This window comes from Schistocerca americana, chromosome 11, assembly GCF_021461395.2.
Source record: "Schistocerca americana isolate TAMUIC-IGC-003095 chromosome 11, iqSchAmer2.1, whole genome shotgun sequence".
In the NCBI taxonomy this organism is placed as follows: Eukaryota; Metazoa; Arthropoda; class Insecta; order Orthoptera; family Acrididae; genus Schistocerca; species Schistocerca americana.
This window is the reverse complement of record NC_060129.1, coordinates 137202232-137274320: the sequence shown is the minus strand read 5'-3', so window position 1 is coordinate 137274320 and position 72089 is coordinate 137202232. Positions and strand designations below refer to the sequence as shown.

At 44.1% G+C, this 72089-nt stretch overlaps 1 protein-coding gene across 1 annotated transcript; it reads right to left on the bottom strand.

The window, feature by feature from the left end:
• Positions 1 to 12381: 12381 nt before the first annotated feature.
• LOC124554136 (integumentary mucin C.1-like) lies at positions 12382 to 38555 on the bottom strand. Its single transcript, XM_047128202.1, has 5 exons — positions 38523 to 38555; positions 31811 to 32387; positions 26271 to 26393; positions 22174 to 22389; positions 12382 to 12965 (listed from the first exon to the last, which is right to left on the bottom strand). Exons 2-5 carry the CDS (start codon positions 32374 to 32376, stop codon positions 12479 to 12481), a joined length of 1392 nt encoding a protein of 463 aa, XP_046984158.1. The 5' UTR covers positions 32377 to 32387; positions 38523 to 38555; the 3' UTR covers positions 12382 to 12478.
• Positions 38556 to 72089: the final 33534 nt, after the last annotated feature.

The window sequence follows — 72089 nt, the reverse complement described above, 5'->3', positions numbered from 1 at the left end:
GACTACAACGTTGGGCTCTTTTGTTATCACAATACCAGTATGAGATACTGTATCGCCCTACAGCTCAGCATGCAAACGCTGACGCGCTTTCTAGATTGCCGATTGCTGTGGATGATGTCTTCGATTCCTCTGACGACTCTTGCCATCAGATTGACGCCGATGAGCATCAATCCCTTCGGGATTTTCCGATTGATTATCGTCAGGTGGTACGTGAGACAGCTACGGATCCTCATCTGAGTTTACTATTACGTTTTGTTCAACGTGGTTGGCCGTCCAAGGCAAAGGACATATCGGATCCTGTGGTTCGTCGCTATTATCCGCAACGTCATCTGTTGTCTGTTTCGCACGGAGTTTTGTTGTTACGCACCGAGAATGACCAGCTTCGTGTAGTGGTTCCCCAAGTGCTCCAATCCAAGGTCCTCGACTTGTTGCATCAAGGTCATTGGGGAGTGGTCCGCACCAAGCAGCTTGCCCGCCGTCATTGTACATGGATCGGCATTGATAAGCAGATTACGCAGATGTCTACAGATTGTTCGACGTGTGCCGAACACCAAGCTGCTCCGCCTCAACGCTATTTTGAGTGGGCACGCCCTGCCGGTCCCTGGCAGCGAGTACATATTGATTTCGCTGGTCCATATTGGAATTCTCGTTGGCTCATCGTGATAGATGCATTTAGTAATTTTCCGTTTGTTGTGCCCATGCAGTCTACAACGTCTGCACAAACTATACAGGCGTTGACTTCAATTTTTTGTATTGAGGGTCTTCCAGAAGTTTTAGTGTCTGACAATGGTCCACAATTTACCTCTGCTGAATTTGGAAGTTTTTGTTCTGCCAATGGCATTCGCCATGTTCTTACTCCGCCGTTCCACCCTCAATCGAATGGTGCAGCTGAACGTTTTGTACGCACATTCAAGGATCATATGGACCACCTTCGTGCTACGCACTCTCGTCAGCAGGCCCTCATCACGTTCCTGTCGTCGTACCGGACCACGCCACGCGACGGCCCTTCGCCTGCGGAGCTTCTCCACGGCCGTCGTCATCGCACCCTACTACGGTTGTTGCACCCCCCGGATCGACCCGCCGCTTCTGGGCATCGCACGCGTTTTCAGCGCAACGACGCCGTTTTTTTCAGAGTTTATCACGGTCGCCGTCGTTGGGACCGTGGTACTGTGATAAGTGTCCGGGGTCGCGGTTTTTATACTGTTCAAGGTGCTACTGGGGTGCACAGGAGGCATCAGAACCAGTTGCGCCGCGCTGGCCGCCCGGATTCTGCCGCTCGTTCTTTGTCCACAGATTTGGTCCGCGGCGGGTTCCAGCCGCGCCTTCCGACTTCGCTGCCGCTCCCAGGGCAGCAGCAGCAGCCGTCGCCGCTACCACGCCGACAGCCCGTCCCGTTGATGCCTCCCGCGCAGCTTCCTCCGGGAGCGCCCCAGGTGGTCGCTCTGGCGCCTGCGGTCCCTCTTCAGTCGCCACCGCCTTCGGAGCTGATGGACGTCGACCCCTCAGCCGGGCCGCCTTCCCAAGCGGTGGCTGTGCAGCCTGTCCTGCAGCCGCTTTCCTTGGGCACCCCCAAGGAGTCTGACACCGCAGCGCCTTGTCCGGCGCCCTCTCAGCAGCCGTCGACGCAGCGTCAGGAGACGCTGCCTCTCTTCGTGGGTCCCGACGCCCCGTCGCGTCCAGTACCAGAAGCTGCGCCCGTGGTCACAGACGTGCACCCTGACCTCGGTTTTCAGTCGGTGTTTCCCGCGGCCCCGCGCAGCCAATGCTGGGGTGCGGAACGGGGACTGCCACCGACAACAGTCTCCGCCCCGGTCTCGTCCGCTACGCCTGCGGCCGGACCCCTCCCCCGTCGTCGACGCTCGCCACGTCATTATTTAGCGACGGTGCGGTGATTTGGGGGGGAGGAGTGTTATATCCTAGCCAGTAATGCCACCCGAGCCCGCTGCCAAAAGGTTGGCAGCATCAAAGTCCGGACGCCGTCCGCATAAGCAGCGCCAGCGAGACAGGAAATCGCCGCAAGTCTGCGCGCGCCACCGCTGGCTTCTGGGTTCTTAAGCGCTGGAGTCGCGAGCGCTAGGACAGTTCTGTATTCGCCGCTCAGTTGTATACTCGCCACCGAACTGTGTACTTGCTAGTCAGTTGTGTGTTCATCGCAGCAGAGTTGTTGTTTGTCGTCAGCCGACGCTGACCTAGCCGCTCCGACTCGAACTAGACAGATTTCTGTAGACACGGAGTTCGCTACTGTCTTTCTGTATCTTCGTTAATAAAGATAAGTACCGACTTTTATTTAATCAGAGTGTTTGGGTTTTCATCTTTCTGTTCACTGTTCCAGCGGACCGATCGGCCCGCTATTAAAAGTGTGGCGGTGACTTCGTAAGCTGTTTCTACAGCGAATTGTTTGTCGCTACGAACGCCGCCACAAAAGTGATGATCACAACGAGATTGGTGTTGGAGTCGGGTCAGCTGTGCTGGGAGAGCGGAACCAGGTCTGGCTGGAGGGTGGTGATGAACTGATGCCACCGTTGGAGGTTGGCATGAGCATGGCTGTGGATATTGAGGTTGGCAGCAATCACCTAGGTGCAGAAGGTGCAGTCAATGTAGGCTAGGAAATCATATGGGATGGGGGTTCGAGGGCAGACATAAATGGTGGCACAAGTGACGTTAAAAATGGGGAAGAAGAGGCTGATTGTGAGATGCACAGCAGGATTGTTGAGGAGAGGTTGGGGGCAAACAGAGATGGAGTTGGCCTATAGCAACCCCGCCACATGCCAGAGGGTACAGGTTTTTGGTGCAGTGAAAGTTGTAAGGGGCTGTGGAGGTGGAGATACAGAGTTGAAGGAAGGTTTCATTTAGGATGAGGGCATCCATGCAGTGCTGATGCAGAGTGTGGAGTATGTGGGTGGGCAGGGATACTGTAGCACCATGGGAGAGGAGAGTTAGAGGGTGGTGAGCGGGGTGATGGTGAAGTGGGCCTGGTTGTGGGAGTAGATGGCATAGGAGTTAAGATGGAGGATGGAATGGGCAGTGAGGGCTATTTGGAAAAGTGTGTGGGAGTGTTGGAAGGGGCAGATGTTTTGGAGTGCAATGGTGACGAAACAGATGATGTCCTCTGCAGTAGGGGGAGGGTGGAGCAAGTTGTTGTGGTGGATGGGGTCATCAACAGAATGGACTGGGAAATGAGCTCAGGGGTGACTGGAGGATGCTTCTCTTTACACTTCGAGGAGTAGGTAGGATGTGGTTTGTTACAGGTGTTGCAGGAGGGGGGGAGAGGTGAGGTTGGGCAGTTCTTTAAGAAGTGTGAAGCTTTGCGGTGGGGACAGGTAGGGGAGTTCTTGCAGGTGGAGGTAACATGGTCATTGTACTTCAGGCAGCATTGGCCACAATAGGATTGGACTCGGGAACAGGAGGAATCGACTATGTAATGGCAAGTGTATATGAGGGCTCCCTCTGTATGGAGGCAGTCAATGGAAGGGGAGGGTTTGGTGAATAACCACATTAGATAAGTCGGCCTAGCATCATTAAAGATGCAATGGGCAGAGCAGATTTCGATGTTGGGCTGGGAGTTGAGTTCTGGCAACACCTCAACCTCTGTGACTACAGGGCTAAGCTTCGTGGTCACGGAGGTGAAGATTGGTGGACGTCAGGAGAGGCTGGGATGTGGTAGGGTGGCTCATTGGCCAAATTGCATGTGTGGGATTTGGGAGAGGAGATCGGTATGGAAGGAAGCATTGGGGGATTTAATGAGCACTGAGTTCTCGGGAGGAATTAGAAGGGAGATGGAGGCATTGGGGTAGTATTTACAGATGGCCAGGGTGAGGATATGGGCATTGAGGAATTGAGGGTCAGGATTGGAGATACAAAGCTGTGGGTGGCAGGTGTGGCAGGGATGGGGGTCGGGTTCGAGTCCATGGGGGCTGCGTGGGTCATGGGGATCAGGGGTTTTCTTTGCGGGAGAGGGGTCAATATTAGGGTGTTCGGAAGGTTTTATGGACAGGACAGGGTGGAGAGGGGGCTGGAGGATGGTTTGCTGTAGGAGATGGCGTGGACAATTCCCCCTGAGGGGCAGATGGAGCAGAGGCAGGGGGTGTGGGGGCCACAGAGACCATGTACCGGCGAGCCGAAATCCGTGCTGGCTGGAACCCTGTTGGAGGTGGTGCAGGGAGCAGTGGGAAGTCTGCCGATGGCGATGGGGCGATAGCGGCAGGGAGAGGGAGAGTTGGGGGTTGTTACAGCTGAAAACAGCGCAAGAGTGGGGTGGACAGGGAGGGAAGGAAGGACGGGAATATGAGTGGCAGATGAGCTCCATGTGATGATGGTTGGAGCAGCTGAGCAGGAGGTGAAAATGATGTGATGAGGTGGGACATGGTAGAGGCTTGAGAGAGGAGGGTGAAGAAGGCGACGGATGTGATGGTGACAGTGATGGCGGCGGTGGCGGCGGTGGCAACATCGTCGGCGGCGGCGGCAACATCGTCGGCGGCGGCGGCTGCAGGAAACAAGAAACGGTGGCAGCGGCGAAGGACTGGGGCGGCGGTGGAGGAGCCGGCAGCTCGAGGGGCGGCAGCTCCTCCGGCAGGCGAAAAGCGGTCCGGCGAAGCCTTCCAGGCAGCGGTTGGACGTCGTCGGCAAGAAGGCGGCGGCGAACAGGCAGGCGGGCGGACCGACGGCTACTGCAGCAGCAGCAGCAGCAGCAGCGAGCACATGGCGGCGGCTCTGGCGGACTGGCGACTGGGGCCGGCAGGCAGACAGACGGACGGACAGACAGACAGACAGAAATAGCAACAGCAACAGCGCTTCGAAAATGGAGATTTTACCCTGAGTTTAGCCCAGGCTCTGTAATCTGCCGTCTTTGAACGAGGAGATCTAACCCTCTAGATGATGCATGTTTTGGGTAGTTATAATCCTTACAGCATTTACTACGAAGCACAGGAAGGAGTATTAAACATCTTCGGAAGAAGTATTGTAAGCCTTCGTTCGTTAATCTAAGTCATTAAACAACAAAGTATATGTACTTTCGAGATTACCTCTACTTCAGACACTATGTGACAAGACGTCAAAACGCGAATAAACGCGATTGCCAGCTGTTTGTTGTTACTGGTCGGAGGACGGCAGGCCACACAGCCATTTCCAGGCGTCGCTAAAAGATGATAGCGTGGTGCGAAATCTCTTGCTCCCTGCAGTACGTAGCACTAACACCTGTATGCAAGAAAGTAGATTTCTTTACTCATACTTTAGTTGCCCACTAAGGGGCAGGCCGACGGCACATAAACCGAAGCAATTTGCGAAATCATTGTATGTATTGCATCCGGTGTGTCGAAGTAATGGTTCTCGTACTCGTCTCCGACGATGGAAGAACCCCAGCGACAAGTAAACTCTTTCAAATACTAGGACGGTAGAAGGCGGTTCTCTGACTAATATACTCTAATACTGTCTTCTCGTCTCTGTGTTTTACATACGAGAAACGCGAACTCCCAGCCACAAAGACAGAGTTCAGATAATGTCTCAACATAAGTATATGCAGAGGAAGTGCTCTCAATTACTGAGCGCTGCATTCTCAACGACGACCTAACCCAGCGGTGAAGTCCAGAATCATATAGGTTCGCAACAGTACAGTGCCTAACTGTTCTAACTATAAACTCACCTGAGAGCAAAGACACCAAGTCTCTCTGTACCAACAAAGCAGATACTGAGCGACTGTCAAGCACGGGCTTTCATTATGGAAGACCTCGTCTCTCCACCGCTGGCTTCCCAGCAAGGTTCGGCTCCCCACCATCGTAATTCCGAAAACGAATCATATTCCCGAGACCACGGAATATTCTCCCCCTCTACAGAATCTTCCGAACGCTAGCCAACCGTATTTCAGTCTTTTTTCGTCCAGCGCGGAAAGTTTTCGAGAAAATTCCTATACTCATACAATGGTACGCTTCTGAGTAAAGATCTGCGGAAATAACCCAGCCTGCATGCTTTCCGAGGTGCCGCTTCTTCGTTCCTCTCACCTGCATCCAAGATTTGCAGAGTTTGGAAGTATTATCCGGTGATCCTCCTGGCCCTACTACAATAGCGGCCTTAGCGGCCGGCCGCCCCTGTGTTGTGTCTTCACGCTTAGGTGTCTAGACTGTCCGACGTGGCACTTCCTATGGAGCTGGAGCACCACACCCGTGTGGGCCTTCCACCCAGGGCTGGAATTCCACCTGTGGTTTATTTTCCACTGTCATTCCAACCTCTGCTAGTATAGGCAACCATTCATTATGCGTTTCTGTTATTAAAGAAATTATGTCACCTTTCATGCAATAAGCGTTAGCAGTTATTTACAAGGTGTACGTGACAATGTCAGTCTCGTTTATATATTCATATATACCATGTACAACCTGTCACATAATACCTAATTGTGTTTGAAGGTCACAGAAAATTATGTGGATGGGTGCTTGTAAGGTGCGAAATTATAGCCACCTTACAATACCTCCACCTAACGAACTATTTTGTGCTAGGCTGGGGTAATTCTTATAGTATTATCTCATCCAGTTCAAAGTCATATAACCATAGAATGTCTGTACAAGCGAACTAATAAGAATACAGGGGCAGAGGAACACTTGAATCATATGTTCTTCTACAATCATTCTGCATTCATTCATGGGTTTACTGCATAAATTTACTTATTACACATTTATTATAATCTGTCTACCTCTTTTGTTTGTAACACTGTTCCGATATGTGACTATTGGAATATACAATATCAAAAGAAATTTAACTAACATTAGTAAATTTTTATTCTCTTTCACAAATCGCAGTTCCCAGCTACCTTTAGACTTCAGGCCTACGCTCTCTGTCATCCATCCATCCGTAAGACATATGCTGAAGCTAGAAATATTAATGTAAAGTGTCCTAATCTTTTCAAAGTGGTCGTTCAATAAATTACATGTACTTATTTAGCCATTAATATGAAAAACAAGCAGTTATGTCAATTATTCAAGAGGTTATCTGTTGGTCTACGTAATTTCACTTCGTCATATTTATGCTCTTGGTTTACATTTTAAAGAAAAACTTCTTTTCACAAACTGATTGAAGAAGACTAGTGTTTCTCTAACGTGTATAATCTTTAAACATTTCCTAAATCTTATGTTCTAAAGCGTACTTTGACAAAATGCATTTACATTTACTGTGACAACTAATATTTGTAATAAGAATTCGGATCGACCACCAATTTTATCTAATGTGTTTGTTCAGTGTGTAAAATGTAATACATAAAAAACATTAAAATCCATAGAATCATTAACAAAGAAAATTGTAAACAATAATTTTACATAAATACATATACAAAAAAATCTGGGAGTACACAAATATATAAAAACAGTGGTGGACATCATATCATTATCAAAGAGAATGTCAAACAATACTTTTATGTGAATACGTAAATATTTTCTTAAGACTACACTGAAAAAAGTACAAAATGACAGGTACTGGAAAAGTGTTCAGCGTTCACTACATTATGTACCTTTTTTATGAAGAGTCACACACTGATTCGGATTTCACAACACACTTTCGTCTTCATTTGAGTATGGGAATGGAAGCTATAGTTTTTTTGTGAAGTTTAGATTGTTCGAGATGGGACATGTTGCCTTTACAAGTTGGTCTTTGGACCCTCAGCCCGTTGTTGATGCCATCAGGTTACCAACCTCTCGCAGAGTTGATGATGTGGAAGGGTCCTCGGAATATACAGCCAGGTAAGTGGGTGTATGTTTCGAAACAGCCAAGATTTTTGTCGAATTTGTGCACAGCAAGGGGAAGGTACAGTCAGGTAGGACCTTTATGGGCCATCTATAAATCTTCTGCATCGGCTAAGAGAAGTGTAATTGTACGTAGTCTTCAGTTCTTCGTGTTTCTTCTTTCACTATGTTTGTGATCCTACTCTTCTGTTCATGTCGTTTCTTTCTCTTGACATAACTGTTATATTTTGGATAAGGACATCAGCAATTGTGGACAGGTAGGTTATCTGTTTGGTGATACTACACATGGAACTTGAGTCATTGTGTGGGACTCAGATTCGTCAAAAGTCAGTGCTAGGTGACTGACTGACACAAATTACAATGTTATCAGCCTCTACCTGGCAAAGGACCACAGAAGAAAACCAAACATAGTTGACAGTAATATACAGTTATTAGCAGTTGCGATTCGGCCCTGTCTGACTACCACCCTGAAGAAGATCTTAGGATCTCTTAATAGACTTTAACATATACATTACAACCTGAACATAAATGAAACATTAAGGCTACTAATACTACTGAATGATAAACGTTGTTCCTGCTTATATATTTATTGCAGATTAAAAAGAATTATATTACAAAGTTTATATTTCCTAAGTAAAATTGCCCAACTCTACCCCTTTTTATGACCGCACCATCTAATATCAATAACGCGAAGTGACTGACATCATCTATGTACCAAACACTAGAAGACACTTCTTTCAAAGATGCTCTATTGTGGTGTGGAACCTCAGTGGAAATAAATTAACGTGACCACAGCTGTTTAGCTTTTATAGCCCTAATAAACCGAAGCAATTTGTGATATCACTGTATGTACTGCATCTGGTGCATCGAAGTGACGGTTCTCATACTTGTCTGTGATGATGGAAGAACTCCAGCCACAAATAACCTCTTTCAAACACTAGGACGGTAGAAGGCGGTCCTCTGACTAATATCCTCTAATACTGTTTTCTCTTCTCTGTGTTCTACATAGGACAAACGCAAACTTCCAGCCACAAGGACAGAGTTCAGATAACATCTCAACAAAAGTATAGGCAGAGCAAGTGCTCTAAATTACAGACCGCTGCGTACTCAACAGTGACTTCCAACCCAGTGGTGAAGTCCAGAATCGTACAGGTTCGCAACAGTGCCTAACTGTTCTAACTATAAACTCTCCTGAGAGCAAAGTCAGCAAGTCTGTGTGCACCAACAAAGCTGATACGGAGCGACCGTCACACATGGGCGCTCACAATGGAAGACCATGTCTCTCCACCACTGGCTTCCCAGCGAGGCTTAGCTCCTCACCACCGTAATTCCGAAAACGAATCATATTCCTGAAACCACGAAATATTCTCCCTCTCTACAGATTCTTCTGAACGCCGACCAACTGTATTACAGTCTTTTTTCGACCAGCGCGGAAAGTTTGCGAGGAAATAACTATACTGCAACAATGGTACGCTTCTGAGTAAAAATCTGCAGAAATGACCCAGCCTGCATGCTTTTAGACGTGCCGCTTCTCCGTTCTTCTCACCTGCATCCAAGATTTACAGAGTTTGGAAATATTGTCCACTTATCCTTCCAGCCCTACTGCAATAGCGACCGATGCGGCCCGCCGCCCGTGTATTGTGTCTTCTCGCTCAGGTGTCCAGACTGTCCATCTTGGCACTTCCTGTGGACCTGGACCACCACACCTGTGTGGCCCTTCCACCCAGGGCTTGAGTTTCACCTGCGGTTTCTTTTCCACTGTCGTTCCAACCTCTACTAGTATAGGCAATCATTCATTATGCCATTCTGATAATAAAGACACTCCGTCACCTTTCATGTAATATGCATTAACAATTATTTTCAAGGCATACATTACCATGTCAGTCTCCTTTATATATTCATAAATACAATGTACAACCTATCGCATGATACCTAATTGTGTTTGTAGATCACAGCAAAGTATGTGGGTGGGTGGTTGTAAGACGTGAAATTATAGCCACCTTACAAGTTTAAACTAGCCAATAGCGTAGAACAGAACACTTCGCTTCAAATAAGTTGACTGCTCGGCAGAGAAGATTAATAATAGCCAAATTTCTTTACCAAGCCAACAAAAATACGAGTAACTTCATTGTTCCGTAAAGCGATTAATGCTTCACTGGCAGAAACATGGAAATAAGAAAAACTAATGCATATTTTAACCTTCCATAATTATGTGAATGTATTTTAATTCACTTTATAACTCCCACCCACAGACAACCGTTTTGTGTTTATTTGCGAGAGAGCTGTAAACGAAGAGGAAACAGCCAAATCACTAAACGTTAACACACGTCACGTGGAGACATCCCCTCCCCGTACAACTCAGACTACTCTGCCCAAGCGCGGATCTGGCAGCTAAGGAGCACCAGAAAAATGTTTCCTGGTAGCATGTGACTGCTTGTTGCTACTGCCGATATAGCTTACGGCCACACTTTAAGTAATCAAAAGTGGGAGAAGGTACTGCTCATATGGTACTCAACTGCACGTGCGCGTAAGCCTGCTTGCAGCTGCTCATACGAAACTAAGGTAAACAGTTGTGACGTCACACTCATCGGAAGCAGTTTGCTGTTTAGTCTACACCCTATGTCTGGTATACAGAAATAGTCTTTGCTAGAGCGTCAGTTCTTACCGGTAAAATTACAAAAATTTCACTGAAAACTGAAACAATTAAAGATTACCAGAATTATTAAAAATTCCCGGAATCGTTAAAAATTCCCGGGTTTTTCCTGTTTTTTTTCTGGATAAAAGAATTCCCGTGTTTTTCCCGGATTTTCCGGTGTGTATACACCTTGTACAGAATGACAGTGGGGCAGGAGTGGGATCCTGGATCAGCTACGGTCGCAATAGGGTAACAGTTCATCCACTTGTTACATTATATTGCGATTATAGAAGACTGAGCTTCCATGAAAGATTGTTTAGTAAAGTATCGAATTTATGCAAACTGTGGGAGTTACAGTTTCTTAACAAAGCCATTATTGACTTTTTTTTGTTAACCCTTTCTGGTATTACCCAAATTAACTCAGTTTAAAATAGGAAAATTCGGAGGGGTCTAACAACAGTCAGCTGGGGCCCAGAAAGTCTAGTGCTGGCCCTGGTTCTCGGTACCTGTACGACATGGAATAGCTGCTCTTTTTTAAAAAAAATACAGTCAAATTATTCTGACTTAATATCTGCTTCAAGTGCAGTCACCAAGAAGAGAATTAATTAAGGTATTAGTGACTGACTTGATAGACATACACTCTTCATTACACTTATTTACTCGATGTATAAGTCAAACTAAATGTAATTTTATTACCTGCAGTTCCACGACTTGCGTTACCGCCTCAGCTGTGCCATTGTGACTGATGAGTGACGAGATTCGTGTGCGTCAGTGTGAGATTGCCTTCATGTGCTGAAATTTGGGCCTCAGTGTTCTGTCTCAAATACAACTAGAATTACTTTGGTTCTTTCAATCTTTTATGTCAAGTACACACAATGGTACTATGAGGATAGAATTTCCTTCACATTTTGTATAGGCATCGTTAATTTGCAACTACTTTACTGCTTCTGGTGACTTTTTTATTACAATCAAAATGGATCTTTTTTCTCTTGATAAACCAAATGGTCTACAGTGAAGGAACCGTAAATTTTGCAGCTAAATTCCCCAGGTTTCTGCCAGGTTTGTATTACATTGCCGCTGTATGAGAGCATTGAAGATATCTGTAGTTGCCATTTGGTTCTGAACTGTAATTCAGTGTTTAACCATTGGCACAGCTGATGGTACTGTTGTCTTATTCGTTTTCGCATATTTCGAAGTTCTTTGTACACACATAGTCTTTCCACAGGATATTATAGGCGCCATTGGTTTTGGTGCTTTGGTAGTGGAACATTCCAGTGTCGGTCACAGAGCTGGTGAGAGCTGTAGTTCTGCAGACTGACGACTGGGGCAGTGAGGGTGTTGCCAGCAGTGGTGCCTGGCTGAGGGAAGTGCAGTGCAAACTGACAGGAGGAGAATGTGGAGAGAAAGTGGGGAAGTTTACTGTGTTATTATGTTACGTCAGAGTAAAGCTGCACATCATCCGTTAGGTGGTGGCGCGTTTTGCAAGAGCTGCGTAACAGCCGTATGGGAATTGTGAGATTCGGGGTTGTGCTCTCATTGTGTTTACTTAAATGTGGATTGATTGTATAGTTCTAGACTATAGGCACATTATGTCATCTGAATTTGCAACTATTATTACATTGTACTTAAATACAGGAAGTACGGTAGTGTAATATGTTAGTTGAATAATCAGAAGAAAATTGAGTGTGATGATGGAAGTGAAAATTCTGGTGACAGAACTCGTAACAGTGATGTTGGTATGTTGCAAATTGCAATAGTCTCATGCCTTGTAGGCTGGTGCGAAATACTTTTCAGCAATGAGATATTATAGAATGGTTCTGTTCATCCATTATGAACTGTTGGCTTTAGGCAAGTTCAGTCTAGAAGTGTACTCTAGACGTTTTCTTTGAGAGAAAGGTTGCCTGTTTTTACCTGAATTACTTTATTGTTATCTGGCATTGTCTCAGTTTTGCCGCAGCATTGCTTACAGTATCTGCCTGCAGTATGCTACTTGAGGAGGGGCAAAATTAATGAGTGACAGTAGGATTGAGTTTTGGAATATTGTTTATTTAAGGATGCATATTATTAGTAGAGAAGCAGTTTCAGTTCTTTCTCTTGTGGTAAGTTTGTTGGGCTGGCTGCCTCATGACAGCATCTCTATCAGCCGCCTGTCGTCGTTCTGCCTGGCGATGTCCAACACTGTCCGCCCATTACCAGCTGCGGCCCCCGTGTCGGCCCCTGCCTCGAGCAGCGCGGCCGCCACTTCCGCTTGGCCACTGTATGCCGCCCAGTGCAGCGGCGTCCACCCATCGCTATCCCTTACATTGGGGTCGGCGTTCGCCTGCAAGAGCAGCCGCGCCACAGCGGCGCCGCCCCGCTCTGCAGCCAGGTGCAGAGGCATCATCTGCTCCCTGCTGCTCTCCCTAGCGTTCACATCCGCCCCCGCCTCCACCAGCAGCCTCGCCACCTCGACGTCACCCCTAACTGCCGCCCAGTGCAGGGCAGTCCAGCCCCACCCGCCTCTAGCCCCCACGTCGGTCCCTGCGGCAAGCAGCGCCCTCAGCTCCCCCACTAACCCCTGCACAGCCGCCTGGATCAGCCTCCTGCCTCTCTCCTCTGCAGGAAGTCTTCTGCACAAAAAACACAACACACACACGCGATAAGGAAAACTGACACACAAGGCAACACAACTGCTGTGAATACAAGTCTGTCCTGAAACAAACCTACTATATGGGGTTTGACAATAAAGTAATGACTGATTTTTCTTTGCAACATGTGTCAACCCTGCAGGCTTGTGTAGGCACAATATCTTTGACCTTGGTCAATAAGCTGCTTGTAGTCCAAGCGGCACATCAATGCAACTGCTCAGTCATGAGTTGTGCTGTAATAAGTTTACACGTGTTTGTGTCTCTCATCATGGAAATGGAACAGCATAATATTGTGCAACAGCATGCCATTTCTTTTTGCTTTAAATTGGACGAAAACGCGACGACAACTTACAGTAAGCTTCAGGCTTTTGGAGAGGAGGTTATGTCATGAGCTCAAGTTTGGCATAAAATGTTTAGTGAAGGCAAAACGAATGTTGAAGATGAATACCGCAGTCGACGACCATCGACCTCCCGGACAGATGCCAACTTGGCCAGGGTGCATGAACTAGTACGATCTAATCGGAGATTATCAGTGAAAATTATCGCAGAAAAACTGAAAATCAATCGAGAAACGGTTCATCTAATAATAACTGAAGATCTTTGTATGAGAAAGATTTGAATTCTACACGATAATGCGCCATCTCATACTGCTCTCTCAGTGCAGCAATTTTTAACCTCAAAACAAATTTCAGTACTACCACAGCCACCTTATTCACCAGATATCGCTCAGTGCGACTTTTTTCTATTTCTAAGAATTAAAACGGTGGTCAAGGTACACCATTTTCAAACAACACAAGATAACCAAAAAGCTGTGACGAGGGTCTTACATGATATTACAGAAGATGAGTTCCAGAAATGTTACCATCAATGGCAGAAGCGCTGGAAAAAGTGTGTTTATCAGAAGAGAACTACTTTGAAAGAGACAACACTAAACTTGACTGAAACAGTAAGCAAAATTATTTTTCACATCAGTCTCATTACTTTACTGTCGCATCTCGTATTGCCACTCCTACAATACAAAACAGTGCACAACCCTGCGTGCATTAAGCTACAGCAGATCTGTTCTACCGCACCTTCAAAAAAACGTTCACTCATCGTCCATTACAAATAGCGCTATACGACCTCTGAATAAATTACACTGTCACATTTTGTCACACTCATTCCTGGAAGTCACCTCCTCTGATCTCGGGATGCTACAGCTAATCAGTCGCTCTGCTCCACTACAACACAGGCTTGCTGCAGCTAATACTACCTCTCTGTCTGGAGCTTAACTACCAGAGATGACGCACTAGAAGAATCCCATCTCCTAGTTTTCAAACAGGGACTTTCCTCATAGGCAGTGAAAAAATTTCAATCGTCCTATCAGCTGATCTCTTGATGCAACCTCATCAAATACTTAAAGTTTCTGACACACACACACACACACACACACACACACACACACACACACCATTGTTCAATATATTTCAGGTATTAAAAACATCAGATTGGCAACTCCACCCACATAAAAAATTGTCTGTGTTTGTGTGTGTGTGTTTCAGGTTTAGTGTTCAAAAATGGTTCAAATGGCTCTGAGCACTATGGGACTTAACATCTTAGGTCATCAGTCCCCTAGAACTTAGAACTACTTAAACCTAACTAACCTAAGGACATCACACAACACCCAGCCATCACGAGGCAGAGAAAATCCCTGACCCCGCCGGGAATCGAACCCGAGAACCCGGGCGGGGGAAGCGAGAACGCTACCGCACGACCACGAGATGTGGGCAGGTTTAGTGTGCCTGATGGCATATGCACATGTATTTAACATGTACTATAATTCTCAAAACTTTCTGAACCACCAGAATTGTTTCACCTGCTTTGTATGCGATCGAAATAACACAGATGCTCTGCTCTCTTTTGTGTACACTCGTTTCACTATACAAAATGGTTACTGCAAGAGATCACAAAATTCAACTGCTCTGTGTGACTACCAGTTTAGAATACAAATTAACACTATGATAACACAAATACCAGAAGGCATGCTATTAGATATTACAAGGCCATTACACTTGTAAACGCAAGTTTATTACGATAAACGAAGTTTCAAAAAGCAACTTTCACCTTGAAATTGTATGGCGTACATTTTTTTTCTGTACTACGATCTCCAGATACAATGCAGCAGCTATTATTCCTGCTAACAATAACATAAAATATGATAAATATGGTTTCAGTCACAAGTGAGAAAGAGTGCCCATGTCTAAACTTGAAATGACATGACAGTCTCGTGCTGATTGGAGATTCTAACCCAGGCCTTAAACTGACAGTTAAGTAAGCACAATAAAACATTAGAAATCGTCATTTTTCACCGGTTGTGAGATGATAAACTGAAATGACGAGACGAAAAATTTCCCCTTAGCAGGATTCGATCCCTGCACCTATCGACATTGACGTCTAGTCACGTGTATACGTTACGTTTTGGTTTACTTCAATAGCAGCGGAATATGCACATGTCTGAATTCTGAATAACATGACAAAAATTTCTGTGCTGACTAGGAATCGGACGTTACACACATCGCTGTTGACTACATACAAAGACACGGTCACTATCAAATTCTTTTCCACCAGGAGCTAGAAGCGGGATGAACCTTTACAGCATTTCTTCATTGCAAATGGACATGGCACGTCGCTAGGATTCAAAAAATTGGCAGTCAAGTCATTGGGAGTAGAGTTCCAGTTACTGTGGCTAACTCACAGCTGTCTGATAATTCGCCAGATGTCGTTCACTTCGGCTCAAACCTGTGTTCTTCGGCGTCAATCAGACAGTAATTCTCGCTCGTTCACAAGTCTCCCAGATGGATTGCATTAAGTTTCGGTTTGGTTCCTACTTTCCTGTTTACTGCTCTCTACCAAGTTGTTTTCATATTTGTTGGTAGGTGACGGGTGCCGATGTTTTTCCAAATGACCTTACAGCTGTAGTGCGGATACTTTTCTACAGTCACATTTCTGCTTTCGTTTTCCGTTAAATCCACGTACATGTTCCTAACTTTTATCATATTTGACGGACGAACTCTGGTTTGAGTATAACTGAACAAGAATCAAAATTGTTCAAAATGGTAAAAGCCACTGGGGCGTGCTGTACATCTATGGGTGGGTTCAGGACAGTGCGAGTAATTTCGTCTGGTAAATGGGACTTGAGGGTCGTGGGTGTCTTCTTCCACAGCTCGTGTGTATAAAACACACGAATAGAGATTGTGACTTTCTCCCAACGTAGGTGAGATTTAATCCCCCCCCCCCCCCCCAGCTTCCGGCTGAGAGGGCCAACGTGTCGAACTTTATCTTAAAAATATGAACACGAGTTACAAAATGACCCAAAGCTGAGAGAAATCTTGCTACTATTACATGCGGTATGGGTAAAACTTGAGCCACACAGTTGATTTAAGAGATCATGTACATATTTGCAAAGTCTGCCCTTTGGATACCGTCAAGTCTTCTCGTGCTATGTTCTTTGAAGCTACCTGGCATGCTAGCAAGCATTTTCTTAGAGTTCACTGCTACAGTACGATTTATATTAGTCCAGACCGAGAACTTGGATTGAGGTCTCGCATGTTTTGCAAAGATATTCCACACCTCACATTCATGGTGCTTGATTTAGTGTTGCTCAGCTTCGCACCTGATGCAAGTTCGTATTTGCTGATGATCTGCAATGCCTTCTCCGAGTCGCCTTCACCGGTGATCACAAGACTACATCACCTGCGTATGCCCTACAGACGATATTCTGGCCGTGTGTGTGTGTGGTTGCCTGTGTGGTTGTGTGCGCATGCACCCCTCGTAGATGTTTATGGAGAGTGGCTGGTAGGGGCTCAGTGGCAATGGCCAACAGGGCCATTCACACAGGACAACCCTGCTGCACCAAATTCGTGAACTCAAATTGTCTGGTTAGCTGACCATTAATCATGATTTTCGAAGGGCAGTTCTTCAACATTCTAGAAATGATGTTGACAAAGCCCTGGGGAAAATCCGTTCTTTTCAGAAGACACTGGTGGCTCACCTTGTAGAAAGCCTTCTCGAAATCGAGACGCATTACAGCGCAATGAAACCTGGGAACATGTGCCGTATCTATGAAGTGTGTATAGTCACAAACAGTTTGGGTAACTGATCTCTCTTTACCCACACTAGTTTGATAAGAGCCAGTTACCTCAGTCATTATCAGTTTTACTCCGTGGGCAATAACTCGGAGCATAATTGAAAAAAGAAAAACAGGTAAGGAATTATTCAATGCCACACGTAATCAATGGAATTGCGTATTCAAAAAAATTGAGACGTGTGTGGTATAAGGAGGAAAATATAATTTCTAAAAAGGATGCACATTCACAGTTTCTTTAATTATTCAGCTTCGGATCAACTGCGTGATAAACTAAAATTGTGATTGAGACTTACGATGGTGACGGTACGATCTCCTCGATGGTTTTCGATCTGGAAGCCAAACAAAATGACTACTGGGCTCCTATCGCGACTAGAACCAACGGCTAATGCAGCGATCACCGCACAGAGCTGCCTGGTTGCCATTTAGCTGGCGATCCACAACCACTACTAGTGTGCTCCCACTGTGGTATATTTCGTCAATAGAGAGACGTAATGTTAGATGCGATATTAGCTATATATTGTAAGTGGAATAATATTTCTAGAATAAAGTAATAAATTTGACACCCAAGAGTTCAACCTGAAGTGAGAATCAGTCGGATTATATACCGGAAATAACAACGAAGTATCAAGTGAATTTAGCAGGACAAATCTGAAACACACTAGGACGTAAATCGACGATCACGTGGTTGGCAAATGTGTTATGCGATGTTGTCAATTCTGCATTAGTGACAGGGAGAATACGTTTGCACAGCTGATACGCTGTGAAGATGCGGAAAAGCTGTCTGCTGCAGCACTGACTGGCAGCCGAAATATGCGAATGGCGTCCCAGAGTTTCATTCGCGTTTCTGTAACTTCTATTTTGATCCGAAGCACTGTTACGAATAATATCCAGACTTACCGACTGTGAATCCTACGTCGTAAGTAAAGAGCAGAGGGAATTATTTGGATAGTCCTACTCTTCAGTAGCTATTCTGTCTATTTCTGTTTTTTGTGTCTTACATGTGCTGTAGAGATGCAGGTCATTCACCAGAAATGATTCGTTTTTTTTAACACCACCTGACACTATCTACATTATGACTTAGCTCTTTTTAATATTATTCACTTAAAGCACTTTTCCTTACAGATACATTCATTGCCATCACCTCTAACATGCAATAACCCAAATAAAAAGACAGCGTAACACCGATTAGAAAAGACGAACACCCACAAAGATTTATCATAACGCACGAATAACACACTGTTTCAAATCAGAGAAACAAATAGACCAAGAAAATCTTATCAATGACCAAAGAAAAAGCATTCAAAAAGATGTTAAGAAAATGAAACAGTCGAATGAATACTATGCAAGTTCGATAACGTAAGATAATGTGGGAGACTACATTCCTAATGGTATTTCTTACATGTAGCTGTCGTGTTCAGTAAACCAACAAAAAACCAATGAGGTATACGTGGTACTAAAACAAATGAATTGCAACTTACCATGTTAACCTTACAAAAAAAATATTCTACAGGAAAACAAAGTTCCCATAACACAAACGCCCATATATCCTCATGAGTTGGAGAGATATCTTACCCTTCCAGCGCAAAAACAGGCTTTCACTATGTGCAGCCCACAGTAATAATGAAGTTGCGTTACAGGACCACCACGAAAGTATGTATGGAATAGTAGCAATGTGTACAGACATATAACGAAATCAAGTTAACAAGTTTTTCAGTGGCCCAATTAAGTCACTACACTTGTTTCTGCATAAAAAAACTAGAAATTATGTCTGGAGAAGAAACAGCAGCGACTACGTTTTCAAATCCGTAAGTTTTTCACTTTTAGGCCTACAGTGCACTGAATCAAGATAGGAAAATACTTATGTGGAATAAGTTTTCTAAGGACTTCTTAACTGCTTGTGGGTCTGCCTGAGGGTACTTTTGTCACAGAAGAAATAAAAAATTCTTTCCAGCGAGATTTCAGCCTACATCTAACACAGTCACCCCTTTCGTGGGTCAACGCTTCACTCCTGAGCTATCGGACAACGGTGACATGTAGCTCTCTCCTTTACCCCATGATGGCCAAACTGGATAATGTTCGGTGTAAAAGGTTAAAGTGGTTGTAGCCTCAGCTTGGAACGAGCTTTCTGGACTCAGAAACATAATTTATCTAATCTATACCATCTATACTTAACAACCATTCATAGTGTTTAACGAAAATGACAGTGAAATATCAAGTGAATGTGTCACGACGATTCCCGGCTACTCCAGGATCTAAGTCGGAGGTCACAGTGTTGAAATGAAATCAATCGGAAATTTGAGGGAAGTAAAAGTAGGATGACTGCAGGAAGAATTAGAAGAGATCGAAAAGGAAAGGGACTTAGGAAGGACGCATTCAGCACATACAAAAGTCAGAACAACCTTCAGAAAAATTAAATGCAGGGATGACTACACTAAGCTTTTGTATGTCCATCCTTTTAGCAGGACATCTCTGGGACGACAGCAGTTTACTATCGTGATAAAAAAAGGAAAACATCTACAGCATCCTTAAAATGAAATAAAATCATAAGGACAGCTGTAAGTGTTTTCATTTTTTGTCACGACTACAGTAAGTGTTCGAAAAGAATTCCAGTCTTAAACGATCAGGAGAGAGCAGATGTCAGAACACAGTACGTTAAAGACCTCTGTGAGTGGGAGGAACTATCAGTGGACGTGACAGAAGAAGAGATGGAAGCCGAATTGGAAAACGTGGGGGACTGGCCATTACACTCCAAATTTCTCAAAGCTCTGGAAAACTTGCACACAAACAAGGTGGAATGGATAGTTAACATTCCTTCGGAACTTACGTGATCGTTAGGGAAGGTGTAAATCAAAGGACAATTCACGTTTGTCTTTAGAATCCATGACACAGGAGTCGTAACAGCAGACTGCCAGAAAAAGACCATCCAGACACTTCAGAAGCGAGCAAGGGTCGATAAGTGCGATAGCTTTGGCACAGTGAGCTAAAGAGCTCATGGATCCAAATTACTAACAAGAATACTTATAACATACAGAAGAATGGAAGACAAAACTGAGGACGCTAAATTTGGAGTATAGGATCGAGAGAGGCCGATCGGACCTTCGACTTGATAGTGGAAGGAAAATGTAAGGAAAATTGAGATCTTTATTGGATTTCTTGATCTTTAAATGACGTTTGACAACGTGAAATGGTGAGAAATGTACGAAACGTTTAAAAAATAGGTATAAGACATAGGGAACAGCAGGTAACGTAGAATATGTACAATAATCAACAAGGATTGGTACTCTGATTAAAGATGATTGAATACAGGGATGCAGGTAGTCTCCACAAATTTTCAGACTGAACACTAAAGAATCGTTGGTGCAACTGGAGAAACTTCCTGGAATTTAATTATAATTGAGGGTGAAAACGATTTCGTTGATAAAATTCACTGGTGATATTACTGTGTTCACTGAATGTGAGAAAGAATCACCAGAGTTGGTGACTGTAATAAATATGAATGGAAGAAAGAGGAATGTATTGGGGAGTGGCAGAAATAACACTGGTGGCAAAGTTTACGTCAGAATTAAGGACCACAAAATAGATGAATTGCAGCGATTCTGCTACCTGAGAAGCCGATTTACGCCGAGGGACAAAGCGAGGTTGTTATAAAAAGTTATGTAGCACACGAAAACAGGACATTCCTCGCAAAACAAGGCTACTGGTACCAAAGATAGGGCATAATTGGGGAATAAACATCTGAATCCAGAATGAGATTTTCACTCTGCAGCGGAGTGTGTGCTGATATGAAACTTACTGGCAGATCTAAACTGTGTGCCGGACCGAGACCCGAACTCGGGACCTTTGCCTTTCGCGGGGAAGTGCTCTACCAACTGAGCTACCCAAGCACGACTCACGCCCCGTCCTCACAGGTACTGGCAGAAGTAAAGCTGTGAGGACGGGGCGTGAGTCGTGCTTGGGTAGCTCAGATGGTAGAGCACTTCCCCGCGAAAGGCAAAGGTCCCGAGTTCGAGTCTCGGTCTGGCACACTGTTTTGATCTACCAGGATGTTTTAAACATCTGAATGTTTGTAGCACAGTAATGTATGAAAATGAATCGTGGAATAAAGGAAAAAAACAAGAATGAGATCGAAGCATCCTAAATGCGGTGCAATAGGAGCATGTCGAAATTAGGTGAACTCATAACAGAAGAACCCTGAAACGTCTCTCATGAATAGGTGAGGATAGCGATACGTGGAAAACCGTGACAAGAAGATGGGTCAGCGTAATAGATTATATGTGAAGGCATTAGGGAATAAGTGCCTTGGTACTGGAGGGTAAAAACTTTATAGGAAGACAGAGATGGTAATGCACACCACAAACGATTGTGTAATCTGGGTGCTCACAGCACTCTAAAGCTGTTGCTTGAGCAGATGGAAACATCATCTTCAGCAGGCAGAGTTCCTGATTTGCATATGTATTTTTACTGTTACTGGTTGTTACTCCATACTGCGGCAGAGTGACCAAAAGTGGTCCACACCCTGACAAGCTGAGGCTCTGCTGACATTTGCTTCTCTTTGGTTGTTACTAGCAGAAATGTCTCATTCCTGCCAACCGCCCCAAATGGTCTGACAAACATGTGTTTATCTGACCCCTGCTAGACCATTCCAATGCACCAAGAGTACTAGACGTTTATCTCTTTTGATGTAGAGAGTTACACATTCAGTGCAGTCATACTCTCTCCCTGTCACTAGTTTTTCAGTCTATGAAGTTGGCTTACATGCTTAAATTCATATTGGCATTGGTTTGTTGATTTTGATGACAGGAAATCACTGAACTGTTGACAACGACTCACTATTTTCCCTACCAAACCTCCTCTTAATTAACGTCTTTCTCATGATAGAAACTCCTAATCCTGTGGATACCGCCCAGTTACCTGACTGTATGTTCTGATTTTATTCCCAGTTCAAAACTTTGCTGATCCTCCTTAAATCCAGGCTCAGCATTTATACTTCGTCTTTCAGTATTTATATGTTATCTATCAGATAATGATCGTGTGTGTGTGTGTGTGTGTGATGAGGGAACTCACCGCATGAGAGAGACAGTGGCTTCATTAGGTGGTGGAGTTGTGGGCAGCACAGTAGCAGAAGACCTCTGGCGGGTTGTGCTCACAGTGCTACTGGTGGCGGTGGTGGTGGTGGTGGTGGTGCTGATGGCAGCTGTGGTGGTGGTGCTGGTGGTGGTGGTGGTGGCGGCGGCAGTGGCGGTGGTGGTGGTGGACCCCAGCTGTGTAGCAGCTGGTGGGCTGCACACACAGAGAGGGGCACAGTGTGAACAGGCTCCTCAGGGCGGCTCACTGCAGCCAGCGCTGCTGAGGGATCGTCCACACACACGCGCACACACACACACACACACACACACACACAAACACAGAACTCACGCCGACAGTGGGACTAGCGGACTAGACAGTGCAGACGACTTGCTAGTGACATAATCACATTCACCACCTGAGTTCCCCACAGCAGTTTATCACAATGCCGCACAACAGGTAGTTCAAAAGCGAGCTTGAACGAAATGTACATACAGTGCCCTACACTTACACATAACTTAATTACAGAGTTACTGGGCAGGTCAGCTCAGATACTATCGTCCTCAAAAGTATCCAAACGACCTGAGTTGTGTTCTGCCCATTTGTATGAAACCCACGTAACTTAGCTGACTTCCGGTTCATCTGCTCCCTTTCTGATATTGTTGATTTGCTATTCATAATAAACGCTCTAGTACTAAGTGGGTACCAATCCCTGATGTGTTGCATCTGAGACCAATACAGATCAAACAATGTTCATCAGGTACAGGCATTCATGTGTGTCTTTCTTTATAGCTGTTATAATGGTAACAATCAGTCAAATAGTAAGGACAAGCGACATTTCAAAACTCTGGAAAGTACCATGATTAACACTTCAAGTTGCTAATAAATATCTTTATTCAACAACCAATTTTGAAATATGTATCACCTATAGGACAGCACCTCCAGAAAAAATTACAAGATGTTTGGCTTATCATGTACTACCATTACTGAAGTGTCCTCAGTGGGATTTGCTCATCAGTTAGCAGCAGGTTCTCTCCACACCGCACCCTCTGTAAGAAGCCCCCTGCTCCGTTCCAACTCCTGTTGTTAATGGCGGCGTTACTGCATGTCTACACTCTGTATTCTGTGATATTCGTATGTGGGTCTGGCCTTTCAGAAGGTTAAGGAAGAAGGCAGTGGCATACTTGGTAATGACCTGAAGGTACTGGAAAATTCCAGCTGTATTATATCATGTCCAGACAGAGAACCTGATGAATTGTTTGATCCAGGAGTAGATGCTGATTCAGAGCACAATTTAGTCATGCTGTTGAGTAAACTGAAGCTTAAGAGAATTGTCAGGAAGAATCTGTGTAAATAAATTGTATACTGAAGTACTGAGGAAAACAATGGTTATTTTTAATTCTATGAGGCTGTACATAAATCGACAATGAATGCCAAATTTTGAATTTCAGGTGAACAGCAAATGATGTCTCTCAAAACGCCAAACATTAATGTTGAAGAGACTAATGTTGGTGCAAGGAAAGCGAAAGCGACTCTGAAGAAATCTTAGCATATATATATATATATATATATATATATATATATATATATATATATATATATATGATGACTGATGATAGAAAGCAGTACAACAATAGACAGGGAAAGCCAAGAATACAGTATTGCAGTTCGCTAAATAATGTCACTGTAAGTCTGAGGTGCGATAAAGTAGAATGTCTGTAGAAAGGATTAGATTAAGTAAGTAAAAAGTGATCATAGGATGGACAGATTCGGCATTCGTAAAAGCCTAAAGATCCTTCAGTGAAATTGTATACAACGATAAAAACACTAAGAGTTGGCAAAGAATTCCACTGTTAAATGCAGAGGAGAGAAAGAGAGAGAGAGAGAGAGAGATCAGATGGCTGAAAACAGTACACTGTGCTCCTCCATGAGGGAATGAACTATCGGATGACACGATATTAGCATAAATGAAGGTCAAGCATTGGAAAACATAGAGGATTGGCCATTTGACTCAAAGTTTAACAAAGCTCTAGAAGTCTTGCACAGAAATAAAGCAGAATGGTTAGAGAACATTCCTTCAGAATTTATATGGTGCTTGTGGAAGGCTGCAGTCAAACGACTATTCAACTTGATCTGTAGAATCTATACGACTAGAGACATACCACCAAACTTCAAGAACAATATCATCTGCACACTCCAGATGCGACAAAGGGCTGATAAATGCGATAGCTTTTGCACAATGAGTTAACAACTCATGAATCCAAATTGCTGATAAGATTAATATACAGAAGAATGGAAGGAGGAAACTGAGGACCTGTCACAGGACGATAAGTTTACATTTATCAAAGATATTGGCTCCAGAGAGGCAGATTTGACCTTGCACTTTATAAGGGAAGCAAAGGTCTAAGGAAAATCATGGAACCTTCACTGGATTAGCCTAGCTTTCAAAAGAGTGACAATGTAAAGTAATGTGACACACGTGAAATTCTCAAAAATACGTGTGAGATATAGAGGGCAAGCAGATTATATAAATTACTGTATGTACACTAATGCACAAGGAACAGTAAAAATTGAAGAAAGAAGTATTATGATTAAAAAGGTGCAATATAAGGATTAAGGTAGTATCCTCAGCTGTTCAAACTGTACATCAAGGAATCGTTTGTGGAATTGAATTTAAGTAATTTCAGGGTGAAGGATTTCACTGATAAAATTCACTGGTGATATTACCATGTTCTCGAAAGTGAGGAAGAATTACCAGAGCTGTTGAATGCAGTAAACAGTAGGTTGAGCACATAGTTACGATTTAAACAAAAGAAAGACAGAAGTATTTGGGAGTAGCAGAAATAACATCAATGACAAACTTACAATCAAAATATAGTGGCCACAAAGTGAAGGAATTTAAGTGATTCTGCCACCAGGGAAGCAGATTTACACAGAAGGGCAAAGCGAGATTGTTATAAGAAGTAATGTCGCACACGAAAACAGATCGTTACAGGAAAAACACGGCTATTGCTTCAATTTGGGGCGCAGTATCTGAGAATGTGCATTAGGAGCACAGTAATGTACGGAAATGAATCATCGATGATGGGAGATACAGGAAGAGAAGAGAACTGGAGCATTCAAAATGGGTGGAAGAGAAGGATGTTGAGAATTAGGTGAACTGATAAGAAAGGAACTGTGGAACGTAGGATATATCTGAAGACATCAGGGAATAAACGCCATGGTACTGGTGGGAGCAGCAGAGAGCAAAAACTGTAGAGGAAGACAAAGTTTGGACTACATCCAACAAATAACTTAAGACTTTGGATGCAGATGCTGCTCTGTGGTGAAGAGGGCGACCCTGCACCCTCTCTTCCCAGAAATAAATGAGTGTATCTCAGCCCTCTAAATGTGTTGACAGACAGAAATATGATCTACAGTAGGCAGAGTTTATGCTTTGCATGTCTGTTGTTACTTTGACTACCTGTTTCACCAAAATAAAGTGTTGCAAACATGTTGGTTGTAGCCCTGAGGAGCGTAGGCAGAACAGGCCACCTCAGCAGACTGTTGCTTTTGTTTTCATTCTTGAACAGAATGATTCTTGTTACTAGCACAAACTTAATCCAGAGGTCTAGGATCCTTTCTCCTTTTTTATTTCTACCAACAACCTTAAATTGTCTCATAAATCTGTCTTTACTCGCCCCTTGCTACAGCATTCCTATACTCCATGATTTTTAGATGTTTATATCTTTTTAAATACATTGTTATGCATAAAGTGCTCTCATAATCCCTCTCTGTGACTGGATTTTCTGTGTGTGACGTCGCCTTAAATGCCAGAGATATTGTAGGATTGGTTTACTGATTCTGACGGGAATATATCACTGAAATGTTCACAATAGATTTTAGATTGCCCATTCTCTCATAATACAACTTCCTCATTCCGTGGATACCACCCCATTATACATCTGACCATATGTTATGATTTCCTTTCCATTTCATGTTGCTAACCCTCACTAATCTAGACTGAAGCTTTACATTTCCTTTTTTAGTCTTTCTACCTTCTGAACAATGTAGTGCTAATGTGTTTGTGCGTGTGTGTGTGTAGTGAGGGAACTCACCGCGTGCGAGAGACAGTGACTTGTCCAGGTGGAGGAGGCGTGGGTGGTGCAGCAGCAGCAGGTGGCTGGCTGGGTGTGCTGGACGTGGTGGTGGCGGCAGTGGTGATGGTGGCGGCTGGTGCGCTGCACATACAGAGAGAGGCAGAGTGAGAGCTGGCTGGTGTGTCCACATGGGGATGTGACATGGCTTACTGCAGCCAGCCCAGATGAGGGACCATCCACACACAGGCCACCAACAGACGACATGTGCCGAACACTGTGATAGCAGTCCAGTTAATACAAATGAATTGTCGGTGAGCTAATGACATTCAGATGCGCCACCTGAACTCCCTACAGCAGCTGAACACACCACCATACAACAGGTAGTTCCACGCACAGGCATAAGGTACATACAGAATTACTGGACAGGTCAGCTCAGGCACCCTTGAAATTATCCAAACGACCTGAATTCCACTCCACCTGTTTAGTATACACCCATATGAAACGTCCCCTTAGAAAAATTATACAGGACTGTGCTTAAACTGACACACAATATTTTTAGCACAACGCAATCTGACTTTCAAAAATCCCTACAAAAGAATGGCCCTGACTAACATTAAACTATACCTTTCAGAAATCACTTACCTCACAAAAATCTTCATTACTCGAACTACTGCAATACAGCGAGCGCCACTACTGCCAGCTAAATAAAAGATTCAAACTACGGAAGGCACTAACTACTGTAGGGATAGTTAGCAAATGAAAGATATTAATAGAGAACAAACAATGTATTTACCTTAATAGTCGTAATATATATAGCAGTTCATGACAAATTACAAAACTCCCCCATCTCTCTCCCCATATCCACCACTGCTGGCGGCTCACCTCCAACTGTGCAACGCTATGCGCTGTTCACAGCCAGCTGCCTAACACTACAATGGCGAGTATTACAACAATGCAAAGCAGCCACAGACTGCACACAACACAGCCAGTGATTTTCATACAGAGGTGGCGTTACCAATAAGAAAACCTAAACAGCCTACTTACATAGCCACATGCTCCCCACAAAAAATTTTACAAATTGTTTTGGGCAGTGGCCAATAATGATTTGAAAAAATTTTTCATAATTACAATAACAAAGAAATCAAATGCACACACTTATTGATAGAATGTTGGTCAAAAGCTAAAATTTTCTCACAGTCCATAAAGACAGTCCTAATCGTACATAACAGTAGAATAGCAGTGTTTTTCTCAAAGTCTGAGCAGTAAAAGAAAATGCACACGGAAGTAGTGGATTTCCATGCAGTCTTGAAGAAGTAGCGTTGTCCTTCCAACAGAAAGACAGTGCTGACTCTTGACATGCTGACAGATAATGGGCCACAACAGAGCAAACCCACAGCAGAGTCATTCGACGTTTTTAAGAATATTGGTAGGTAGGTCATCACAGAGTAGACCCACTGTAGTCCTGGTAGAGAGTATGGTATTGGTGGGCCACCAGAGGTGCAGACCCACTGTAGTCCTTGTAGAAATAATGGTATTATGAAACGTCCCCTTAGAAAAATTATATAGGACTGTGCTTAAACTGACACACAATATTTTTAGCGCAACGCAATCTGACTTTCAAAAATCCCTACAAAAGAATGGTCCTGACTAACATTAAACTATACCTTTCAGAAATCACTTACCTCACAAAAATCTTCATTACTCGAACTACTGCAATACAGCGAGCGCCACTACTGCCAGCTAAATAAAAGATTCAAACTACGGAAGGCACTAACTACTGTAGGGATAGTTAGCAAATGAAAGATATTAATAGAGAACAAACAATGTATTTACCTTAATAGTCATAATATATATAGCAGTTCATAACAAATTACAAAACTCCCCCACCTCTCTCCCCACATCCACCACTGCTGGCGGCTCACCTCCAACTGCGCAACGCTACGCGCTGTTCACAGCCAGCTGCCTAACACTACAATGGCGAGTATTACAACAATGCAAAGCAGCCACAGACTGCACACAGCACAGCCAGTGCTTTTTATACAGAGTTGGCGTTACCAATAAGAAAACCTAAACAGCCTACTTACACATATAGTGTTACTGTCTTGCAGTCCCTCTGCTCTCTTTTCTGGTATGGGCGTTTCATGGTTCAAATTGGTTACTGCAAGAGGCCACTTGGGGAAATTGATCTGTAAGGCTGTCAGTCCACAATCAGACCCATATCACAATAACGTCAATGCCAGAAAAAATATTATTATTAGATTACAGTAAACTCAAGTTTATTGCAATAAATAACATTTCAGAAACTAACTTACAGCTTGAAATTACGTGACGAAGACGTTTGTATATACTGACATCCTGGACTCAGATCGAACAACCATTGTCTCTGTTAACTAAATACCAAAGATATTAAATATCGTTTCAGCCACAGGTAAGCCAGTGTGCACATGCTGCAACATTGAAATCTTCCATTGACGTTCCATAAAGTTTTGGGTGTATGGAAATTTGAACCCAGCACCTAATGGGATTGTTAACTAAGAACAATAATACGTTATATATCCAAATATTACGTTGTTAGCGAGATGACAACCTGAAACGGCGAGACAAATAATTTTGTTCCTTTACTGGAATTGAATCCAGCACCTATCATTGTTTTCTAGCCACAAATACACGTTGAACATCTGCTTAGTTCACCTGTAGCGATATGTGCACATGTCTGAACTGGATATAAGATACCGAAAAGTTCTGTGTGACTGGGGGAATCTAAGCCTGCACACAGCATCTTTAATCACTGCACACAAGGAGACATTGATTGTCGATTTCTGTTTCGTCAGTCGCTAGGAGTGACATGTTTTAACCTGAAATCATGCCTTGAAATGTCGGGTATGTGGCGAAGTCGAAACCAACACCAACCGTCGTTGTTGACAAGACATGCACAGACAATAAGAATCATAATTACTTTTCTCTTTTCGTTTGATGTGCACATACTAACCGGCCGGAGTGGCCATGCGGTTCTAGGCGCTGCAGTCTGGAACCGAGCAACCGCTACGGTCGCAAGTTCGAATCCTGCCTCGGGCATGGATGTGTGTGCTGTCCTTAGGTTAGTTAGGTTTAATTAGTTCTACGTTCTACACGACTGATGACCTCAGAAGTTAAGTCGCATAGTGCTCAGATTTGAACCATTTGCATATACTACTAGTTCAAATGACAAGATGAAAACCTTTGCATCCAGCCACGATTACGAAACATGCTAATTACTATGGGCATACCGCTTGGAAGGATTTCTTAACGCAAAACACTTTCGTCACACCAGATGCGTGATGCTACATTCTGAGAACTCACATTAACCTTTGATTGTACATTTTTTGACAGGGCCAAACAATTTCCTTGTATGAAGTTAAGGCCCAGTGGTTCAGTTACCCTCCAGCACATCCTGATTTACGTTTTCCCTATATTTCCTTAAATCGATGGACGCAAATACCGAGACCTTTCCTTTGAAAGGGAACTATCAGTTTCCTTCCTCGAGTTTGGGAGCTGTAAATTCTGCTTTGACCATAATGGTCTTGCAGTCAATAGGACTTTAAACCCCCAAGTTACTCCTTTCTTTCTTCCTAAGCGTTCCCTATTGAATTCAAGTGTTGCACGAAGATTAGACGGTCGCATTTCATCATATTTGCCAGTAATTGATTGGACCGTACTCGTAAACTGCCTAATCAAAACAATCCTAGTCAAAATGACAAAACTGTTTTCTGATGTGAATTCTTCGCTGCACTTACCACATACACGCACAAAATGTTTCGTGCAGCGTTTTTAAATATTAATCCCTATAACCTTCAAATGTACAACTTTCAATACATCACTGCAAAAACAGTTAATAACTCCAAATAAAAAAAATGACGATCGATGAACGTACTTGTAGATCCCTGTATGACAACACATCAAACAAATTCTCTATGGTCTTATGAATAAATCTACTTGTTTCGGTTAATTATGCTCTTTAGGCCACATGCATCAATGTTGAGTGCTATGTGAGAAAAAATTAAGCACTTTCCTGAGCAGTTGCATGATACTTTCTTTAGGTCTCTTTCCACTCCCCTACAGCCTTTGGTAAATTTTTCCACATCGAATTTATCCAGAGGGATCACCTATGCTACATAAGCTACATTTACTGAAGATATGCCTCGTCTTTGCCAAGATGAATGGTGTAAATAATAACAGAATAATAATGAACGACCTCTTCAAAAAACTATTATATTCGATAAACAAAGCTGCGTTGCAGCTTAATACCACCTCATTGTAAGAAATAAATTCCTTTTTGAAATTGTAATTAAAGTACGACACTTCCAGAATAACAATGGACCCAGTGCCTGAACACAATAATGACTGTGTATGAATGATGTCCTTATAAACCAAATACACCTATTCTATTTGTAAAAATATAAACCTCTAACACAAAAATAAAGCACTGTAAAATAATTAACTACTCTTGACACGATGACACACTATTGCAGCTGTAAATGTGACAAAACTATCTTGAGAACTTTCTGGAAATTTGACTGATTTTGGTCACCAAGTTTATTTTGTATGATCCAGTGTTAGTGTAACCATTAACTCGTACAAGATTACATCTTCTCAGCTGGGAGACAACACTTCCTGCAGAGATTTCTGCATCATACCATAATGCCAATAGTGCAGCTGATTGTTATGTGATTTTATTTCAGCGACTACAAAATCAAGTCGAAAGTACTCATTTCACTATTGGAGCAATCGTCATGTACAGTTACAGCGCATGTATTTGAGCTTGAGATGTTGAAAATGTTGGCGCTGACCTGGGAGAGACAAAGCAGTAGTAGTGAGGTGTGAGTAGCGATTACTCAAGCAGTCGAACTGTTCTGTAGTTCGCTACCTTACTCGAGGTGTCGGTCAGAAGTGACATAGTTGGTCGCCATGTTTATTCAACGTCACACTATTCAATGGTGCCTCATTGTCATCAGCCACAGAGGCACTGAACTACTTTAAACGCTACTTCATGAGAACAGGCTTACAGAGACTTATACAGGATGCACAAATCACTGTGCTAGAGCCTGTGCTGGCAAATACAGCTTTGTGTCAGCAGCAGAATGGCTCATGCTGTATTCACACAGTGAATGTAGCCTTTTCTTCCGACACTTGACGCCAAAATCTAAAGAACCACTTTTTTACACATTGTTAGACAGAATAATGTCTACAAATTGGTTGTTTGATGATTTTTCTTAGATAACGTACCTGTCAATGAACTGGACTCAGTTTAGGGACTCAATAAACCTGCTAAAGGATGACAATGGCAGCCATTTCCTGATGGCTCAGAATGTTGTCTATGACTGTGTATTTTCCTTACACATCTAAGGAAACTCAGTTGCAAAAATTATAGACTTGTAAATACACACACACACACAGATACACACACACACACACACACACACACACACACATATATATATATATATATATATATATATATATATATATATATATATATCCAGAATTGAAAGACACAAATGAGTGGGTTATCTCATATTTACCTGGTTCGTGGTGGTGGATCATACAGCAACCGGCTCACTTTGATCAAGTCTTTTGGTTGATGAAGCATCGCATCTGTCCACCCCTGAGTGGCCATCACCTCGTGGGTACGAGTCTTAATAAATTCGATGGCGGTGCGCCTGAGGTCACTGCAGGAGTGGCGGACTGCGAGGACGGCTGCGGCTGCCGCGGTCTCAACAGTCAGCTGAGCGGCCACCTGCCTCTCACACTCCGCCTTCAGCCCCGACACCCCGTACTTATCCGCTGCGGCCAGCAGCTGGGGGGCCGCGCCGGGCAGCTGGGGGGCCTGCAGGGTGTACAGGTACGAGACCAGCTGCCTCAGCACCGGGCCCCCCACGTCTGGGATCCTCACCGCGCCGCTGCTGGCCTCGAGGGTGTCGTGGGCGAACATGGCGGCGAACACAGGGCTCCTGTCCGCCAGGACGGCCCTGTGCGCCAACAGCCGCGTGTCGCCCGCCGTCAGCGTCACCACAGCGCAGTCCCCGGCGTCCAGCAGGTCCCCCAGGTCCACGGCCGCCGTCTCCGTGATATCCTTAATTGCTTCCATTGTGGCCGATTCTGAAACACGGCATCACGGAGAAGCCCTTTCACCTTACAGGCAACTATCGATACTTCTGCGAGCGATAGGCAGACTGGTCTTGAGAGACAGTGAAGTGGTCAGTCACCAACCAGTTGCAGTACCGTCATATCCTTGCTGTGTGAGACTCATGCCATTGCTGAATAGCCACAAATCTTTAATAATGCCATTTTAAATAGTTACTTTTTTCGTTCAGCACATTTTATTTGCACAACAAGCCTCAGAAGGGGCGGAGGCATCATTTCCATTATTTTCTCTACAAGGCGATTTTACTTGATCAGGAAATCGTTCGAAGTGGACATCTACCAAAATACTAAGAAGGTTGTCGAGAACTGTAGCAGTACTTTATTGAAAGAGATATTCCCTACACTTCTCCTGTTATTCAAGAAAACATTATTTTATGGCTGGAATCTGTATTATTCGTCATTTAACCAATAGTTGTGCGTGTATCCTTGCAGGAGTTGTTTCACACAGGGGATCAACCATCTACTAAAACCTGAAGGGTTTTTCTGGGAAACATTATCTATGGGAAGCTGGCCTACTCAGCCTGCAACTCATTCTCAACGCCTCTCAAATAGTCGAACACAACAACATCCGACAACAACACAGAGCACAATATGTCGGAGCCAGCCACAGAGAATGTGCTTTCCCTTCAACTAACACGTACACAATCATTTTGTAGCTGAAACCACGATAACTCGGCATTGCAGATGGTAATGGTAACAGTAGATAACACCCGATGATACAGTTTCTCAACTACGAGATCTGATTTTCGCTGAAGAAGTTCAGAGTTCGCGCTTATACTGACTGTGTAGACTGTGTGCATTAGATGCCGAGACTGGGCCTTTGAATTAGATGGGAAATCACTATCTGTTTATTGGATTTACATTATTTTATTAGTAAAAGTCGCCGAAGAATCCATTTTAAAACAGGCATTCGAAATAGTTATGTAGAAGTCGAGAATTAACATGGACCAGCCATTCGAAATAGTTCTGTAGAAGTAGAGAATTAACATGGACCAGGCATCGACAATGTTTCTACTGATCTTCTCAGGGTGCGAGCAATGAAAGTGAAAGGTTGGCTCTACATTCTTATGTGTTAAATCAGTGAACGAGGAACACTGTCCACGAATCTTGAAAGAGACATTTGGATTTCCATCCATAGAAAGAAGAATGAATTGAAAAGGGAAAAGTTAGTGAACGTGTAAGCTAGTTGTCCAGCCAGCGGAAATAGTAACTTTATTTCCTTAAAAAGGTGAAGCCACATTTCAAGAAACTCACTTCGGATAAAAAAAAGTGCGGGGTTGGTGGTATTTACACTGACCAGAGACACGCCACGCTGCCATCACACTGCTCCAGCGACAGCCGGGTACCTCCAGACTGGAGGACAGCGGCCGCCAAAAGCGGCCACGCCCTCAACACAACCGAAAGTGTTCATCCGTGACTGTTTAAATGTCGATAGACGTGGAGATCTGGAGGGTGGGGGGGGGGGCGGAGGAGCAATCAATACTGAAACACTGCCGCCGAAGCCTCACAGATGCAGCAGGGTCATACCTGCACCACATCATCAGGGTGCAAGAAGCTATGTAGCTGTGAGCGAGGTAGCTGTTCAGGTGGATGAACAAATGTCATCTTGACAGAGAATGATAAATACCTTATGTCCGTAGTTTTGCCTACTTGACTACACCAACATTCGAAACAAAAGTGTGTGAATTTTACCCACACAACCACATGACTTTGTGCTTTTAGTTTAAAACGTCGACCCCTTAACCGCCACCTACAGCTGCAGACAAAACATAAACCCAGGAGGAATGTTAGTTCCCTTATCTGTTGAGACATAAAGGGGTCCTGGAAACAATAACAGGTGAATCTGTGAATGGGAAAAGAACCAGAGGAACACATCGGCTGGAATGAGAGAGTCATGGTGATTGGAGATTCACTGTCAAACAATCTCTGGACAGCACATTATAAAATATAGCAAATTGTTTCTGTCTGTGTCAGATCACTCGTTCTTCAAGACAGCCATAAGGATCTAGCAAACTTGCGACTGGTGAAAATTTTCTGACTCAGCATCTCACAGTTTCCAGTAATGTGGTACGCCTGCTCAGGAACAATAGTGCTGTAATGCAGGTCCCAGTTCACTGACTGAACGTCAGAACGTGTGGTATAGTGCACTGGAGGTAATATTAGCTCTATTAGCATGGGACGTTCGCATTTAATGTGATGTTGGACTAATTTCCATATCAGATAGTTGTAACACACATACATTACACACAGATGAAAATACTTCTGAGACATGATTAGTAGGTATTATACAAGATTCTAACTTTGTTGTCCATCTTGTGTGACACCCTTCAGAGAGCCAAAGTCATACCACATGACAGGTTTGTTTATGTTTGACATTTTCTTTTTTCTACACTTGTACAACTAATGCTTTGATCTGGGACTGTGGTTATACTAACAGAAACGACATATATTGAGAGGCACCCACATGCCTTGCTCATACTGTGGCATCAAGCAGTCAGGCCTGCAAGATGAGTGGTCTGCCAAGCGAGTGGATTCATTCTTATCTGTCGAGTAACATGAACTCTAGTACTCACAATAAAGATACAAATTATCCTCCTGTATGAATAATGCGCAACGGAAACGCTCATCTGACTATCAGCAATTTACAGAACTCTGACTGTTCACTACGGACTGGCGATACCACATTTTCTTTTTTTTTTTTTTATTTAACGGCTTTTATCAACATGTGGTCATCGGAATAATATGAGTGGTGCACACATTAAAATTCTGGATATCATGACAACATGCAATTCGAAGGAAAAGTCCACCAATCTTTTTCTTTTCACTATCTTATTTATTCCGATAAATTCTATAACCTAAACACACAAATTCTATAACCTACAACAATAACACATGAGAAATTCCGCCCAGTGGGCATGGCTTTACATTGGTGATTCTCTATCTTATGGTCTCGTAATTATTCAACGCTACAGTGCACTTTCTGGATGGGATGGTGGATCTTTTATTGTTTCTCACACTTCGACTCTCACAATCATAATCACGAAACTTCCCTCCAGACCGAGCAGTACGAAAGGAACACGCATAACCCACTACCTCTGAAACTACCTTGCTACTCTCCCATGCAAACTACACATACTTAAATTACATGACATACTCCACACTACAACATGAAATACTACATAGGGAATAGTCACAACATTATCACTTTCAGCTTTCCCACTTCAATTAATATTTATCCCAGTTTCACACGACACTGCCCCACTTCGTAATTCTACTTTCCCACTATGAACTCTGGAGATATATGCACGTCTTCCTGTGCAATGCAAGCCAAGTGGCGTTGCTGGATAGACGGCTGACTCACCTTGTTTCTCTCTCAGAGTGTTGTAGTTTGAATTAAGCGTCACACGGAAACATATCTCGCAAAGTAATATTAAGAACACATTCATCACACACACGAGTCCTCAACTGATACCATGGACGAGTACTTCTCTTTATCCTTTGTCTCATACACAGATTGAGACTCACACAGTACTCACCACGTGGAAGTACTCGCCTCTAATTTCAAGTCCTGCACACGCTATTTCTTAAATATTTCAACTTATAGTACACACGCTATTAATTCAGCTTAACTTAAGCACACGGAAGTATTTCAACTTATTGCTACACATGGTTTCATTGTGACCGTTGGTCACTTCCGAAGATTACTACGATCCCATTAATATTACCTGCCGGACTTTAATTATCCCCACAAAAGTTCCTGAAATAGAGAAATTATTATTTCAAACTACTCTTAAATATTCCACATGCATACCATGTCTCCACTCTTTTGTCTTTACGGAGCACAACTAAGACAGGTCTTAACAGCACAAGATCCAGCGGCAGAGTGCTGAAACATGACCGTTCTTCAGGTCATCTCGCACCTCTGTCGAGGTGGGGGAAGACCATGCTACCGTATTGGTCTGCCACATTTCAGGCGCTCAGAGCTCAGGTAAGTTTCATCTCTTTGGTCCCACCAAAGGTGGCCAAAGGATCGTCTCAAAGATGATCATATATTCACATTCACTATCTGCGGTTAGCAGACGACCATACATCCATTCATTTCACAGATCTCACCAAACTGGATGTAGGGATTCACTTTGTGTGAGTGCACATGTGATCAATTAAATAAATAAATTGTCATTCTTTCCCACACTGGTATCCGGCTTCGCTGTATTAATTGAAATTGAGTTATTTTACAAAAAAATGTGTTGTTCTGACAAAAATAATGAAGTATGTTGTACCTATTTTCAATGTCAGGCGGTACTGTACCCTTTCAATACGTCTGAAACATGGGAAGGTTTGCAAGTGGTTAAACTTATAGACTGATTGTCAGTTTTCTTATAGTTTTGGTGTTACATTTCTAATGTTCTGTAGTGTGTGTCATTCTACAGTCCAGACGTATTCCGACAATCTATGTAACTCAAATTTGTTTTTCTTGGGAATCCTGAAAACAAGCATGTAATTGAAAAAAGTCAGCATTTGTGGCGTGTGTTACCGCTTTTCCCGTTTATATCACCCCAGCCCGTGCGAATCATCAACTGTAAAACGATAAAAGTATCTAGTTTTACATACAAATTTCTCGTGCATGCCTTACAATCCATTCCAGAAAATTTATGAGACAGTGCTGAAAAGCAACATCTCCGTATATTTCCATCTGTTCTCAACATCGGCTGAGGTATCACACATCATACGTGTCACTCGGTCGACTTCCCCGCTTCGCTGACGCATGTAACAACCGTCTGCCGCTAGAGGGCTCTGATTCGTGGCGTGTGACACGACGCTGTGCAACCTAGCTACGTTAGTGCGTGAGAAACAGTGTGGCGCCAGTAATTCAGTTTCGGACCGTAGAAGAGTCCGTCCACACGCGGAGAACCGTATCCTCCAGTGCGATGCTGCCAGACCTCACACAGGCGCTGCGACATCGGCGACCATCCGACGCCTTTGTTTCACTCCGTACAGCCCCCACTTTGTTCCATTCGATTTTCACCTGTTCGTGAAATTTAAAGAAACGCCGTCGAGCACTTCACTCTGATAGTTATGTTTGGTGATGAAGTTTTGTTGTGTTGGGCGCACAACTGCGCGGTCGTCATCGCACATACAAAGTCCCAGTATTTCACACAGTCCAATTTCTTTACTTAGCCACTGTCACGAATGATAATGATGATGACGAAATTATGAGGACAACACAAACACACTCCCCAGGCAGTGAAAATCCTCAACCTGGTCGGGAATCGAACACGGAACCCCATGATCCAGAGGCAGCAATGCTAGCCACTAGACCACGAGCTGCAGACTCTGGTAGTGGGGAAGCAGTGCGTGGGGAGGTGAGGTTGTGGGCTCGTCAACAAAGTCAAACATTCTACAGTGACAGCACCGAGAAACTGGTGTCTTGTCGGGACAAACGAGTTGGTCGCAAGCGTGGTCGTGTCGATTCAAATGGCTCTGAGCACTATGGGACTTAACACTGTGATCATTAGTCCCCTAGAACTTAGAACTACTTAAACCTAACTAACCTAAGGACATCACACACATCCATGCCCGAGGCAGGATTCGAACCTGCGACCGTAGCTGTCGCGCGGCTCCGGACTGAGCGCCTAGAACCGCTAGACCACCGCGGCCGGCTCGTGTCGATTAATAGATATGTAGAATGTGAATGAACTTGATTTACTTAAAGTGCTTTAAGAGTTTTCGGATAAGAAAAATTCGGTGGCATTACTTTACAGCTAGCACAAATATTTGCAATCTCAAATTTTACTTTCACGTTAGTGTTCATGCGTTTTATTAAAATATTAATAAATACGTTGTCTGGAGTATTATTCCGGTTTTTTCGCTGCGTGACATATAAAATGAACAAAAGTAAAATGATTGGACGTAGAGCCTCGACCCAAGACCTGTGGATAATCGCTCTGAACTCTTTCTGGTGCGCCAGCCGCTAGCTGGGAGTTTTGCTGACATAGATGACTCATTCCTCGCCCGACCCGCGCCAAAAAACCTAACGTTTGCTAAACGCTTGGCGTTCTGCAGCCCCCATTTAGTAGCGCCGCTACTCACCCTGTAGAGTGTAGGCGGACCGGAGCAGAGTGACGTCAGACGAGGGAGCGCCGTCGGCAGCGCAGGTGGCGGCAGCCGCTCTTATACACCTGCTGCGGCCGGCGCGTGACGTCTCCCGCGGGCGGCGCCTGCCGGCTTATCTGCCGCATTCGATGTCACACGTGTCACCTGCCGCGTGAGCGCGCTTGCGCAATCCGCCCGTCCGTTCGCAGACAAATGTTTTATTCCCCTGGGATCTGATATGTCGCAATGCACTCGGTAACTCGTTTAAATTCGATAATCCGTAATTGAAAATTTTGTCGCATTTTCAGTTTGAACGACGTCAAACGGTAACTTTTGGCACTGGATGAAGAATGGCCGCGATTGTACCACAAATGATAGTCGGTCAGTTGTCTTTGATTCCAGTCTGACGGACTAAACAGGTCACATGTATTTCGCAACTATGTAGCAGTTTTTGACATAAAATTAATTACTCTGGCACTGCCTGCTAATGAAATTGCAACAGAAGCAGGAATATCAATTAACAATACTTGCTGTGGATACTACAGCGTAATACCGAGGATGCACGATTAAGTTTTGTAGGTGATTCGGGGTATACAGGGTGCGACATTCAGTACTCAAAGCTGCCATCTCTGGCATCAACAGTCGCTCTAATATGGCTGCCCATCAAGCTGAACCGGGCTCAGACGACAAATACACGTATGTGCCTCCATGCTGCTTCAGGTGTCTGCCAGAGGCCACCATACTGGCTGCCAAGTGGTGGCGTCCCTGCCTCCCAGCAACAAGCCACCAGAGGTCTCCACTGGCTGAGGGATCTGGAGAATGGACTGACCAGGGAGACTGTCCAGCGCCCTCTGTATGGCGGCATGTCAGGGAGGCACTGTCAGCATGTGGTCTTGCGTTATCTCGTCGGAAAACAGTATTACGTAGACCTCAAAAGTTGGGCACATCAGTCAGCCTTAGCACATCAGAAATGTACCCAGCAACATCTATGTTATAGGTTAAGTGAACTAGATTGTTTCACGTACCAAATGGCACCCCATACCACCACCTCTGGTGGTAGGCCTTCATGCTGATGACAAATGCAGCCTGGATACGTTTATTTCCTATTTAGCGACCACACGCAGATATGTCCACCGTCATACGGTACACAGAAAAGGAACTGATCTCTAACGATAATACGGCGCCAGTCCCGTGTACTGCGCTGTTGCTGCACTGTTGCTGCACACACCACTGTCACTGCGCCCGTCTCTGCTGTTGGCGTCGAGGGAAGTCTCGGCAGTGCCCGCCGTGCTGGCGGCCTGTGCTGCACACCAAAAGTCGTTGTGCTATATAAGAAGACACTTGCCTTGCTGCCAACCTCTACACCTACATGCACATCTGTGCCCTGCAGTTCACCTTACAGTACATGGTGCAGGATACATTGTAAGTCACTGACACTTCCCCTTTTTCTTGTTCCAGTCGAGAATGCTTCAAGGGAGGAACGGTTGTCAGTAAGCATCTGTGTGTGTTCGACTCTCTCCAATTCTACCTTCACGGTCTTTTGCGAGATGACTGCAAGTACATTCTATGAACTTTAACATTAAACCACGCAGTGCTGCAGAATGTGTCTCATGCAGCGTCTCCGTGATGCTTGTGTAACGGAACAAGCTACTCTTCTGTCGATCTTCGTTAATTCCTCTATCAGTCCTGCCTGCTCCAGATCCCAGACTGATTAGCAATAGTCGGGTATTGGTTGAACGAGTGTTTTGTGAGCTGCCTCCTCTGTGGGTAGACTACACTTCCTAAGGATCCTTCCAGTGAACTTTGGCTCTGGCTCTGAGCACTATGGGACTTAACTTCTAAGGTCATCAGTCCCCTAGAACTACTTAAACCTAACTAACCTAAGGACAGCACACACATCAATGCCCGAGGCAGGATTCGAACCTGCGACCGTAGCGGTCGCGCGGTTCCAGACTGTAGTGCCTAGAACCGCTCGGCCACCCCGGCCGGCTCCAGTGAACTTTAGCCTGGCTTTTAGGTTACCTGCTGTTGCTTTTAGATTGCTCTGTACACATACAAGTAAATATTTTATGGATGTAATTGCCTCCACTGATTGCTCTGCAATGCTGTAGTCATGTAGCAGTGTGTCTTCCTGCCTATTACATAATACGTTACATCTACTTATCTTGAAGATCAGTTGCCACTCCATGCAAACAGTGATAAAAGTGGGCCTATAATACCCCATTCATTGTGGTACATCTGAAGTTACTTTTATGTCTGCAAACTTCAGCCCATTGAAAATCACTTTCTGTATTCTGTTTACCAGAAACAGTTCAGTCCAAACACACAGGTGGTCTGCTATTCTGTACGCCTGTATTTTCTTTGTAAGAGCAGCAGTGTGGAACTGTGCCAAACACCGTCCAGAAATCAAGCAGCACGGCGTCTACCTGTCGTGTGCATCAACCGCCTTCTGGGCCACGTGGACGAAGAGAGCAAGCTGCGTTTCAAGAGACCGTTGTCTCTAGAACCCGTGCTGGTTGCTGCAGAGGAGATTTTGTCTCCAGAAATGTCATCGATAAGGGTGAATAAAACCTTACAAGTGACCAGCATGGGAGGCACGGCCCTGTAGCTTCGTGCGCCTGTTCTATAAACTTTGGTGTCGGCTGCAGCTGCCGCCTCCCTGAACCGCCCCCTCCCCCCCCCCCCCCCCCCGCCACCTCCAGCCGGGCCTTCCGCCAGCGGCTGACGCCAGTCCAGGTGGCCCTGGGCCCCAGACAGAGGGGCAGCGCTCCACAACAGCGCCGCGTTGGTCGGCCCCAACAGTCGCATTGGATTCTCCCAAAACCCGCCCAATAGGTGTGGTTTCTGTGGCCGTGCTGTCAGAGTTTACAAATAGTGACTATGTTTAATAATTTGCCACCAGTCACATGTATATATATATTTTATGTTTAATTTAAAACAGGTGAAATGTGTTGCAGTCTTGAATTAAACTTGAAACAAATACAAGTGCCTTGTGGGTGAAAAATGGAGATAATTAAATACAGTTCTACCACTTGCTCCTCAGCTTTTAATTTACATCTCCTTTCATTTCACAGCTATGCACGGTATTACTCCCACGCTCATGCTGTTCCTCTGTCAGCTCCATAGCACTGCAGGCAACGGCGCTCAGGTTAACGCCGCGTTCTTTGGCTTTAGGAAGGCATTTGACACCATCCCACACTGCCGTCTAGTGAAAAAAATGCGGGTTACCCGAGTATCGGACCAGATTTGCGAGTGAATTCTAGAGCTCCTTATAGATAGAGCTGAACACGTCATTCTCAGTGGAACAGAATACACAGATGTAAAGGTAATGTCTGGAATACCCTGGAATACCTGCCAAAAATGGAGCTGTTTCTCTCCAGTTCGGCCCTCGCTATTTCCGAACGACGCAGAATCACAAATTACTTGCCCAACTGCGCAAGTGTCGATATCCGATAACGGCCACTCGCTTATCAGCTTATCACAGTTTTGGAGTGTTGACTGCTAGGCGCCCACTTACGTTTATAGATAAGTGTCGGCCGCACAGCTTGAGGTCAAGGTCTCTCTGACCTGTAAAGAATGTGACTCTCTTTATGTGTAAATATTGTAGAATATTTTCACATTAATTTCGACTTCTTAAATATTTACCAATTTATTGTTGCACATCATCCCACCCACCTATCGCAACGCTGGAACTGCCCTCCTTTTTAGGAATGCGATATGTCGGCAGGCTTTCACTGGCCGTTCCAAACTTGGGGGTGCCTCTGGACGTCAGCCGCCCAGCCGCAGCCTCCACTGCACGACTGCCGTGCTGGCAACTCTGACGTGGCACCAAGTCCCCTTGGCGTCTCAAAACACTCTCGCACCAAACTGACACAACAGGGCGAACCTTTCCTACAAATAATATACAGTTTTCTGACATTCAATGCGAAGGTTTCAAAATTTACAGGTATTTTATCGCATCGCTACGGTGCAAGAATTTTGCGAAAAAACACGACCCTTCTGGTTGTACTTCTAATGACTTTCAAGTCGCTCCTTGAAGTGATCGAGAGGCAAAATTCGGAATGACAAAATACTTGAAAGTGCTATGGTTTGCCGCGTCTATCGGTTTCGTAACAGACTCAAATATGTAGCTCACAGCATACATCTACATTGATACTCCGCAAGCCAACGTACGGTGCGTGGCGGAAGTTACCATGTAACACTACTGGCCTTTTCTTTACTGTTCCACTAGAAAAGAGAGCGAGAGAAAAACGACAGTCTGTATGCCTCTGTAGGAACCTCAATTTCTCGTATCTCATCTTCGTGGTCCCTACGTGCAGTGTATATTGGTGGCGGTGGAATCGATCGGCAGTCAGCATCAAATGCTGGTTCTCTACATTCTCTCAACACTGTTTCTCGAAAAGAACGCCGCTTTCCCTGGAGGGATTCCCATTTGTGTTCCCGAAGCATCCCAGTAATTCTCAAGTGTTTTTCGAACCTAGCGGTAACAAATCTAGCAGTCCGCCCCTGAACTACTTCGGTGTCTTCCTTCAATCCGACCTGGTACAGATCCCAAACACTCGAGCAGTACTCAAGTATAGGTCGCACCAGCGTCCTATTTGCGACATTGACTGTGGGCGCTGAAATTTTCACGTCTCAAAATCCACTCGCGAACCGAGACAGCGCTTTGTCTTCTTATCTACATCTACATGGATACTCTGCAAATCACATTTAAGTGCCTGGCAGAGGGTTCATAGAACCACGTTCACAATTCTCAATAATTCCAATCTCGTATAGCACGCGGAAAGGATGAACACCTACATCTTTCCGTGCGAGCTCTGATTTCCCTTATTTTATCGTGGTCATCGTTCTTCCTATGTAGGTCGTGTCAACAAAATATTTTCGCATTCGAAGGAGAAAGTTGGTTATTAGAATTTCGTGAGAAGATTCTGTCGCAACGAGAAACGCCTTTCTTTTAATGATTTCCAGCCCAAATCCTGTATCAGTTCCGTGACACTCTCTCGCATATTTCGCGAAAATACAAAACATGCTGCCTTTCTTTGAACTTTTTCGATGTACTCCGTCATTCCTATCTGGTAAGAATCCCACACCGCGCAGCAGTATTGTAAAAGAGGACGGACAAGCGTAGTGTAGGCAGTCTTCTTAGTAGGTCTCCTACATTTTCTAAGTGTCCTTCCAATAAAACCCAGCCTTTGGTTAGCCTTTCCCACAACATTTTCTATGTGTTCTTTCCTATTTAAGTTGTACGTAATTGTAATAGCTAGGTACTTAGTTGACGTGATGTCTGGGTGTTGTGTGCTGTCCTTAGGTTAGTTAGGTTTAAGTAGTTCTAAGTTCTAGGGGACTGATGACCATACCTGTTAAGTCCCATAGTGCTCAGAGCCATTTGAACCATTTCAACCACTTAGTTGAATTTACGGCTTTTAGATTAGACTGATTTATCGTGTAACCGAAGTTGAACGAGTTCCTTTCAGCACCCATGTGGATGACGTCACACGAAAATAGCTAAATTATTCTTTAACCACCAATATCACGTTTTCGAAAGTCTTATTACAATAAATCGTACCAATAACGATACCTTCCCCAGACATTGAACGTAAAGTTCTCCAAAAAAATATAGTCAGCTACAGGATGTACAACTTCTACTTTCACATGCCATGTAAAATCTGTAACACACATTCTGCCTTGGGCAAGAATGTGTGTGATGTCCTTAGGTTACCTAGGTTTAAGTAGTTCTGGGGGACTGATGACCTCAGATGGTAAGTCCGATAGTGCTTAGAACCATTTGAACTTGATTCATTTTCTCATTTCATGACTTTAAAATTTATTCTTTTTCGTTTGATTTTTGATTTGTTTAAGATCGTGTCCCATCCAGGTCATCCAACGTCGCTTGCTACACAAAAAATACTTAATATCAAACACGCTTACACAAGTGAAGAGTTTATAGCGTACAGAAGCCGCGGCAAACTTTTCCACGTACTGCTGTCCTCGTGGCGCGAGCAAAGGTCCCTTAAGATAAAATTCCACCTTTCTGGTATTCGAGATACTTGATGGATGGCCCGATAAAGTTAGCGAGCACTTGTTTTGATTGCCACACACAGCTGACACAAGTCACGTACGAACACTCTACAGATGTGCCGTGTACTAGATAAATGCGTGGGAAGTCCTGGTAAGAGCATCGTATTTTTTGTACTTTAAACGAGCTAAGCGCTGATCGCAAGCATAAACGCAATCATACACACTTTCTTGAGCTGTTGGTCACTCATGACATTGCAACAGAAGTATTTCGAGCTCGTATGAGTTACACGATTTTTCTGTTTATTGTGACGTGCACCAGATTTCATGACAAGAAAACGAGAAATGGTAGAAAACGTTTTGCCGAATTTGTGAAGAATAGCAAAGAATCATACCGTCTAAGTGAGGTTCAGAGAAAACTGCGGGTTCATTCAGTACCTATAGAGCTAAGTGTGGTCTCAAGGTGTTTGCTTCGTGTAATGCTAAATCCTTGTACGCAGGTAACATGGGAAGTTATTGTGCATGGAGTCAGTACAGTCCATTAATCCAGATTCACCCACACAAACTGTACGTCCATTGTTGGAAGATGTAAAACAAAAAAAACTTATATGTCAGTTGTGAAAACTGTTATTGCAGCGCTGATTGTTTGCTGAACTACAAACCGACATACGAAGGAACTCTGAATAAGCGGGTTCTCTGCTTTTGCATTTCGAAATGTTATTATTCTCGTATCCCATTTACCAAAGAAAGGGAAATAGAGTTTTCTGCAGTCAACCATGTATAGTGATGAATTTTGAATCCAGAAACATACAGAAGCCTAACATAATAACCTTTCATAATTCAACCAAAGGTGTCGTGGACACAGTTGTCCAGTTATCCAGAAATTATTCCGTTTCCAGAAGAACAGGAAGATGGCCCTCATATTTTTCCAGCCATTGGATACAGGAAATATGTCCGTTGAAGAAACACCACGAAAATTCAAGGGCCGCTGTTACCTACGTACAAGGACGAAGATAAAGGAAACGACCGTTACACGTATTTCGTGAAATAAACTTACTTGCAGAGAGCAGAGACCAGTTCAATGCAACACGTGTTTTGAAGTCCAAAAGGACAACAGCCAACATTCATATACTCTTCAAACGCACGCGGGAGTTGTGTTCTGAGTTGAAAATAAACGTTTCGATTTAAATTTACCGCTATTTCTTATGTTTCATTGCGGAACCATTTTTTTACTGAATCCTTTTTTACAAACTAAACTCATTTTATGTCTCCAGTAGGCTACATACCCTTAGGCCCCAGACTACCAATGACGAAGAAAGTGTGCGCAGTGCGCCACGCTGGCAATGAAGGAACGGACAGGCCGTGGCTGCCTGGGGCCCCCTGCCGGGCTGGCGCCGGTACGCCCCCACCTGGCGCAGCCGTGGCTGTCCGACAGACGCGGCCGCCTCTGGTAAACTTCGCGCCTCTGCCCACCATTAAGTTCAGCACTACAGCCGCCGCCCACCCTGTCTGGCAGCCCCACTTACCACACAGCCTGTAATTCTCAGCTCGACTGAATAAATCGAGTGGAAGGAAGACAGGCTGAAAGGATCTCTGCCTTTTGTAATTTTCGTGGGAAGTTAGCCATTGCTGACGGCCAGAATGGGATCGAAAAGATCATCACGGAATATGATAAAGAGCAATTTACTGTCTAAAAATTTGAGTTTTGATCGGTTCAGGAAAGCGGAGTGCAATTTCCAGCCGACTGGTTAAGTTTTGCAGACCTCACTTAAAAATTAGCTAGAATTTCGTGCTGCTTTCGACGAGACATTCAGTAACGATTACGATGTTGAACATCCAAGCACAGTAGTTGCCAACGCGAAGTACATTCGTAGTTTTGAGGAAATTTAGAGTGGTCTGTTGGTGGAAACAGAACTAAGGAAAGATTATGTAAGGAAAGTGCAGCCTATTATAACTGTTGTTGTTAGTAATGTAGCGGTAGTAGACTGTCTGGTCGATACAGAAGGCGAGATGTGTTTCGGAGCTGTTTCTTAATCACGTAAATAATGACAACGTTGATGGGTATATTTGGCTGGCTGTATAAATGTTAAGACGGCTACTGGAACCTACACTGGGCCGATCGAAAGTGAAGTGACCTCTGATGTGAATGTGGGCGGAGTGACATACGCGTTCACATTATTTTAGTGCCAAATCAGTTTACAGATATTTAGTTGGGTACAGGTTCTCTATTCAAATATACTGGTAACGTTAGTTATGGGAGCACGTTGATTGATCTGAACCCTGGCGCAAATCAGAAGCGCATTCGTTTGAAAGATTCATTCGCTGGTGAAAAGCTGGTAGCCAGTGCGTGTATGGGTAGAAGTTTTTGAACGTTTTATTTGTATGCATGCTTATTATGTGTAATTTTATTGAAATTAATCCTGCGGAGCCGGCCGCTGTGGCTGAGCGGTTCTAAGCGAATCAGCCGGGAACCACGCTGATGATACGGTCGCAGGTTCGAATCCTGCCTCGGGCATAGATGTGCGTGATGTCCTTAGGTTAGTCAGGTTTTAGTAGTTCTACGTTCTAGGGGACTTATGACCTCAGATGTTAAGTCCCATAGTGCTCAGAACCATTTGGACCATTTGGATTTATTTCCTCTAACAGTTCTACAAATTTATATACATAGCTTCTCACGTCCTGATCATGTCTGCAGTAGAAACATAAATGAAACATCTCCAGAATATTGTGGGAGCAGCAGAGAAACCCCAACGATTGTAGAGAAATGCGTCGACTATCTCAAGAACTACATTCAATATTACAGAACGATCAAGTGATATAATGGAAAAATAAAAGGTATTGCCGTCCTGTGAAGTGACAGAATGGCATAGCAAACTGTGTTAGAGGTTGGAAGGTCAGATCTACCCCGAAACTAAATTGGTTCAAGAACGGTGATGCTCAAACTTTCTTGTCCGTTTCTTTCGATTTCATGTTGGACATGTATCATCTTTTACTTCTCGTCAGAAATTATTTCAGTGTTCTGTTTTTTTTTAACCTTCTTGTAAAGCTGCTGAAGTGTTATGGTGGAGACATGCCACTACTTTCACGTTGAAGCTTTCTGAATTCTACGTATCCAGCAATGTGTAAAGATTCGCTATGTCTCTAGTGAGACGAAGATGATGCTGTCATTTGCCGTCTTGTAAAGTCATCAGATGACCAAAACGAATTACAAAACGATTTAGACAAGATACCTGTGTGGCGTGAAAAGTGGCAATTGACTGTAAATAACGAAAAGTGAGAAGTCATCAACATGAGTACTAAAATAAATGCGCTAACTTTCGGTTACAGGATGAAACACACAGTGCTAAAGGCTATAAATTCTATTAAATACTTCGAGATTACAACTACGAATGACTCAAATTGGAAAGATAGCATGGATAATGTTGTAGGCAGAGCAACCCAGGGACTGCGACCGATTGTCAGAACACTAGGAAGGTGCAACAGTTCTGCTAAAGAGACTGCTTACAATACGCTTGTCCACCTGGAGCATTGTTGCACGGTGTGGTGCGACTGACGGAGGACATCGAGAAAGTTCAGAGAAGGACAGTTCGTTCTGTGTTACCTCGAAATAGGAAAGAGGGTGTCACTGACATGATACGTGAACAGGGGTGGCAGTCATTCAAACAAAGGCGTTTTACGTTGCGGCAAGATCGTCCAGTCAGATTTCAATCACCATCTTCCTCCTCCGATTGCGAAAATATTCTGGTGGCACCCACCTACATAGAAATACGTGATCATCATGATAAAATAAGAAAAATCCAGGTCGTACGGAAATATTTAAGTGTTCGTTTTCACCACGTGGCTTTCGAGAGCGTAACAGTAGAGAAATAGCTTGAAGGTGGTTCGATTAACCCCCTGCTAGGCACTTAATTGTGAATTGTAGAATAAATATGCTGGTGTAGAAGTAGATTTTAGACTTTACAGTACCTGTGTCGACTTTACGGAAGTCATTGCAGACTACATTTCTGTTAGACATGGCTGTGACCAGGGAGGACACATCTGCGTGAACTATTAGATGTCTAGATGTTCTAGTTGAGTATTTCGGTCACTACTTGCGGTAAAAAAAGAAAAAAAGTCCTCCGTCTCGCAACCAGGAGAGTCAGAGGCGAAGTATAAGCTAGAGTTCCTGTCGCTCGTTCCAAACTTTTGAAGCTCTCTAACTTCCCTAGTCTGGAAGAGTTAGTGTGGGAGGGAGTGAGGTGCTAAACTACTGAGGGTCGATGGAATGCCTTTCAAATTCCCTAAGGCTAGAGATTGTGCGACAGTGAATATCACAATAGGCAGTACTGTTGAAGAGCAAGGGACCTGTAAAAAAAGGCAGCCACAGAAGCTAGATTTACAAACATAGGTGCAAGGAACTCAACAGCAAAGAAACTTAATGTAACATAAGAAATATTTCAAATGAGCGAAGAAAGAAGACAGTACAAAACTCTTCAGGAAAGGACAGGAATACGGCAATAGAAGCTTTTTGGAATGCAATACATGGGAAGCGCAAAGAAGCCAAGACGAAATTACTGGGATAAATGTGCAAAGAAATCGGAAACGATACAATCGTCGGAAAGACCGGTTTAGCACACAGAAAAGGCAAAACAACCGGTTCTCGAGTAAACTGGCGTGGATCATTGTTGATCTTCATCAAACCCCGAAAGTCGTCCTTAACGTGGAGAGTCACTATTGTCGAAAAGATCCTCCTTGACGCGAGGTAACCATTTTCTTGCCGTGGTCTGTCCAGTATCATTATCCCCAGACAGCTCAAATGTTTCTGGCTGCGTACACTGCTGTCGCCCCTCCATTGGTCTCAGAGGAATATGTTGGGTATATTCCGATTTCTCCACTTGGCTATCTATTTTGTAGCGTCCACAGCTCCACTCACTGACTCCAAATGACAAAGTGACAGTGTGTAAGCTCAAATACCAACAGTGAACTGCAAATGAAAACTGTAAATCAAGAAATAAACCCATATCAACCGGAATACAAACATTCAAAACCAAATCATTGCGAACTTATGCACCAAGCTAGTAACTTCTGGCCTTGTAGAGAGAGTGTTGAAAACAGCAGCGCGGAGAATGGTCCATTGAGATTCCATTCTTACGAAATTATCGACACATGATCCTGCAGCAGGATTTCATCCAAGCCGTTTTGTAAGTTTATTCACCTCAACCGTTGCCTGCCCAGATAGCCATACCCACTTTCGGGATGGAGATGAGGGGTGGAGGGGGGGGGGCGGGTCACGTTGGCCCCGGAGTCGAATCCTCCTGGAGGATTAACGATGGGGGTCGGCATTCTGGCCAGTCTGGATATGGTTTTTAGGCGGTTTTCCACATATGACTGGGTAAATTCTGGGCTGGTACCTGTGGTCTAGGGGTAGCATCTTTGATTCATGATCAAAACGTCTTCGGTCCTGGGTTCGATGCCTGTCACTGCCTAAATTTTGATAAATAATCAGCATTGGCTGCCGAAGACTTCCAGCATAAGAAGTCAGCCTCATTCTGCCAACAGCATTGTCAAAGAGGGCGGAGGAGCGGATAGAGGCTCAGGGCACTCTCTTGTCCTAGGGGTGGGAAATTGCCCCTAAATGCGGAAGAATCAGCAATCATCAACGACATGAGGATGCAGAAGGCAATGGAAACCACTGCATTAAAGACACGTAACGTGTATCCACAGGACATGTGGCCTGTAATTGAAGAAGTGCCATGATGATCTCTCCATTGGCAAAAGACTCCGGAATAGTCCCCCATTCGGATCTCTGGGAGGAGACTGCCAAGGGGGAGGTTACCGTGAGAAAAAGATTGAATAATCAACGAAAGGATAACGTTCTACGAGTCGGGACGTGGAATGTCAGAAGCTTGAACGTGGTAGGGAAACTAGAAAATCTGAAAAGGGAAATGCAAAGGCTCAATCTAGATATAGTAGGCGTCAGTGAAGTGAAGTGGAAGGAAGACAAGGATTTCTGGTCAGATGAGTATCGGGTAATATCAACAGCAGCAGTAAATGGTGTAACAGGTGTAGGATTCGTTATGAATAGGAAGGTAGGGAAGAGGGTGTGTTACTGTGAACAGTTCAGTGACCGGGTTGTTCTAATCAGAATCGACAGCAGACCAACACCGACAACGATAGTTCAGGTATACATGCCGACATCGCAAGCTGAAGATGAACAGATAGGGAAAGTGTATGAGGATATTGAAAGGGTAATGCAGTTTGTAAAGGTGGACAAAAATCTAATAGTCATGGGCGACTGGAATGCAGCTGTAGGGGAAGGAGTAGAAGAAAAGGTTACAAGAGAATATGGGCTTGGGACAAGGAACGAAAGAGGAGAAAGACTAATTGAGTTCTGTAACAAGTTTCAGCTAGTAATAGCGAATACCCTGTTCAAGAATCACAAGAGGAGGAGGTATACTTGGAAAAGGCTGGGAGATACGGGAAGATTTCAATTAGTTTACATCATGGTCAGACAGAGATTCCGAAATCAGATACTGGATTGTAAGGCATACCCAGGAGCAGATAAAGACTCAGATCACAATATAGTAGTGATGAAGAGTAGGCTGAAGTTCAAGACATTAGTCAGGAAGAATCAATACGCAAAGAAGTGGGATACGGAAGTACTAAGGAATGACGAGATAAGTTTGAAGTTCTCTAACGCTATAGATACAGCAATAAGGAATAGCGCAGTAGGCAGTACAGTTGAAGAGGAATGGAAATCTCTAAAAATGGCCATCACAAAAGTTGGGAAGGAAAACATAGGTACAAAGAAGGTAGCTGCGAAGAAACCATGGGTAACAGAAGAAATACTTCAGTTGATTGATGAAAGGAGGAAGTACAAACATGTTCCGGGAAAATCAGAAATACAGAAATACAAGTCGCTGAGGAATGAAATAAATAGAAAGTGCAGGGAAGCTAAAACGAAATGGTTGCAGGAAAAATGTGAAGACATCGAAAAAGATATGATTGTCGGAACGAACAGACTCAGCATACAGGAAAGTCAAAACAACCTTTGGTGACATTAAAAGCAACGGTGGTAACATTAAAAGTGCAACGGTAATTCCACTGTTAAATGCAGAGGAGAGAGCAGATAGTTGGAATGAATACATTCAAAGCCTCTATGAGGGTGAAGATTTGTCTGATGTGATAGAAGAAGAAACAGGAGTCGATTTAGAAGAGATAGGGGATCCAGTATTAGAATCGGAATTTAAAAGAGCTTTGGAGGACTTACGGTCAAATAAGGCAGAAGGGATAGATAACATTCCATCAGAATTTCTAAAATGATTGGGGGAAGTGGCAACAAAACGACTATTCACGTTGGTGTGTAGAATATATGAGTCTGGCGATATACCATCTGACTTTCGGAAAAGCATCATCCACACAATTCCGCAGACGGCAAGAGCTGATAAGTGCGAGAATTATCGCACAATCAGCTTAACAGCTCATGCATCGAAGCTGCTTACAAGAATAATATACAGAAGAATGGAAAAGAAAATTGAGAATGCGCTTAGGTGACGATCAGTTTGGCTTTAGGAAAAGTAAAGGGACGAGAAAGGCAATTCTGACGTTACGGCTAACAATGGAAGCAAGGCTAACGAAAAATCAAGACACTTTCATAGGATTTGTCGACCTGGAAAAAGCGTTCGACAATATAAAATGGTGCAAGCTGTTCGAGATTCTGAAAAAAGTTGGGGTAAGCTATAGGGAGAGACGGGTCATATACAATATGTACAACAACCAAGAGGGAATAATAAGAGTGGACGATCAAGAACGAAGTGCTCGTATTAATAAGGGTGTAAGACAAGGCTGTAGCCTTTTGCCCCTACTCTTCCATCTGTACATCGAGGAAGCAATGATGGAAATAAAAGAAAGGTTCAGGAGTGGAATTAAAATACAAGGTGAAAGGATATCAATGATACGATTCGCTGATGACATTGCTATGCTGAGTGAAAGTGAAGAAGAATTAAATGATCTGCTGAACGGAATGAACAGTCTAATGGGTACACAGTATGGTTTGAGAGTAAATCGGAGAAAGACGAAGGTAATGAGAAGTAGTAGAAATGAGAAAAGCGAGAAACTTAACATCAGGATTGATGGTCACGAAGTCAATGAAGTTAAAGAATTCTGCTACCTAGGCAGTAAAATAACCAATGAGGACGGAGCAAGGAGGACATCAAAAGCAGACTCACTATGGCAAAAAAGGCATTTCTGGCCAAGAGAAGTCTACTAATATCAAATACCGGCCTTAATTTGAGGAAGAAATTTCTGAGGATGTACGTCTGGAGTACAGCATTGTATGGTAGTGAAACATGGACTGTGGGAAAACCGGAACAGAAGAGAATCGAAGCATTTGAGATGTGGTGCTATAGACGAATGTTGAAAATTTGGTGGACTGGTAAGGTAAGGAATGGGGAGGTTCTATGCAGAATCGGAGAGGAAAGGAATATGTGGAAAACACTGATAAGGAGAAGGGACAGGATGATAGGACATCTGCTAAGACATGAGGGAATGACTTCCATGGTACTAGACGGAGCTGTAGAGGGCAAAAACTGTAGAGGAAGACCGAGATTGGAATACGTCAAGCAAATAATTGAGGACGTAGGTTGCAAGTGCTACTCTGAGATGAAGAGATTAGCACAGGAAAGGAATTCGTGGCGGGCCGCATCAAACCAGTCAGTAGACTGATGAGAAAAAAAAAAAAAAAAAAAAACCTGAACCGAACATCAGTTACATGCTATGCAGGGAACATTCGTTTACTTTCTCACGTTGATAACACCTCGTGCCGGCAGCTGGGTACTCTGATGCCCTTTTGGGTGGTAACTAGGTGGCGACAGCACAGGCACCCGGCTACCTGTCAGATCAACCACGCCGCTTCCGACAAATAGCCGTACCGACCCCGCGTAGATGCGGAACAATGGCAACACTAAAGTCTAGAAAAATGTACATTCAGTTCAACCATCCCACCTCATTTTCAGCTTATCTGCAATGAAACAACAGTTCGCTCCCTGGTATCATGTTGTAAGGAAAGTGGCCGAGAATAACCTTGTTGTGGTGAGGGAATACTGATGTGGACACCATGTGCCATGTCGGTCCCACGACATCAGTGAGAATCGGTTTTCCAGCTGGAGAATATTCCCTGCCTTCCGTACTACGTTACCCACCTGATCATTACCCTGTGTTCCTCAGTTCTCTAGGGGTGACATACTGGATCTGCTTTTTGAATCACGTTGTAAGTAACAGTAGTGTAAAATGTTTACTCGGGTACTGCGTGGTAATACTGAAATGAGCAGGTAGAATAACGCTCATTCAGAATCCGTCCCTACGCGTTATCAGAACACAGTATGTGAGTTGAGAATACCACATTCCTAACTTACGGAATCATTCAGCCGGGCCATGCTTATCTTTCAAAGGTTCTCTAGAGTCACATACAAACCATTTTCTGATATTATTTTGAGAGGGAAGTGGTGAAAAATAACATACGGGATTACTGAGTAGCATGATTGAATCTCGTTTATATTTCGTTCATACAATATTTTCAGGTCATGATCTTCTAGCTGGACAAATGCCCTTTCCCTACTTACGCAGTTATTCAGCTCGGCCATTCCTTATCTTCCGCAGGTTCCCTATAGTGACATGCAAGGCCACCTTTTGGTATCATGTCGCAAAGAAAATGGCCTGAGATGATCCCTGGGTGTGTTGTGGGAATACTGAAGCAGCTGTCACGAGTACTTCCCACTCAAATTCCGTTCCCAAAACATTAGTATGAATTGGTCTCCCAGCTGTCTTTAGGCATTCAGATGTGAGGAGTAGTGTTCTAGAATAATTTTTGGCCTTCTTGATAAAATATTAAAGTGAGCAGGATGGATGAGGCTTTACACTCCGTTGACACGAAATCATCAGTTCATTATCTTCGAACTGGACAAATACCTGTTCCTTACTTATGGTATCATCCAGCTTCCCTGCAGTTTGATCCATGACCACCCTCTGACATGTTGTAAGGAATGTCTCCTAGAAACAGCTCTGCCTACGCTGAGGAGAAACTGAAGTGGACTGCATTAATAATGTAAATTCAGCTTGTTCTCCCAGAACGTCTTCCAGCTGGCCCTTTCTCCTTAGTTTTGGGCAAGCTGCGGAAATTTTGAAGGGAGTACCAGGGTACTGCTCATTGAGATTCTGTTCCTGCATCGTCATCGAGACACGACGTTCCACTGGGACAACGCTGAGCTACTTGCTGGCGTCCAAACGAGTCCCACCCTCCCTCTTTCTCCTGAGACTTCTTCTCAATGTCGTACGATCATAAATGAACGAAACTAACATCTGGCACACAGGACGTGAATTACGAATGCGGAATAATTTGAAATTGTCGATATACGTGTATTCTTTCGTACAGTTATTAAGTGCAGTGGCGAGAGCAGTTAGTCTCATGTGACTCTGAGCGAGATGTGTTGGCGGCAAACCTGACGTGTTGCCTGCTGGCAATAACGACACTGACGCACACAGCGTCAGCTGTGCTCGCCGACTGACCGTTGTCCTGCTCGCCGTCGCAAGTTTCATCTGTAGGCCGGAGTAACCATCTGGAAAAACCAGAGATGCAATGACGACATACAGCAGAAACAGTTACCACGCTGAGAGGAAAAAATGTGTAGGAAACTTAATTCACGCACGAAAGAAGTGGCTAACAAAACACTCGTTAGGCGGAAAATTTCCGTGAACTGTTTTAAGTCTATAAGCAGTATGTAGTAACAAGAAACATCATATAAACTACTACACCGCAACAAGGAAATCGGCTGCAATATTTTTGCCAGTCTGTGCGCAGGACGTACAATGACGTGACTTTGCGAGATGGGATGCAGCGCCTATCAGCTGTAACAAGAAACGTATTTCACAAGTCCCGCTAAAGGAACGCTTGCATTCTGTTCTACTAGCGTAAAGCGAACGCGATACATATGTGCCTGTATATTTAAATCACGCAATAAGAAATAGTCCCCCGCAAAGTCGTGTCTACCTAAAATTATCGGCAGAACTAATGAGAGCTAATTGGCATACTTCAGTTTCTCGGAAGCAACGAAAGCGGTCCAGGAGAAAAGTGTCTTTTGTTTCATTTCTGAGAGATGAGAGTGATTTTAGTTTTTCCACGTGGATACTCACCACTGTATCTACGTCCTGCCCGCAACAACTAACACACTCACCAAGTGCGATGCCGTAGCTAAGCCTTTCCTTGACCTCAGCGTACCTTAAATTTCCCTTACGGAGCAGTGTAAACCCAAAGCAGACAGACTGCACAACTAGTCTACTAAAATCGCGACGGGACGTTAAACACTAATCTCCTCCTCCTCTACTAAAATCGATCACACTAACTTAGTGGACCAAAAACTCTAAATCAATAACTGATCGAAGATATTTGCGATCCCGACTAGATACACAATCAGTTGTCTTTCCCTGGGTGACTGTTATATGCTATGTCTAGCTACAACTTTCACAGAGCAACTCTGGCGCAGGGTTCTTGTGTACAACTGAACTTCTAACACACAGTAACCATAGGGAAACCAATATTTGACAAACTCAGGATTCCTCTGCTACTTCCAATTACCTGTTTATTCTCCTGCTGACTCCGTTGCGTCGGACAGTGGCCAGCTGGCTGGTACGGCACCTCTGGCGCGGAGAGCTGTCGGCTTCGGATGCCGGCGCGTGGACACTCTTTGCCGCCAACTTGCCCCAACTCTCAAGCGCGGACGTATGCTCCATTTTCTACAACAATTTGAGACACAAAGACTCTAGTTACAGAACATTATTACATTTACAACCATTCTTCAAGTACTGACAACTTTACAGCCTCTAAGAGGCTAAAATATCGTGACGGCACTGGAAAAAATCCCATAGCAAATTGTCATACTAGCACACGAAATAAAAATCTAATTTTATAAACATCCGTGTTTCTGTACCGAATGAAAATTGGACACATGTTATATGAAATATTTTGTTCGAATTATTTTATACACTCAATAATAAACAATGTTCTATGGAGAATATTTAGGAGTAGTGGTATTACAAACTTGTCAACGGCCATGCCGCTGTCGTAGGGGCGGTCCCCACATCATAAATGGTATGCGCTGTCCGCCTTGGCTGGCACTCGGGTGCCTAAATATTCGGGTCTGCCAAGTGCTGTCGGCAAGTGAGTAGCACCTGTCGACGGTGAGACAAAGTCGAGCAGCCACTTGGCTAAGGAGTAGCGGCTCTGGTCTCGTAAACCGACAACGGCCTGGGGAGCGATGAGCTGACCACGTGACTCACGTTAGATGCATGCAGTGACGCCTGTGGGCCGAGGATGACATGGCGGTCGGTCGGTGCTGTTAAAGCTTCAAGAACTGTTAGACCGAAACTCAGTTTAGTTTATGTGTTCAGACTTGCAGAACACATTTACAAATTTTAGGAAGAGCTAAGACTGGAAATAAACAGGTAAAGTAATATTTTAAATTTTTTGTGCTGGATGGAAGTTTACTAACAGACCTATCCATATATGCGAGATTATAAAAGGGTCATAGTAAATCTGTGCTGTATTGAAAAACAGGAGTTCTCAAATAGTTAAGATAACCATTAACGCTACATACACATTATATTACAATGCATCTTGTTTATTCTGCTAATGACTTAGCATGACTGCAAAATTATACGCAATATACTGTGTTTGTTCTGTATTACACCAGACAATCTATTGTGGCCTACATTCTGGAGGAAGGTATTTTTCAAAATGGCTCTGAGCACTATGGGACTTAACAGCTGTGGTCATCAGTCCCCTAGAACTTAGAACTACTTAAACCTAACTAACCTAAGGACATCGCACACATCCATGCTCGAGGCAGGATTCGAACCTGCGACCGTAGCAGTCGCACGGTTCCGGACTGCGCGCCTAGAACCGCGAGACCACCGCGGCCGGCCAAGGTATTTTTATTGGCGCGGTCGTAACGAAAGCAGCATTACGCTCTCTGGCTGCCCCACGGCGTGCTGGAAGTTCTCTGGACTCCAGCTGTGACGGTGAGTGCCCATAGTGCACGACATCCTCGGAACCTCTGAGTGTCATCCGTCTTACCGTATGTAGAGGTTGTTCACACATCTGTATACACTTTATGTAAAGCACTCAACCACAGAAGTCTGTCCTTGCACGTGAGCAACGCTATACTGCATATTTCTGAAAATTTACAAAAACGGGCAAGTACGTTTGGTTCGGAAAAATAATAAGAAAGCAATTGCCTAGCTATCTGGTTCTAATTTTTGTACATATTCTTTGTATAGTGTGGCCTAAGTAGAACTAATAGCGGTTTCTAAGGGTATCTTTGTGGTGAGTTAGTCTTATTTTGGCGGGATATAGTCGAATAGCCTTAGATATACTGCGGTCTTCCACGCTACGGGTTTCTTTTATTGCACTGGCAGCATAATATTAAGCAGATACTACGATCACAAACGCAATCTGGCAAACTCAAATGGAATAAGGTACATAATTATTGAGGTTTGATTTCATTCAGTATCATGACATGCTCATGTATTTTTGGGTAGTTCTCAATGATAAGACATTCGCTGCATTGTTGCCAGTTTTTTTTTACCTAAATCCATCGGTGCTACGTTCTCTTTAGTAGCCTACATGTCCGTCTGCAGGAACATCCTGTATCCTTCACACGCCAAACCGCACCAATCTCTCTCATCACTGACACTGCTCAGACAGGGAGCAGCTCGTAGAAGGTGTTGTCCTGCCCACTTTTGTTGGAAGTTGTTTTACCGAAACCAGGTTCTCCTCCCTCGATGTGAAGTCCATTAATTTTTTCACTCTTTATGCTTCTGTGTAGGTCGATGTTAATTTTCCTCCATCGTAAGTTGTTTACTCAGATCTGCTGTCAGCGATGTTTGTGGTATATGGCGTCACAGCACTGTCCCTGGACGGGTACCACGTTAACTGTTACCACTGTTACAGGACGTCGTAAATAGCGTTACTCCACAACGAACATGACATCTCACACCTGTTCAAATGGCTCTGAGCACTATGGGACTTAACTGCTGAGGTCATCAGTCCCCTAGAACCTAGAACTACTTAAACCTAACTAACCTAAGGACATCACACACATCCATGCCCCAGACAGGATTCGAACCTGCGATCGTAGCAGTCGCGCGGTTCCACACTGTAGCGCCTAGAACCGCTCGGCCACTGCGGCCGGCTCACACCTGTATTACATAAACATGCAACAGTTTTAACCAACTGTGTACCGTAAAACAGCTGAATGTTGTACCTCCTTACGCAATGCTAGCATTTACAGCTTCGCTCCCTTGAACAACACCGTGTTGAACCAGAAAATATGCTGTGTGGTCAGTTTTGAGTAGAGGTAAAAAATGGATAGAGGAAGTAGTTCAGTATAAAGTTCGGAAAACAAAATGCAAGCCGCACAATAAATAGAACAGGATCACAATTGCAGTGCATGGAAAGAAAACTTAATTGCAACAGCACCCCAAAGCTTTTATTTTTTTTATAGTATGGTTTGCAACAGCACGGAAAAATTAATAACTCGCTAAAACAGTTTGTTCGCAAACAGTAAATTGTGCAAACAGCCCACATCTGCCCATTCGCCGTCTCAAGCGGTGCGCGTACTGAACCGGCAACCGGCCACACAGCTGTGTTGTGCGGCGTGCATCCCGCAGGGGACAGCTCGGCTCTGCAGACAGCAGACGAGGGACGGCCGGGTTGCGCCAGGTCAGCAGGCGGCGGGCCGGGCTCCGCCAGTGCTCGCTGGCCCCGCACGCCTTCCCTCCTCCGGGCGGCACGTGACCCCAAGCAGCGCCTGCTGTATCCTGGTTAATGAGCGGTATTTAGGCCATTGCCCAGGCTAAGCTCGACCAGTTAACTCCGAGTGAGCTTCCTGGGCCAGGCGCCGGCCGCGAATGCATTCCCACAATCGGGATCTCACTCTGGAGCCACTGCTACGTCGACGCCGCCCGCGTCGTCCTTCTCCTCCAGGAGCTGCCAGCTGTGGAGCTGCACCGTCGTGCCCTCCACACCGGAGAGACATGTTGGTAGTATTCGTGTTTGTTTTTCATCGGTAACATACCAGACAAACTTTTGTGGGGCCCTTCGAGACATTACTTACACTCACCCATTCAGAACTTTAACTTTTGCACATCGCTTCCGGGCTTTGATTGTGGCTTTATTTGTGTAGGGACATTGCATTCTCGAACCTTCAGTTTACTGTGATATCGTCAGGCCTTCTGTCTACAGGTACTACTATTGTTCTTTCAGTATTGAAGAAGTGACTTGTTTCCAATGATTTCATTCCACACTGACTCCTGTTTGACAAACTTGTTTATTTGTGTTATAATAAAATTCGTATTAACTTTTTACTTTGGTATTTTGCCTGTGCCACCTTTCGCCTGACATGTGAGTTACCAAACACAGCGGGAGTCTGATGACATTCTGAATAGACAAATGGAGAATGGTGGCCATAGATTCCTGCACAGGTGTACTCATGTACCATAGATACTTTGCTGTTATTGGTGGCAGATGAGTGACGTCTGTTAGGAGGGAGTTGGAGAATGAACAGTAAGGTTAGGCAAACGAAACTTGTGATTCCTCGATACTCCACAGAGATCGACATGGTATCGAGTGCTTTCCCAACAGCCATGTGGCATTTGACTGCAAGTGTAAAGATAATATGGAAGAAACCCTGAGCCGGCCGGGGTAGCGGAGCGGTTCTAGGCGCTACTGTCTGGAACCACGGGACCGCTACGGTCGCAGTTTCGAGTCCTGTCTCGGGCTTGGATGGGTGAAATGTCCTTAGGTTTGTTAGGTTGAAATAATTCTAAGTTCTAGGGGACTGATGATATTAGAAGTTAAGTCCCATAGTGCTCAGAGCCATTTGAACCATTTGAAGGAAAACTCTGAACTATGTAAATTACATGAATACAACGACAAGATAACGCTCCGCTTTAAATTTTGATGATTACGTGAAACGCAGAAGAAAGCAGCATCAAATACTATAGCTGTACTAACTCCGGTTGGATTTGAACAAATATGCAATACGAGTTGTGATAGGATATGTACGAAATGCAATTATTTATGGGGATTTTAAAGTACAGCTAAGACGAAAATGTTGTTCTCGTTATCGATAGAAGGCTGTATTACCCCTAGGATAAAATACCAGTGTGTAAGACGATTGTTTCCAAACTGACTACACAGTTACGTCGCCACACTTGTACTGATATTTGAAGGCGGTTTAATAATAATAATAATGCACTATATTCACGTGTAATGATTCACCACACCCTTTTAACTCTTTCAGAATATAGTTTTTGATGTTTGAAGTTTTCAAAAATATTTGCTTTGATAAGCTGCACTTTCTTTCAGATTCCGTATCTCGAACTCGTCTTGCCTTCCCAGTTCAATGTATTCTGCACTTACGTAACATATGGTTTCATCCTATTGACACAATGTGTTCTAACTTAGCATTACTGTTATGATTAATGAACTTAGTAATAGCAAGTACTCTCTTTTCTTCTTCTTCTTCTTCTTCTTAACTTCCTTCCATAGTGTGTTACAGCCTTTTCGGATTGTCAGTTAAACGTTTCCGCTACAGATGTGTGTTGCGCTAGTATTAATCTTAACCGTATGAAAGAGGAAATTTTATTAAATCAATGAACGCGCGGTTGGACGATGGAATCTGGGGTCGCTCCCGGAGTGTTGCTGGTTCAAAAATGTTCAAATGTGTGTCTTATGGGAGTTAACTTCTAAGGTCATCAGTCCCTAAGCTTACACATTACTTAACCTAAATTATACTAAGGACAAACACACACACCCACACCCATGCCTGGGGAGGACTCGAACCTCCGCCGGGACCAGCCGCACAGTACATGACTGCAGCGCCACAGACCGCTCGGCTAATCCCGCGCGGCTGTGTTGCTAGTAGGCCAGGCAATGCAAACATGGCACTCGCAAGCGCAGTGCTGCGATGGCGGTTTGCGCTCTCGATTTGCTTTGTGTGAAGTAACAGCGAGGCCGGGAACCGCAGCATTGCTTGAACTTATTGCGATATGGGGCGAGGTACTACGCCAGAGCCAAGTGGCGATTTGTAGATGGCTGACGTGTGGGAATTTATCCTTGCCATGGTTTCTGTCTCTCTGACACTATGTCAGAAGCGAGGGGAAAAGCGATTTAAATAGTCCTTGGGAGGGAGTGTGCTAGGCCAGTCGAGCGTTGGGATGGACCTGTACTGGTCTACGCTTATAGGGGCCAGTTTGGCAGCGATTTCGTAAATATTCTGTGTATATCTGTACTTTATTTCTATGTACTTGTTCGGGCTGTATTCCACCTCTGGGGACACAACACCGGTGCAGGTTGGAACGGCAGCCGGGTACTTGGAGATTGCATGGTCTGCCTAAAGGAGTGCAGTAACAGCGGTCTGCAGCGGGTCCAGGACGGGCCACGTTCGCTTCCTACCTGGCGTACCGCGATCCGGGCGAGGCATACGCTGCTTGAGGCGCCGCAGCACTGGAGCAGCGCCGGAGTCGGCGGCAGGTGTTGCCATCCGGCAAGTACCACTGGTGGCAAGTTGCGGCACAGCGTCCAGGAGGGCGCGGATTCGAGTCCGGTCCTATCCTGGGAGCAGCAGCGGGTGAGGGCCACGGGTGACCAGTACAACCACGTTCGTCCCATGGTCGGACAGAGCAGGCCAGACTGGGAGGTGGGCGGCGAGGACCGGGGACTCTAGCAGCCTCCGGAATAGCGGGCAGCGCAACGTCCGGTGGGCGGCGACCGGAAAGAGCGCGGCCGACTTACAGCGGCGGGCGGCCTTGCTGACACCAGCAGCGGCGCCGGCATAGCAGGACTTGCTGAGCCGGCTGGACTCGCGGCACAGCGCGCGGGCGGCCGCCGACACTGCGCTGCACTCTTAGAAGCACTGTAAATTATGAGAGTGAAGTAATGCCACCAAATACCGCTGCATCACTGTGCACTGACCCTTGACGGTATTGAACTTGCTCGGCCTCCTGACGAAAGACGGCGCGGTGGGTCCCGGCTTCAGCTCGCCCATCTGGAGTTCCGGGTTCGACCACCATCGACGACATCACAACAATATATATATACTTTAAGACTTCGGCTGATGATGGGAGTCAGGTGTCTTTGCTATTGCGTTGTCACATACACGCATATCAATTAGTTTTGTGTTGACTTTTTCAGTTTTCTCATTGACGAGTAGTTCACATTTCTGTATTCTAGCATTCACGACCTCACCATTTCTAGCCACTGCCTCAATGAAACTTTCTAGTTCCATTTATGTAGCTCTGATTGCCTCGATTTTCTGTTTTGCACCCTCCAAAACCAGCGTACAACACACGCATATTTGTCTGTGGTCTACAGAATACTGATACAGTTACGTTTTGATACACTGCCTTTTATGCAGATTCTCAAGAAGTTTCGTCCATATCGGCCCTCATTGAATTTTCCGTTTTTATCTATAGCCAGAAAGCCATACTGCGAGTTACCCCATCAGTCTCCAGATGTGGTAATGAATTAAACCGTATGACATTTCGGTACCTACAGGTGCTTGGTAAATACAGTTTGAATTCAGATTGTTCTGTTTGAAAGCGATAATAAGTTTTGCATTATCCTAGACCACCTGCGTCTGTGTCCTTGAGTATGCTTGGCTGAAATAGGATGTATTGACTTGTATACGGTTGCCAGAGCAGAAATATCCTTGGATATCGTCCTGATTAACTTCTGCAATGTCGTCAAATCTGAATACCTGTTTGGTTTCACTTTTCCAGGTGGTGTAATATCACGTCTTTTGCTGAATGTCTGGTATGTTACTCCTTCGATGCTATACAAAATTTCCTGCAATAGCTGATATTTCGGTTTTCGATTAAATATATACATGCTCGAAGCAGACATCCTCAGGACGTGTTAACAGCAGTAGATTAGCTTTCCCACATCTGAAGACCCGATAATTAAAGTATGTATGTTATTGGGAAGGAAAGAGTCGTTTTGTGTTGTCCTTACGGTTTCCAGCACCACCTCTGGAGTACCAGTCGCTTAATAGAAGATCCTTGTCTTAAGGTTGTTTAGTCCTCTCAGTCATGACGGTAAATATTCGCTTACATTACAATGCAGTGCGTTTTACAGTGCAATAATATAACAAATGTATGGCCCCTAAACTTTTTAAGCTGTTACATATAACTGGATATATAAACATGTGTAAATGAGATCGTAGTTCTCTGCCCACATTTGGTAAAGTTGAATCACATTCTAGACCTCCGTCGACGCACAGCATACGTCGTAGGGTTGAGCTATGGTTTCTTCAGAAAGGCAGACAGTTTGGCGAGATGACTCTGGCAGATTGCTCCACAATGTCTCACAGAACTTGAGAATGTGTGACTGTCACCTTAGTTGTCACTCCAACTTATTCTGTACTCCATATCTTGTATACATTAAACTCTAAAAAGCCTCCTCCTGTGGAGATGTGCGCAACCTGTCGTTCTGTGGTTTGACTACTTCAGGGAACTGTCCGAAAGGTACTACATGGTCATTCAGTGTCACCGACAGAGAGTGATCATAACTCAGGAACAAGGCTGAAATGTGCATGGCCACATCGCATAGTCGACGCCATTCATCCGTGTGTGATGGTTGGTTCAAATGGCTCTGAGCACTATGGGACTTAACGTCTGAGGTCATCAGTCCCCTAGAACTTAGAACTACTTAAACCTAGCTAACCTAAGGACATCACACACATCCATGCCCGAGGCAGGATTCGAACCTGCAACCGTAGGGGTTGTGCGGTTCCAGGCTGTAGCGCCTTTAACCGCTCGGCCACTCCGGCCGGCTCATCCGTGTGTGGTATTACTTTGATGTTACCAGAGAGTCAGTTTTCAAACACTGCCACTGGGCAGAACTCCCAGTGCGATCTCATACCGACACTGACGTGCTTACAGCTATTGGTCTTAGGACAGGAGGTTTGATTTTACAACGTTATGTCCACGTCAGGTGGTTGCAAGCACTTACTATTAGCAGAGCTTGCTTTTTGTTTCGTCTGCGATCCCACAGTCAAAACTTACACCGCCATGAAGCAGGGACGACTGATGACCTCAGAAGTTAAGTCGTATAGTGCTCAGAGCCATTTGAACCATTTTTTTGAAGCAGGGAGTGTTGATATGCGTCTTGATGTCCTCACACTCTGACATTTCTCCCACAAGTAGGTGAATTGTTTACTGATCGCTGTAAATATATACAGCATTCGCAACCTTTACTCTCATTAATATTATCTTCAGAACTAAATTAACAGTTACCTATGTCTGTGGACCAGTGGTTGAAACATTGAGGATGGTATTCCTGGCAGCATGCTGAAGTCTCGTCTGTAGCGATGGCGTCATGAACGTCACGCTGTGTGACTGATACGTGCCTCAGAGCCAGGGGCGGGCAGCCGTATGCGCCACTTGTAATCTCCCTCCATCCTAATTCCGTCTATTGCCCACATTAGTCTTTTATGAAGATTTGAGAGCAGTGAAAGTTACATTAAGCTTTCTAGTTCACTTAGCTTTTCATGTAGAGTTGGCTCCAGTTCCTCTTGTCTAGGGGTCTCATTCTTGAAGCTGAAAATGTCACATTTGTAGGTCCTCATAGATGCATTGATCTAAATAAATTAAATGACTCTTGTTGCAGAATTTTTATTTTTACGTAATATAGTTTCTTTAATTTTAGTATATCATACAGTCTTCTTTTGATTTTTCAGGTTAACAAACCTAAAATTACATTTTTCGCATAAAATAAAAAAAAGTCCGCTCACATCAAAGGCACGCTTACGACTCCCACACTGTGTGGAAATAACAATGCTCTGCTCTAAAGGGTTTACAGTTTTTCTTAACAAATGAATATCTACTAGTTTCTGTTACATTATTGCTTTGGATTATTATTTCATAAATCAATCCAGTCATAAAAATAGTAACTAGTCCAGTATTGCGTAATTAATAATAGAAATTATAAGTGTACCAATAGTTCGTAATTTAAAATGAGTCTACAAAATAATTTTAACTGCACATTCAGAATTAGTATGTATCAGTTATAACATGGAGACTATTATTATTATTATTATTATTATTATTAATATTATAGGTAGATGACTACTAATTGCAATTACTTACCCATCTTGTGTGGTGGGAGAACAGATAGGCATTTTTAAGACGGTAAACAATTCCAATATGTGCGGCATGTTCCACTGGTGGACCCAATCACGTAATGCATCTTCTAGCCATCCTGCTGTATAGCCATTATTGGATAAACAACATCCCTCCTGTCTACTGTCCTATGCACCTTCGCCATCGTGCCTAATCCAGTCTTGATGCTGAAAGATGTTTATAACAAAGAGACTTGTCAAATTCTTCTTCACTCAATAAAGGCGTCTCCTCAATTAAGCACATGGGATACAGCCATACAGACAGGGACGAAATGACGGCATTAGATGTTTTACATGAGCAGTTAAGGACTCTGACGTCACACGTGTGTGTGATGTCGTCAGATCGTTCAGAAATTTTTTTTCTACTCATTAGTGATAACATCCTGCAAAGAGACTCTAGACGATGTCAAGCTTGTGTGCAAAACTATACATGACGTCACCAGGTCACAGCTTCTCTGCTGCGTTGTGTGCCATTGGCTGCTGAGAAAGGGTGCGCTCGGATCGGGCAGCTGGATGTTGAGGGAGGAGGGGAGGGGGGCGGAGCCTCAAATCCTAACACTAAGCAGTAGCGCGAACGAGCAGTGGGTTGCACGGACTTGTGAACTACAGTCGACTCTCGCTCCCATAAGAACGTGAACGTAGCAGTATGTGCAGGTGTCTTCTATACGTATAACCTTCAGTCGAATAGTGGGTGCTGGCAGTGCTTCATGCCGGACAGCATACGACAACACGCGTGCAAGTTAAAAACTGCACAGCACTGGCTGCCGAGCAGGGTTGTGGGGTGGGAGGTTCTCCCCTTCCCCCTCCACAGCATTGGGATGTGGACAGGTGCTATTCCTGAAACTAGCCTAGAGACAAGGAAGCGCTGGCGCTGACGTCACTGAAATATAACAAGCAAAATTGTGTCTGCTGTTATATGACTTAACACATAAAGAAAGGGCTGATGCTGGTCACGGCACTTTACTGCCCAGAATGCCTGGTGACCTACTGCTATGGGGGCTTTGAGGGACTGTTAGCGATTGTTTACAACCTGTTCAAACAACGTACAATATTTTTAGGTCATGAACTTCAAGCTGGACGAAGGCCCAATCCTTACTTAGGAAATTATTCAGGTGAGCCATTCCTTCTCCTTGTCATCTTCTCTGCTGTTTCATTCTTAGACACCATCTGATGTTACGTTCGAAGGAATGTATCATACAAAAAGCTCTGCTCGTGTTGAGGGAACACTGAAGTGAACTGTGTGAATAATGTCCATTCAGTTTCCGTTACCAGAGCATTAATGGGAACTGGTCTTTCAGCTGGCCATTTTTTCTCACTTTTGGGCAGTTTGCGGAAATTTTGAAGTCACTGCAAGAATAAAGCCCATTCAGATTCTTTCTCGGATCTCTATCGAAATACGATGTTCTAGTGGAACAGTACTGCACTACTTACTGACACCCAAACTATTTGCACTCTTCCCCTTTCTCTTGAGTTTTCTTGTCAATGTCATACAAGCATAAATGAAGGAAATCAACAATTGGCACAAAGGACATGAATTACGAATAGAGAATAGGTTTGAAAATCGCAGACACAATTTATTTGAAACAGCTAATATACCTGTATGCTTGCACAAAGTAATTAGGAGAGATCTCGAGTGCAATCATACAGCTGTCATTAATTTACGGTGGCAGCAAAGTCGATTTGTTGACTACCGACAGTAATGACACTGCCATAGAAGGCGTCCCTCATCCTAGTCGACTGGTTGCTGTCGAGCACGCTGTCGCAAGTGTTGTCTGTTTATTAGGTGATTAAGTCAATTACTGTTCAAATACACTATTGGCTATACATTGGCAGAGGGAGTAAATACGAGCAACAGCCGGGAATAACCACCCAGAAATGTGATTCTGACGTAAAGTGCTCTGTAGGAAAAGCAGATGGCAGGGTGAGGTTCAGTAGAAACAATATGAAAGATCTTTGTCCATCCACGAAAGAAGTGGTTTACAAAACAATCGATCGGTAGGAAATAGCCATGAACTGTCTTCAGTCTGTAAGAATATGTTACCACGGAAACAATCGTCTAAACTGTAAGGGACGGTCGAAGAGTTTCTGACTCAGTGCACTGCTGCAGCATACATGCAACGTAGCGCAACACTCCGATGCAGGTATACAAGCACCGAAATATAGCCAAGGGATTAATGAGGCATTCGTGTCTTTCCGACGAGCGTCCTGTAAATTCAGAAACGGGAATTCTGGAGAATCCAGAAATGCGTCCAAACAGATTCAACGTACCGTTATTCTCTTCTTGGGTGCTCAAGGAGAAACGCCTGTAGACATCCATTGGAGAATGAATAATGTGTACGGGGCAGCATGTGTGTCGGAAACCACCGCTGAAGAATGGTGCGCCAAGTTCCGTGGTGGTTGCGATTCCACACAAGACTCCGGTCGATCTGGGAGGCCAACTCTTTTCGTTACGACTTGTGGGAGACAGTTGGGCAGCCGCACTGTAGTCCTGGTCTCTCCCCGCGCTGTTTACACGCCGCCACTCCCTTAGAAAAGGCCCTTGAACGGTCGACTATTCCCGTCGGAAGAGGATATGCAGCAGGCAGTTTCGGACCTCTTCACACAGCAGGGCCCAGTGTTTCAGCAGACGGGTGCGTCGGTGCGATAAATGCCTCAGGGCTGACGGCGATTTTGCCTGAGTGGCGTACCGATTCTGAACTCTTGTGTGCTTCTAATGGGAACTTCTTGATCACCCCTTGTGCTACAACTTCTCTACAGCTGCCGTTAATGACGGCCACAACTAGAAAATCGGTCACCATATTTTACCAGACTTCGCGTGGGACAGACAATCAGGCGACATTCCCAAGTGGAATGGTATCGCATATAGATTCTAACAAGAAATAGATGTCCCAGTCCCACTAAAGGAACACTTGCATTTTAATAGTGTATAGCAAACGCCATTCCTATATCATGTCGTAACAAACATTTCGCACAAAGCAGTGTACGTTCCCAACTATCAGCAGTATAAATGAAAGATAAGTCAGACAGTCCGATGTCTCGGAAACAACGAAAACATCTTTTCTTTCATTTCAGAGAGAGGAAAGCGATTTTAGTTTTCGTGGTTGGATACTTTTAATTGAAATTAGTCGTAGCCAGTACACTCTGATACCATCTCCTATTCCCGTACAATTTATGGTCGATATGTCACTCTGGCTGCAACACCTCTTTTTTGTACTAAACTACTTGAGGGCAGGTTTTCCTGGATTTGTTTTTCGAATCACTAACATATTTACACACTAGTATGTGGGGCTCATGCACAACAAAAGACAACGAAACACAGAAAAGGTGAATGTGTAACAGTGACAAATGTAACAAACTTTGTTGCGATGCTCAAGAAAACACATAAAAAGATATATGCGTGGTCTGACAAGCTATTATTCAGCAACATAGAATTCATTTGGTATCTGCAGTGTCTCATGGAGTAAATTAGATATTAGTTCACTTGTTAGCAACGTAAAAGTTTTATGCTCTTAGGCTAATAAGCTCTTCACCACGAAGTATCTACATCTACATGGCCACTCAGCAAACAACTTTCGGAATAATTCTCTGTTAATCCACTCTCACTGCGTGGAAAAAAACCAGCAGTTAAATCTTTCTGTGCGAGCTCCGATTTCCCTCAGTTTATTGTGATGATCAGTTCTCCCTATTTACGTAGCGTCAACAAAACAATTTTGGATTTTCAGAAAAAAGTTGCTGATTGAAATTCCGTGAGAAGAACCCGCCGCGACGAGAAAATCTTTTGTTTTAGCAGTGTCCGCCCCAAATCCTGATTCATGTCTGTGACACCTTCTGCCCTACTTCTCGATAATACAAACGTGCTCCCCTTGCTTGAATTTTCTCGATGTGCTCCGTTAATCCTATCTGGAAATGTTTCCACACCACGCAGTAGTACTCCTAAATAGGAAAGGCAAGAGAAGTGTATAAGCAGTCTTTAGTAGATCTGTTGCATCTTCTAATTATTCTGGCAATAATACGCTGTGTTTGGTTCGCCTTTTCTCGACAACATTTTCTACGTTTTTTTTCCCCAATTGCAGTTGTACATAATTTTAATTCCTAGGTATTTAGTTGAATTGCGCCCTTTAGATTTTTCTTGATTTATCGTGCAACTAAAGTTTAACGGATTACTTTTAGCACTCGTGTGGATAGTCTCACACTTTCCATTATTTAGGATGAATTGCCAGTTTTCGCTCCATACAATATCTAATCTAAATTGATTTGTAATTGGTTTTTTGTCTGCTAATAACTTTGTAACCGAACCCAGCAATTCCACGTATGACAATTTCACCTCTATTTTAAATGTCCGGATCGGGTGTAATAGAACCGTTTTTTAACATTACGCCGCAGGGAAAGGAAAAGTTTGTAACTATGAACTTGACAATACTTAGGCGTGTGGCCCGCTAGCATTGTTTAAACTAAAATTAATAATGCGCAGAATAACTTCTGCAGCTGTCCAGAAATGACAATAAGGCGTTGGCCACGCTACGGCGAGTGAAGCCCGCTGGAGCCCCAACGTACTGCGCCGCACGGCCTGTACCGAGAGGTACGGCTCTGAGGTCTCCCGGTGGAACGTTTCCATTGAGACTGCTCAACGCTGCACTGTTATTACTAACACTAACCAGAATCTGTAACAAAAATTTTGCCACTGTTACCCAACACAACACTATTACCAGCAACGCACGTACCTATGATATAAACTACGTTCCAAACCGAGCTATCGATAATGGGGCTCGGTTTTCGGGATTGGTACGCCGCACAAGCCACTACACACACACACAACACTGTATGTGGCCCACCTGGATTCGGTCTTATCCGCACCCCTGTAGCAAACAGCTTGCTCCTGTGCAGCCTTACCATACGACAGACCCACTGAAGGAAAGACTGTGTGTACGAACGTCGCTTTGGTCGCGAGCTCTGAAGGAGCAATTTAGATACCTTCTCTCAGTTTACGTTCTCGAATGTGCCAAAAGTTAATTAACGTTAATGACTTTTGTGCCATAAAGTTAATATTCTGCTGAAGCATATTTAAAGGGAAGTAATCTCACAAAATTGAATTTTACAATGCCATACCATATATGACACAGAAAGATTGTTGAAATACCAAAATTAATTATTTCCGATCATTCGACCGTACAGAATTAGACAAGACTTACATTCAACAAAGATAGGCAGTGAACTAGTGCTCGATTTATGACTTTGTGACAATGATTCTAACAAATACTTTTCATGAAACTATATTAAAACTTTGGCAATGTATGACGTTGACTGTAACATCGTGATACACTGCTAAATACGGTTAATACAAAAATGTCTTGCCTTGGTGGCTGCAGTCGTATCGGTGTTGAAGTCGTTGCTTGCTGAATGGAAATTTTGACAGGCTCTTCACGTCTCCAGTGAAGGAATTAATTTATAACTACCATGCACATGCGGTAGGCACGTTAACTTGCTGCATCATTGGCTCCATATTCCATCATATAATACCAGTTGCTGTCCAGCACCAAATAAACTGGAGACGACTGCAGGACCTGCGGGCCAGTGCCACACCAAATATTGAGCTCTGCCGCACCGAATGGCTGCTGTCCGAGGCTCACGTCGCCGGACGCGGCTCGCCACGGCACGTGCACTGCGGGGGCGCGCCTGCAGCTGCCTCTGGTTCTTCGTTCTCTTCCCTCCCTCGCGCTGCTCGCTCCAACTTCAGTCAAAAGACTGGCTGTCGAGAAAACGTAGTGGATCCCCTGCCTTCATGATTTCACTTTGTTTAAATCAATTACATGTTATAATACCCTTAGAATCTTACAGTCAGAGCGTTTATAAGTTACATTAATTTCCATTAGTTGTTAATGTTTTCACAAAGTACACTCTCCTTCCAACGAACATTTATTACAGAAATAACACTTCTACATCTAGACAAAATTATAGATGTTTCCTCAACAGTGACCTTTAATATAACATTCATGATTTTACTGAGTCGATTTTCATTCTATACTGTTTGCATAAAAATGTGACTGTAGCGTCTCATATGTCCCACATTTTGTTGAATCACCCTAAAAGGATGAACTCGTTACATACTTCAAAAAGATTATGCCTTTTTCATTTGGTTACCACATATTGAAAAACAAAGATTACCTTACATTAACATGTAAAGAAAATACCTGTTCTACAACACTTTTTCAGTTTCAGTTTGAAATTCGTTACCCGTATAGTATATGTTTATCACAATATAAACAGTTTATTATTTACTTTCAGAAACGTCTATTGCCAAATTGGCCACTGACTGAACACTTGTTAGTAGTTTACTCTC

What these genes read in the sequence shown, in the direction of transcription:
- LOC124554136 (XM_047128202.1), bottom strand. Translation starts at nt 32,376, where the DNA reads ATGGAAGCAATTAAGGATATCACGGAGACGGCGGCCGTGGACCTGGGG. An exon ending in GATCCACCACCACGAACCAG is followed by an intron (nt 26,394 to 31,810) that starts GTAAATATGAGA and finishes CTGTATGTGCAG; the next exon opens with CGCACCAGCCGCCACCATCA. An exon ending in GCCACTGTCTCTCTCATGCG is followed by an intron (nt 12,966 to 22,173) that starts GTGAGTTCCCTC and finishes TTTTTTGTGCAG; the next exon opens with AAGACTTCCTGCAGAGGAGA.